This window comes from Triticum aestivum, chromosome 6D (assembly GCF_018294505.1).
Source record: "Triticum aestivum cultivar Chinese Spring chromosome 6D, IWGSC CS RefSeq v2.1, whole genome shotgun sequence".
Classification (NCBI taxonomy): Eukaryota; Viridiplantae; Streptophyta; class Magnoliopsida; order Poales; family Poaceae; genus Triticum; species Triticum aestivum.
This window is the reverse complement of record NC_057811.1, coordinates 471,395,427-471,467,515: the sequence shown is the minus strand read 5'-3', so window position 1 is coordinate 471,467,515 and position 72,089 is coordinate 471,395,427. Positions and strand designations below refer to the sequence as shown.

General features: G+C 44.0%; 1 protein-coding gene and 2 pseudogenes across 3 annotated transcripts; all 3 read right to left on the bottom strand.

Annotated features, from left to right (window-relative positions):
- Nucleotides 1–1,612: 1,612 nt before the first annotated feature.
- LOC123142090 (aspartic proteinase nepenthesin-2-like) lies at nt 1,613–2,946 on the bottom strand (annotated as a pseudogene).
- A 46,071-nt stretch (nt 2,947–49,017) lies between these two features.
- LOC123145995 (anaphase-promoting complex subunit 10) lies at nt 49,018–55,633 on the bottom strand. Of its 3 annotated transcripts, none has more exons than XR_006472579.1 (6): nt 55,475–55,633; nt 54,934–55,187; nt 54,697–54,850; nt 53,271–53,341; nt 49,574–49,740; nt 49,018–49,377 (listed from the first exon to the last, which is right to left on the bottom strand). XR_006472579.1 is itself a non-coding variant. In XM_044565552.1 (6 exons), exons 2-6 carry the CDS (start codon nt 55,146–55,148, stop codon nt 49,308–49,310), a joined length of 615 nt encoding a protein of 204 aa, XP_044421487.1. In that variant the 5' UTR covers nt 55,149–55,187; nt 55,475–55,633; the 3' UTR covers nt 49,018–49,307. The 3 variants fall into 3 exon arrangements, 2 of the variants coding, with proteins under 2 accessions (XP_044421487.1, XP_044421488.1); XM_044565552.1 differs by having other exon boundaries at nt 49,636–49,740; XM_044565553.1 differs by having other exon boundaries at nt 49,018–49,338; nt 49,636–49,740.
- On the bottom strand, nt 49,778–53,264 carry LOC123145994 (aspartic proteinase nepenthesin-2-like; annotated as a pseudogene).
- Nucleotides 55,634–72,089: the final 16,456 nt, after the last annotated feature.

The window sequence follows — 72,089 nt, the reverse complement described above, 5'->3', positions numbered from 1 at the left end:
GCTCGGTGGTGCTTGAGGAAATTCTAAGGAGGCCGAGAGGTCCCTCCCCGGTTCTTGGTTAGCTGGGATTGCATGAAACAGTGGCGGTGGCGTCATGGTACATTTGGTAGGAGCGTAAGCAGGCACGCAAAGGTGATATTGTGAAAACTCCCAAGAGTACAGCTTTTTCCATCCAGGCGATCACGACAAACTCAGCAGTAAAGAAGTCAAGCATCCCTGTTAAAACTGGCTGGGTCAAACCCACCACCGGATTCTATAGATTGAACTCTGATGCATCGTATTTTGAGGATGGCTCGGGTGATGTAGTTGTTGTTTTAAGGAACAATAGAGGAGAAGTTGTCGCGGGTGTCGCTAAACCATTTGTTTTTACTACAAGTGCAAAGACGGCAGAAGCAATGGCGATCCGTCATGGACTTCAGATGGTTCCGCAGATTGGATGCACCAGGGTCCTAGTTGAATCGGACTCCCTGGAGGTCATCAAGGCATGTAATGGAGAGACAGATATTTTGGCTCCTTACTCACCAATACTTGCGGATTGTTTTCATTTGGCCCATGAAATTCCATCTATAAGATTCGAGCATTGCTCGGGAGGCCAACACCTTGACACATCTCCTTGCTAGACATGTTTATGATGTAAACTTGATGTACTGGTGGGATGATGATCGACCGAGTTTTCTTCTTCCTCATGTCTTAAAGGATGTAACATTTTCGAACCAGCAATAAAGTGCAAACTAGCTTTCCCTAAAAAAAATTCAATGAGATATTATTAGACTGAAGTTAGCTGCAGCGTCCATTACACTTGACACATCAACTTAGTATCTAAGTTTGTCCAGGTCGAAGGAAAATTATTCAAGCAGAAGCAGTGGCCTGCACAAGCAGGCAGTATGCTGAAAATTCGAGACGTCCAACATGTCGAAATGGATTTTTTTCATCATGGAAATTGCAAAACGATAAATGTGTATTATGTCATCAGATGGTAGTGTGAGCTACCTTCTGAAATTTCAATTGCTAAAGGAAGGAAAATAAACGCATCATATCATACTCCCTCTGTTCCTAAATATAAGTCTTTTTAAAGATTCCAATATGAACTACATACGGAGCAAAATGAGTAAATCTACACTTTAAAACAAGTCTATATACATCCGTATGTCGTCCACATTGAAATCTAAAAAAAAAGACTTATATTTAGGAACAAAGGGAGTAGGGTTTAAGTTACAGAAATCCGTACCGGGAATTAGTGCCAGATAATGATATATGAACCCATACTACTGGCTTTGAAAGGTCCACCGTTTTAATTTCCTTGGAAGCATGGTATGAACAAGTCTATTTGAATCTGTTGGTCGAAGGGGGGGCAGCCCATGTACATGAGGTTCTTAACACCGCAGCGTTATTTTCCGATCCTAACTAACTAATGATGTGGTTCCTTTTTTTGAAGATATGAACAAGCCTAGGTTGAATCTCCTACTAAACTAAAAACAGGAGGAGACTGTGCATGAATCTCCATGGTTTATTATATTATTTTGACATGCCACTCCATTAAGGATGGTGCACAACGGTGTTTAACATGAGTGACTAATGATCAACGAGTAGCTAATGAATGGTACAAGCCTCGTCACCACTCGGACGGCGTGGGCTGGGTGTCGGCTTCACAGCTCTCTGGGTGGATGGTGATGGTGTTGGCCCTAAGGTCGAAAATGAATCGCGTATCCACCTGCTGCATGGCGCCGATGACCGTCGGGTGGCGCGAGGTCGTGGGGTACACACCAAAGCACAACACCTGCTCGTTTTCAACCTTTAAGAAGAGGTGCCGGGAGCCGATCTCCAGGTGCGCGCGCGTGGGCTCCCCGTGCCGAGTAGGCGGGCCCTCAAAGTCAAGCGTCAACCTCGGGATGCGCGACCAGATCCCGGGCTGCTCCCGGAAACACAGGTGGAAGTCGCGGTCGCGCACACGCTTGTACCCCCACTGCTGCACCACACGGGCCGCACGAGCGTGTACGCCGCCGGCACCAGATGGGTGATCTCTGTGCCGGCATCCACGAAGCACCCGCCTGACCCGTCGTGCCGCCGCTCGAACATAGTTTGGTGGATACCCTGGATCGGGGACCCGTTGAGGCTCACACCCAGAAGCTTCACGTAGTAGGCCGAGTCGGCGACGCCGTGCGGGAGGTGTGGCGGCGTGGGAAGGATCTTGATGCGATGGTGGACTAGAGGCGAGGGCTCCGGGATGTCGGCGCCGAAGCGGATGAAGCCGTGTCGGTCCTGGCTGTGACCTGGGCCGATCAAACAGTAGGAGAAGCGCCAGGCGACACGGTCCTTGATCTGCATGATGAGGGAGGTAGGCAGCCTGCCCATGCCCAGTGTACCTGCGAAAGTGCCTTTGGTGTCGAACCCCTCGGTGGCCTGCGCGCACCCGAAGGCGATGCCATGGATAGGCAAAGTCGGATTACCCAGGATGATGGTGTCGACGCCGACGAAGCCGTGTGCCTCCTGTGGGAGGTGGAAAGAGCACTTGTCGCCAGCGGGGTGGACGCGGTTGGGCGGCCGGCACAGGGGGCTCGTCGGATGGAGGGGGTGGTAGCTGCTTGAGTGGCTAGGGTCGAACACCGGGCCACGTTGTCGTTGCACCGGCAAGCAGTGGGCGCACCGCATCCACGGCAGGCTGTTGGCCGTGTCCAGCACGAGGAAATGGGTACTCTTGCCGCGGCCCGTGCCAATATTCACGGCCACGCCATACGTGTACCTCAGGGGGGCCGTCAGGGAAGGACGGTGGTGGAAGCTCGTGGTGTTCACGACCATGAAGCCGTCGGCGTCCACACGGTACCTGCCCCCGCCGTGGTTGGCGACCAGCGGGAGGCTGAAGCCACGGACCGCCGTGCACATCGTAGGCAGGACATGAACTAGCACGCCGGCAACAAGCAGCAGCACGGTGGAGGAGGTTATCTCCATGTTATGTTTCTGGTTGCCATGGCTGCCGATTGCAACACCATTATATATTGACGTACGGATATCGTTTGGGCGGTGAATTAATGCGGGGGGTATCTGCAGGGGATACATTGCAATCATGCAACAAACTCTGATCTTCATAAATTAATGAGTACATAGCCGGGGGGAAGGATTTGCATGAAAACCAAAAGAACGGATCTCCATCATTTAATTAACACTCATGGTATCCGATGCAGGAGATGGAGATGTGCATTTTAGATCTACAAGAACCTCAAGATACAATTTTGTCCAATAGTTTTTTTGAACATATCATCACCCCTTTATTAGTTCGCGATCAACACATCGTCTTTTACAAGGAGGGGCATGATGGCAATAGGAGCATCATCAAACCAAGAGTTGGGGAGAGAGAATTTACAAAGCCTAGCTAGTTCATCTGCAACAGAGTTTGCTTCTCTATGACAATGTTCAAACCGAACATGAGTAAAATCCCTCGCCATGTGAAAACAGTCGTCCAAAATAGCAGCTGACGAACCTGAAGTAATACCACCATCTTTTGCTGTTATAACATCCATGCTATCAGAGTTGACGATCACTCTTGTGCATCCGACAGAGCTTGCCAAGTGCATCCCAAAGCGAAGAGCTAGGGCCTCTGCCATGAAAACGTCCATGCAATCGCCAGCTCTGTTATTACCTGCTGCCAAAAACTTCCCAGAACTATCACGCAGGACAGCTCCTACTGTTCCCTGAAGCGAATCAACATCATACGAAGCGTCCACATTCAGCTTGATATATCCTGAAGGTGGTCTGGACCATGGATTCCTTTTTACTTTAGCCGAACTAGCTGCAGCAGCAGTAAAATTTTCAGCTAGAGACAAAATTGATAAGACAATTTGTGCCGGTTGTTGTACTGTTTCTCCGTGGACCAATTTTCTCCTCTCCCACCAGGCCAACACAGATACCAACATGCAACAGCTATGATCACAACACCATTCCCATGACCTAAGACTGCAGCCTCATTTGCAGGGAGTGACAGAAGGTATTCGAGTACTGCTTCTCCAGCCGGATCAATCGCGCATCCATGATCATAACAGTCTCTAATCCCAGCCTCTTCCAAACTTGCTTTGCCTTGCCACATTGAAATAACATGTGCTTCACACTCTCCGGACCGTCACAAGCAGGACATTTCGTAGTGATTTTCATATGTCTGTCCGCTAGGGTAACTCGGCAGGGGAGCGTACCGTGCAAGGTTCGCCAGAGAAAAATCCTAACTTTTGATGGACAGGGCAGTTTGCAGATGAACTCCCATATTGGGTTTGAGGCAGCAGAACTTGACATATTTCCAATAGGAAATTTGGTTACATACTTATTTTTCCATACTTTCATGTAGGCAGACTTCACTGAGAATCTGCCTTGTTTGGATGGGTGCCAGGCAACAAAATCAGCCATACCAAAGGAAGGCAAAGGAATATTCAGAATACGGTGTACATCCACTGGCCAGAAAGTTTGCTTTACAAGGTCAGCATCCCAGTGTCCTGTAATCGGGTCAATTAATTCAGAAACCTTTGACAGTAGTTGAGTTCCCCGCACAGTAACCGGACGCCTGGTAGCTGATTGGGGTATCCATTCATCAACCCATATATTCACTTTCTGACCATCTCCAATACGCCATATATGTCCAAGTTTCAGCGTTTTGACACCCTCCATAATACTTTGCCATGTATATGATGATTTCTTTTTAGTGGCGCATTTAGAAGATCTCCATCTGGATAGTATTTTGCTCGTAAAATTGTTGCACATAAAGAGTCTGGATCATCCAACAACCGCCATGCTTGTTTTGCCAACAGAGCAAAGTTAAAACAATGAATGTCCCTGAAGCCCATTCTCACTAGTGCAGAACCGGGCTTTAGCGCCGGTTCGTAATGGCCTTTAGTGCCGGTTCTGCAACCGGCACTAAAGAGTGGAGACTAAAGCCCCCCCCCCCCCCCCCCGTTTACTACCGGTTCGGCACGAACCGGCGCTAAAGTGCCACCACGTGACACGAGCCAGGCCCGGGTGCTGGTAGACCATTAGTACCGGTTGGTAGCACCAACCGGTACTAAATGTTTGGGGGGGTTTTGGTTTTAATTTTTATTTTTCCATTAATTTTGTGTTTTCCATTTAATTCTTTTTTGTTTGCTGGTATTTTAGATACTACATATTGTACACGTTATGCATATATATAAATAGATTTTCTCGTAGAACCGATCATATATAAATAGATTTTCTCTTGAAGTGCTTATATATATATAATCTAATGTCTCACAACCATCATTAATTATTCACACATACACATGTATATATATACAATTTCTCCTACATGTTGCCTTGGTGCCTTCGGAGCACGATGACAAGTGATGCATGGGGGCGGTAGCGGGTAATAGTATTCCCCTTCGGGATCTATGACCTGGTCGAGCAAAAATCCCGCTATTTTCTCTTGGAGTGCTCATATGCGCTCTGTTGATAGGAGCTGGTCCCGCACATCTTTGAACTGTTAAGAAGGAGATCAATATGCATGTGTACTAGTTGTGTGACTAGATATCGGCAATCATGTAAGATTTGTGAATAGTGTTCTGGCAAACGTACCCAGTCCTGTCTATCAGATCTGCTCCTTTCGGACGCCATCATGCGAATGTTCTCGCAAACGTAGTATGCACACACTTCAGTCCCCGGCGCCTGCTTCAGGGCCTTTACGAGAATAGAATTTAATCAGATAATTATTAATCAAGCATGTTAATTAATTAATGGTATTGAATCAAGAATTAAAGAGATGGTAGCTAGCTAGCTAGTACTACTTAATTACTTACCTTGGGTCGATACCAACATAGCTTTTGTCGCCATTTTCCTGGAGTCACCTTGATGTACTTTGCCCAAGCCCTGCCCGCCGTCAAAGAAAATTAATAAAGGGGTTATTAAAAATAGTTCATATCAGGAAATGACAAACTAAATAGGCCGAGATATAGTTAATAATGATTGAAATAACCTGTCGACTATCCCCTTCACGATGCTGTAGTCACTATCTTTTTTAAGTAGTGAGTCCAGTACTTTAACTTTTCCTTCGTCAACTTTAATGTCTAACAAGATCCAGTGGAAGCTGCATGCGCATACGTTTGCATGTATAAATTAAGCGGGCATGTGCATAACACCAATCAACTATAACCCTAAACCCTATACACTTATTAACATCTAGCTAGTAAGCAAAAACAGAATTTGTAGTACAAGACAGTGTGACTCACTCGAAGTTGTAAGGAAGTAGTATATCTTCATTGCTATTGAGGCGCTTCAAGAACTCTAGCATGCATTTCTCTACATCTTGTCTACACCATTCCAATTTCCATGTGTATTCATTAACGGTATTTGGGTCAATGAACCCAATGCCATAGCGTCCAGCTTTTTTCATTTCATACATCTTCATCCTGCATAATACCACAAAAAAGAATATATAGTGAGGATATATAATTACAGGTAATTAATGATCAATCAATGAGCACTGGAGGTAGCTTGAGACTTAAATTACAGAAAGAAATCACTTACAGACAATAGCAACTGACGATAGATTTGTCGAGTGCATCTTGATTGAATAACTGAAATAGTTCTGAATACTCAACGGACACAGCTTTCTCATGGAAGTAATGCTCCTCCTTGACATTCACCATGAGGGACCCTCGATTGGAAATCTTGGCAATGTTCATGTACCACTGATGCAATTCATAAATTCTCGTTGGGAGGTTCTTGACCTCGTCTGGCTCGACCAAAGGTTGGCCCCAGACATATTTCCGTTTTATTTCCTCCTCTCTAAGCGGAGACATGGGCTCTATCTCGAGGAGTTGTCCAACAGTGATCTTGAGCATTTCAGCCTGCATTATATGCTCCTCGGTTATTACCACATCGCCCAGCTCGGGAACATAAACGGTTTGCCCACAATAATATTGGGCGCGCGTACTCTCATGTGTTGTTGGCACAACAAGCGGGGGGGTCGGTTGCGCCGCCTGTTCTCCCAGCTGGGGAATGGTTTTCCCGCATTTTTTGACAGCTGCTTGTTGGCTCGAGCTCGAGCTCGCTTCTTTCTGTAGTCGTGCTCGATGTGCCTTCCTGATTTGGCGCTCATAGTCTGAGTCAATAGGCTTGGGAGCTGGTGGTCTAGCCATACGAATGAAGTGTTCAATCTTTTCCTCAGGCACTTTCTCCCTCGGCGGCGTTGCCGGTTTCGGTCGAAAATGAGCGTCCACTTCGGCCCGCACTATTGCATCGTTTTGCTCCTCGGTCATGTCGTAAGGCCTCTGAGGAAGAGGAGCGAGGCTGCTTGGACCATATTTATATCGCTTGTCTCCGCATGTACTTTCTGTACTATCTCGACTCATACCGCTACGCACCATAGCTGCGGCGTGTCTCTTCTGCGATTGCTTAGGCGGTGGAGACGGCTGACGTGGCTTAGTTGGAGCAGGAGGAGTGGCCTGACGCTGTGCCGGACTTGAAGCAGGAGGTGTGGCCTGACACGGTGTCGGACTAGAAGCAGGAGGTGTGGCCTGACGCTGTGCCAGACTTGAAGCAGGAGGTGTGGCCTGACACGGTGTCAGACTTGAAACAAGAGGAGTGGCCTGACGCTGTGCCGGACTTGAAGCAGGAGTCTGCTCATGCGTTCGTGGACTTGGAGGAGCGGGAGTCTGCTGACATGGTGGCGGACTTCGAGGAGGAGTCGGCAGACGCGGTGTCGGTGGACTTCGAAAGATGATGCAATCCTTTCTCCATAGGATGATACGATGTATGGCCTCTCCCAGTGTGTGCTCGTCGTCACCTCCAGGAATGTCAAGATCTAGCCCCGAATATTGGTCCACCACCTCATCAACCAAGACACGAGCATAGCCCTCTGGAATTGGGGCGCAATGGAAGGTTGCTTCGGGGGTAATTGTAAAAGCAACGGCGTCCGCCACCTTCATGGATATGTTCTTCATTTTGAAGTGTAGCTCACAGTTAGTGTTCTCTATGATGTCATCCACAGGGTATGTATCCAGCAGTGCGTCGCCCGGGGCGGAACCAACGCTGCTTCTCGGCATGGATGGGACGGTGCTATCCAATGCTGGATGATCATCCGCTTGCTGCTGCCGCTGCTGAGACCCCCTTTCCTGGCTAAGTGAGTCGATCTGCTGCTGCTGCTGCTGCTGCTGCTGGAATTTGAGTGCCAAGTCCGCGTGCCTTGCTTCTAGGCCTTGAAGGCGTTCCGCGTCCTGCTTCCTCTGCTCCTCCTCCAGCTTCCTCTTCTTCTCCTCCTCCATCTTCTTTCTTGCACGGGTCCTGTAGTCGTCGTTCCATTCCGAAAAGCCCTCATACCAGGGAATAACGCCCTTGCCTCGTGTTCTTCCCAGGTGTTTAGGATTTCCCAGGGCGCGCGTAAGCTCGTCGTTCTCTCTGTTGGGCGTGAACACCCCTTTCGAGCATCTTCTATTGCGTCAAGTAACTTTTGTTCTGCTCCTTTTAGACTTGTCTTCTTCGAAACCAGGCCTGTCTTCGGGTCCAACGCCCCCCCATGCGCATAGAACCAAGTTCTGCACCTGGGGGGCCAGCTCCTAGTAACCGGAGTGACCCCTGCATCCTCCATCTCTTGCTCAGACTTATCCCACTTAGGCATTGCCACTGCATAGCCACCTGGACCTAGCCTATGGAACTGCGTCTTTTTTGCGGCATTGGCCTTGTTTTTTCTTGACCGTTCCTTAGATAATTCTGATTCCTTGAATTTCACGAAAGCGGGCCAGTGTTCTCTTTTCTTCTCCAGTGTTCCCTTGAATTTTGGAGTCTTCCTTTCTGCAGCGAGGTAGTTGGCCCATACAGTTTTCTTGTGGGTGTTGAATGCAATTGCCATCTTCTTAAGAGCAGCGTCCTTGACTTTCTGCACATCTGCATCAGTGAAATAATCTGGTAGGGTGAAATGTTCCATCAGAGATTCCCAGAGCTTTTGTTTTGCTCTGTCGTCGACCCAAGTAACATCTGGGCGTTTAGTTTTTGGCTCTTTCCATTCTTGAATGGAGATCGGGAGTTGGTCCTTCACAAGAACTCCGCACTGACGAACGAACTTGTTCGCAATGTTCTTAGGCGTGAGGGGTTCGCCACTAGCTTTGATGGAATCGATGTTGTACTTTACACCCTCCTTCAACTTTTTGCCCTGGCTGCGCTTTGTCCTGCTGTCTGTAGAAGCAGATTTGCTCGATCCGGAGGGCTGAAAGAAGAAAGATCGATTCGTTAAGATATCTTCAAATAAAAAAACATGTGATGATCACTAGATGCCTGCTTATATAAATATACCTTGCCGGTAGTCTTTCTTATTTCAAGATCAACATTGTATTCGTCATCATAATCATTGTCTGCGTCATCATAATCATAATCATAGTTCATGACTTCATCAGCTCGGTCGTCGAGATCGAATATCTTATCATCACCCTCCCCGGTATTGTTCAGATATTGGGAGCCGTCATTTGCTTCATTCAGATCATCTGGCCTGCTAGGGCTGCATATGATCTCGAACAGGGCCTCTTCTCCCTCTCTGCTGGTATTGTCCGCCATAGCTTTTATTTAACTAATACTAAAGAAATATAAAACAATTTAGTATTCAAATTACAATGCATGGATGCAATCAATAAGGAAAAACTGAATCATATAGTACATAATATGCATCGTCTCGAATAATATATAATCTCGAATACATCGTCTCGAATAATATATAATCTCGAATACATCGTCTCGAATAATATATAATCTCGAATACATCATCTCGAATAATATATAATCTCGAATACATCACTGGCTAGGTAGCTAATAAAGATCGAATACTATAGAAGAATCTAGGCCACTCGCGGTTCCTGGGGCGCGGGCGATGGACACCCAAAGACAAGGAACCATCACAGGATCATACCTCCGGTCATCTGCCCAAAGAACCTGCCAGGTATTGGAGAACCTGACGTCCATAGCAGCCATGTAGCGATGGACGTGCTCGTCCTCCTCCTTGACACGACGACGCACCACCTCCGGCGGGGCCGGCTCCCTCTGCACCGAATGTGGCCCACGCGAATGCCACCAAAGGAGATCAGGGTCAACGACGGGACCCAAGGCCGGGTTCCTCACCAAGCGTCGTGCCCCTCCAGGTAGCACCTCCCAGTGCCAGCCCGGCGGAGCCCAATCCCGGACATGGGTCCTCTGAAGCAGGACGTCGTCGCGAAGGGGTCGACGGCGAGGATGCGGGCCGGGCATCGTCGACAACAAATACTATATGCCGCAAAAGTAAAGTAACATTTTTAAATGATTGGATTGTGATTTCTTATATGCAAATTCTAAATTTTATAACTAAAAATATAATAAACTAAAAAAACATCGACCATATCTAAAACTAACATTTCTAACATTTCAATAACTAAAATTGTATAACTAATTTTTCTTTAACATTTCTATATAACAAACATTTCTATAACATTAATACAGAAAAAACTAACATTTCTATATATAACTAACATTTCTATATAACTAACATTTCTATAACATTAATACAGAAAAAACTGAAAAAACTAATAACTAATAACTAATAACTAATAACAGAAAAACTAAAAACTAAAAACAGAAAAAAAAATTGTGTATGTGTGTGTGTATGGTGTGTGTGTATGTGTGTGTATGTGTTGTGTGTGCAGGCGACGGCGACGGCGAGCCAAGGCGACGGCGCCGGCGGCGCGCGCGGCGGCTTCGATTGGAGGGAGAGGAGACGGGGGACAGAGGCTCACAGCGCGGGCGAGGTCGAGGCGACGGCGACGGCGACGGCGACGCGGGCCGGTGCGGGGGCGGGGACGCGGGCCGGTGCGGGGATGGGGACGGGCCGGCGACGCGGACGGCGCGATGAGGACCGGGGCGGCGCGGAGTCGATGGGGATGGCGCGACGGCGGCGGCGGCGACGGCGCGGGACGGGGCGGCGGCGATGAAGCAGAGAGAAGTGGGAAGAAACTGACGAAATTTTCGTAAGTGTTGTTTATATAGGAGGGGCCTTTAGTACCGGTTGGAGCCACCAACCGGTACTAAAGGTCGATTTTGGCCAGGCCAAGCGGCGGGAAGCGCACCCCTTTAGTACCGGGTGGTGGCTGCAACCGGTACTAAAGGCCTCCCTTTAGTACTGGTGGAGCCACCACCCGGTACTAAAGGGGGCGCGCTGGCGCAGGTGCGGTGCGGCAAGTTTAGTCCCACCTCGCTAGCCGAGGGGCGCCCGCACTGGGTTATAAGCCCCAGTGCGGTAGCTCTCTCGAGCTCCTCTCCAAAGCAGGCCTACTGGGCCTAAATGTTCTGTGGTGCCCTGTGGGCCTACTGGGCCTTTGCGGGCCTGCATCCTGGCCCAACAACAGTTTGGGTTTCTAGTCGTATGCAGGCCGCTGTGGCGCAGTAGGCGGGCTTTTTTATTTTCTTATTTTTTTGCTTTATTTATTTTTGTTTTATTTATTTTTGAGTTGTTTTTGGCTGTATTTAGAGTTTCTTTGTGAATATTTTTGCTTTAGGTACAAAAAAGTACAAACTTTCTATTAGTGCCGGTAGTTTACAAATTTGAATAGTTTACATTTTGAATTATTTGAAATTTGTGTGAATCACTAGTTTGCGAATAACTTAACTTTGAAAATAGATTTTTCAGTGATTCTTTTATCTTATGTTTAATATTAGTGTGTTTTATCATTATATTCAATTTGGTAATGCTTAGGTTATTTAAAAAATGAAATGCCTTTGTAACGGATGAGTTTTCGTCCGAAACCCTGATACTTCGAAAGAGATTGTCCATTTTGTACACGAAGTGCATCCAGTTTTTGCGGTAACCCTCTATACTTTTTTGCACATGCTATGTGGGTGAAATTATGATACCATGCCAACTTTCAACCTTTTCTGAGTTCATTTGAAATGCTTTTCAATTTCAGGGTCATTTAGCTAAAAAAAATCAGTAAATGCATGAAAGAATTTGTTTGCACATAAAATTTCTTCGCGTTTCAAATGCCAAAACACATAACTACCCTAACTATTACAGAGATTGCCTCCTGGGTGTGAAACACAGAAGAAAGTGATGATAGTGAAGACGATCACTTCCCAGATCTTTGGGTGTGAAACTTTTTCTTCGCGTGTGTCCCTTTGCGCCGTAGCCATGGAAAATCTTCATCATTTAACTGGATGCTCGGGTCAATATTCACTGTGAATGGAGCAATTTCATCAAACTTTTCATAATCATCTGACATGTCTGTCTTGTCATCCACTCCCACGATGTTTCTCTTCCCAGAAAGAACTATGTGGCGCTTTGGCTCATCGTATGATGCATTCGCTTCCTTATCTTTTCTTTTTCTCGGCTTGGTAGACATATCCTTCACATAGAAAACCTGTGCCACATCACTAGCTAGGACGAATGGTTCGTCTGCATACGCAAGATTGTTGAGATCCACTGTTGTCATTCCATACTGCGGGTCTTCCGTTACCCCATATCGTGTCATATTGACCCATTTGCACCGAAACAAAGGGACCTTCAAACCACGTCCATAGTCAAGTTCCCATATCTCCTCTATGTAACCATAATATGTTTCCTTTCCCGTCTTGGTTGTTGCATCAAAGCGGACACCACTGTTTTGGTTGGTGCTCTTCTTATCTTGGGCGATCGTGTAAAATGTATTACCATTTATCTCGTACCCTTTGAAAGTCATTATATTCGAAGATGGTAACTGGGACAGCGAGTACATGTCATCTTCAATAGAGGCGTCATGCATGGTATGTGTCTGCAACCAGCCGGCGAAACTCCTGGTTTGTTCACGTGTAATCCAGTCATCAGACCACTCCGGGTGTTTGGAGCGTAGAAAATTCTTGTGTTCGTCCATATACGGAGCCACCAAGGCGGAATTCTATATAACTGTGTAGTGTGCTTCAGTGAGAGAATGTCCGTCCATACATATTTTTTGATTCCCTCCTAGCGTGCCTTTTCCATCCAGTCTGCCCTTATGCCGCGATTCAGGAACACCAATCGGCTTAAGGTCAGGAATAAAGTCAATACAAAACTCAATGACCTCCTCATTTTCATGGCCCTTGGAGATGCTTCCTTCTGGCCTAGCACGGTTATGAACATATTTCTTTAAGACTCCCATGAACCTCTCAAAGGGGAACATATTGTGTAGAAATACAGGACCCAAAATGTTAATCTCTTCGCATAGGTGAACTAGGACGTGCGTCATGATGTTGAAGAAGGATGGTGGGAACACCAACTCGAAACTGACAAGAAATTGAACCAAATCATTCTCTAACCTTGGTATGATTTCTGGATCGATTACCTTCTGAGAGATTGCATTGAGGAATGCACATAGCTTCACAATGGCTAATCGAACGTTATCCGGTAGAAGCCCCCTCAATGCAACTGGAAGCAGTTGCCTCATAATCACGTTGCAGTCATGAGACTTTACGTTCTGGAACTTTTTCTCTGCCATGTTTATTATTCCCTTTATATTCGACGAGAAGCCAGACGGTACCTTAATACTGAGCAGGCATTCAAAGAAGATTTCCTTCTCTTCTTTGGTAAGAGCGTAGCTGGCATGACCCTGATGTATGCCGTCTTTTCCATGCATACGTTGCTGGTCCTCCCGTGCCTCAGGTCTATCTTTTGTCTTCCCATACACGCCCAAGAAGCCAAGCAGGGTCACGCAAAGATTCTTCGTCACGTGCATCACGTTGATTGCAGAGCGGACCTCTAGATCTTTCCAATAGGGCAGGTCCCAAAATATAGATTTCTTCTTCCACATGGGTGCGCGTCCGTCAGCGTCATTCGGAACAGGTTGTCCGCTAGGACCCTTTCCAAAGACTACCTTCAAATCCTTGACCATATCATGTACATCAGCACCAGTACGGTGGCGAGGCTTCGTCCGGTGATCCGCCTCACCTTTGAAATGCTTGCATTTCTTTCTTACGGGATGCCTGCTTGGAAGAAATCGACGATGTCCCAGGTACACATTCTTCCTACAATTGTCCAAATATATAATGCCGGTATCATCCAAACAGTGCGTGCATGCGCGGTATCCCTTGTTTGCCTGTCCTGAAAGGTTACTGAGAGCAGGCCAATCATTGATGGTCATGAACAACAAGGCCTTTAGGTTAAATTCTTCCCCCATGTGCTCATCCCACGCACGTACACCTGTTCCATTCCACAGCTGTAAGAGTTCTTCAAATAATGGCCTTAGGTACACATCAATGTCGTTGCCGGGTTGCTTAGGGCCTTGGATGAGCAATGGCATCATAATGAACTTCCGCTTCATGCACAACCAAGGAGGAAGGTTATACAAACATAGAGTCACAGGCCAGGTGCTATGGTTGCTGCTCTGCTCCCCAAAAGGAGTAATGCCATCTGCGCTTAGACCAAACCATACGTTCCTTGCGTCATCTGCAAACTCCTTCCCGTACTTTCTCTCAATTTTTCTCCACTGCGACCCGTCAGCGGGTACTCTCAACTTTTCGTCTTTCTTATGGTCTTCTCTGTGCCATCGCATCGCCTTGGCATGCTCTTTGTTTTCGAACAAACGTTTCAACCGTGGTATTATAGGAGCATACCACATCACCTTGGCAGGAATCTTCTTCCTGGAGCGCTCGCCCTCGACATCACTACGGTCATCGCGCCTGATCTTATAGCACAATGCACTGCATACCGGGCAAGCGTTCAAATCCTCGTACTCACCGCGGTAGAGGATGCAGTCATTAGGGCATGCATGTATCTTCTGCACCTCTAACCCTAGAGGGCAGACAGCCTTCTTTGCTTCGTACGTACTCTCGGGCAATTCGTTGTCCTTTGGAAGCATATTCTTTATCATTACCATTAACTTTCCAAATCCCTTGTCAGATACACCATTCTCTGCCTTCCATTGCAGCAATTCCAGTGTGGTGCCCAACTTTTTCTTGTCAGCTTCGCAATTCAGGTACAACAATTTCTTGTGATCCTCTAACATGCGCTGCAACTTCTTCTTCTCCAAATCACTTGCGCAGTTTCTCTTTGCATCGGCAATGGCCCGACCTAGATCATCAGCGGGCTCATCTGATGCCTCTTCTTCAGCTTCTTCCCGCATTGCTGGCTCAGCTTCTTCCCCCATTGTTGTATCATCGTATTCAGGGAACCCATGGCCAGGATAGCTGTCGTCGTCCTCTTCTTCTTCATTGTCTTCCATCATAACCCCTCTTTCTCCGTGCTTGGTCCAAACATTATAGTGGGGCATCAAACCGGACTTAAACAGGTGGACGTGAATGGTTCTTGACGTAGAGTAATTGTGATCATTCTTACAGACTAAACATGGACAAGGCATAAAACCATCCGCCCGCTTGTTTGCCTCAGCTGCAAGCAGAAAAGTTTGCACGCCATTAATGAACTCGGGAGAGCATCGGTCATCGTACATCCATTGTCGGCTCATCTTCATTACACAGCACCGAATAGACCAAATTAATACAAGTTCATACATAAAGTTCATACAAGACTTAAATGCAACAAACAAATAACTCTCTAACTAAAGAATTAAAATTCAACAACAAATGCGATCAAGATTGCAACTAAGGTAACAATTAATCCAACAGCATAATGATACCAAGCCTCACTATTAATGGCATATTTTCTAATCTTTCTAATCTTCAAGCGCATTTTCTCCATCTTGATCTTGTGATCATCGACGACATCGGCAACATGCAACTCCAATTCCATCTTGTCCCCCTCAATTCTTTTCAATTTTTCTTTCAAATACTCGTTTTCTCTTTCAACTAAATTTAACCTCTCGACAATAGGGTCGGTTGGAATTTCCGGTTCACAAACCTCCTAGACAAAAATATCTATGTCAACTTGATGGGCATAATTTGTCATAAACACGAAATGCAACAACTAGTTTTAAAAGAGAATATACCACATCCGAATCATAACAAGGACGAGGGCCGACGGGGACGGATATCAAAACCATGGCACTATGTATAACAAACAACGTACGGGTAAGATAATTATACGAGTAACTATATATCCAAATCACACAAACATCAATTTGGTAATGTAAAACATTCATGAACAAGAGGCTCACCACAAGGTGGTGCGGGCGATCGACTGTGGTTACGATGGAGATTTAGAAGGCACTAAGTAAACCACACCTACATATGCAAACTAAGTGTTAGTTTTGACCACAAATTGCATATAAAATCAAATACTAGCACATATATTTTCTACCAAATTACTAAACTCATAATTTAATCACTATACAAAGCATTGCAAGAGCTAATCTAGCAATGAGAGATGAAAGGAAAAAGTTGCTAACCTTTGTGATCATTTGAATGGATGGGGGCCTTCAAATCTTGAAAAAATTTGGGCAAAATGTGTGATGAGCTCGAGAGGAAGAGGGGAAGAACAGAGAGGAAAGGGGAAAGGGGAAGAACAGAGCGAGCTCGGGTGGACGAAGGGCTTATGTAGGACGACCTTTAGCACCGGTTCGTGCCATGAACCGGTACTAAAGGTGCTGGAGGGGCCCCGGACTGACAACATCCTGCCACCACTCACTTTAGTACCGGTCCGTGGCACGAACTGGTGCTAAAGGTCGGCCATGAACCGGTACTAATGAAAGCGGCTGGCTAGCCGTTGGAACCGGCACTAATGCACACATTACTGCCGGCTCAAAAGCAAACCGGCACTAATGTGCTTGACATTTGACCCTTTTTCTACTAGTGTCCACCTCTTTTCTTAGGGACACACATTTTCCACCAGGCAAACCAGTGCATTCTTCTATGGTTGGCATCATCAGCCCACCAAAATTGCGCCATCACATCTGTTATTCCCTTACAATTTTTAGGGATTTTAAAGACCGACATTGCATAAGATGGTATTGCCTGAGCCACCGATTTGAGAAGAATCTCTTTTCCCCCTAGTGATAAAACCTTTTCTTTCCACCCCATCAATCTCTGAATTATCCTATCTATCAGGAAATTTTGTCCAATAGTTTGTTTGTAGTGTTTTCCATTTTTTAGAAAAACAAGAGGGTTGACCCGGGCCTTGCATCCATATCCCTCAATCAATTATTAGAGAGTAATTTTCTCTGTCCAAATTTATTAGTCCCTCATATTTTGGATCTAATTTTGGCCTTAGATTTAACTAGCTAAATATCTTATATGTACCTCAAAATAGTATCATGAGAAACTTCTTTCAAATATAAATCCAACAATATATTTTGAGCTCCTTTACGGTGATTGGGGCAGTACTGGGAGTACTTTCGAGTACTTACCCCTCCGATTTTTATTAGCCATCCGATCTGGTGGGGGATTAAGAATGAATTAACTTAATTAGTTTAATCAGAGAAGGGAATAATGGTCCAGGGTAAAAAAATCAACCGATCACGTCCACGACCAGAACCACGTCTAGATCTAGTAGCTCGGTCAAGTCCTCCTTCTCGTCCTCTTCCTTCTGTCCGGCGAGCCCGGCGACGGCAGCGGAGGTATAGGAGAAAGCCCCCCGCTGATCCCATCGCTTCCAGACTTGCATCTTAAGGTATGAATCGCCCGAATCTCAACTTACTTTGATTCGTAGCCTGCACTTCCTACTTAGATTTGTTTAGTCATCATCGATTTAGGTTTCCCTAGCGCATGCAATTCAATTTAGAATTTTTCATCATCCATGGTCACTTCACTAGTTTACGGGGGACCTAGTTTATGGACGTTTATGATCGCTTGCCATAACATGTACAAGGAGCAAAGTTTAAAATTCCACGCAAGATTTCGTACTGGGTTTTGCATGCATTTATGTCTGTCCTTCCAGATTTTTATTCGTCCGAATTGTGATGCAGGAAGACATGGCGGACGTAAGTCATGAGTCAATGATGGAGTAATATCATATTGCCAACAATATGTTTAATAGTGAGGATGAAGGTTATACATTCTATAACAATATGGTCTTGAGAAAGGTTTTAGTGTCCGGAGAAGCTATGTCGAGTGGGATGGATCCAACTGCCATATAATTTTAAGGAAATTTGTGTGTAGTTGTGAAGGGGTTCGTGAAGAGAAGCACATGAAGAGGAAGATGGAAGATAGAAAGAGGAGGCCACGGAGTATAACTCGTGTAGGGTGTAAAGCTAAATTGGTGATTGCAAGACAGGAGGAAACAGGTCAGTGGTTTGTCAAGGATTTCATCGATGAACACAACCATCCTCTAGCCCCATAGGATCTGTCGTGTCTTTTGCGTTCACACAGAAGAATTAGCGATGAGCAGAAAGCGGACATTGCAGACATGGAAAAATCTGGGATCAGAAAACACCATATTATGGATATTATGTGCATGCAATACGGTGGATATGATGATGTTGGATGCATTATGAGGGACATTTACAATTTCTTCCATGCTAACAAGCAGGAAACAATTTCTACCGGGGATGCTCAAACGGTGATCAATCACATGGTGGCAAGGCAAGAGCAAGATTCAGATTTTTTCTTCAGGTACTTAGTTGATGAAGCTGGCCATCTGAAGGGACTGTTCTGGTGTGATAGTTAATCCCGACTTGACTACGAGGCTTTCGGAGACGTTATTGTTTTTGATAGCACATACAGAACCAATAAGTACAATCTGCCATTTGTGCCGTTTGTCGGGCTGAATCACCGCCGCAGCACCGTTATTTTTGCATGTGGTATCATTTCACATGAAATAAGCCAGGCATACAAGTGGATGTTACGGACCTTTTCTGATGCTATGGGACAGAAGCATCCTATATCTGTGATCAGGATGGGGACCTTGCAATGCAGAGAGCAATCAGGATGGTGTGGCCTGACTCAAACCATAGGCTCTGTATATGGCACATTCAGTAGAACATTGTACGCCATCTGCACGATGACGCGGTAAAGGAGGAATTCCGATCTTTCATATATGATACATCTTCCATTGAAGAGCATGAGAGAAAATGGTTACACTTCTTACAACGGAATAAAGTAACAAGGACTCCTGGCTGCATCAGATGTATAAGATGAGAAAACTGTGGTGTGCTCCATATCTTGAGGGCCGTTGTTTCCTAGGATTGAGCAGCAATCAGCGGAGTGAGAGTTTAAACTCGGTGCTACATACGCACCTTGAGGCTAAGATGACGTTGTTTCAAATGCTAGAGCACTATGAGTGTTGCCTTGCGTCGCGACGCTTGAACGAGGCTCTCCAAGACGTCGCGGCCTTACAGTCCGTTCCGTTCACAGAGGAAAATGCTTCAATTCTTGAGAAACATGCCGCAAAAGTTTTCACTCCTGCTGTGTTTAAGTTGGTCTTATGGAGCATAGATGCTGTCATAAAATGTGAGATCAGAGAGGTACTTGATGTAGCAGAGGTTACCACATACGTTGTGTCTAAGAAGGAAAATATGGATAAAAAGATCAAAGTGCGCACAGAGACGAAGGAAGGTATGCTTCGCAGTATCAGTTGTTCTTGCCGCAAATTGGAATACGCAGGCACACCATGTTCCCACATATTTTACATATTGGGAATTTTACAAGAAGAAACACTGCCCAGGTGTTGTGTTCCCACTAGGTGGACAATGAGTGCAAAATGTGCATTCGCACCGACCAAAAAGAGCGAGATGTATGCATACTCTGCAGCCCTACAAAGGTATCGTAAGCTAAGGAATTTTAGTCACGCAGCATGTTTCAAGGCATGCCACTCTGATGAGGCGTTTCAACATCTAAAAAGGGTTTTGGAAGGACAAGATGTTTGCAAGGGATCAACAAGTGAACAAGCTGATAGCAAGGGATCAACTAATGCTCAGGGTAACAACATTAGGTTTGGCCCGTTGATGCCACAATCGGCTAACCTTGATGGTGAAGGTTTCGAAAAGGTTCTGGATCCCGTGCATGTGACAGGCCGAGGTGCTCCGAAGAAAAGGCTACATGCAAAGATGAAGAAAACCAGAACAAAGGGTAGATGTAGCTATTGTCATGAGGCAGATGGTCACAATCGACGTACGTGCGCCAAATTGATAGAGGTACCTAATATGCCATAATTTAATGTTTTAATGTGTCCAAATATATTCCATGGCATTAATAATATCCTTATGTGCAGGATATCAAAGAAGAACTATGATAGCTACAACATTGTGCGCACGGTCGGACAGCAAGTACGTCGACGATCAACCTGATGTTGGCGTGTGCATTGTCGTCTATGTCTAGTATCGTGTGACCTTTTCTCTAAAATACTTCATTCTTTCAGTTAGTGACTTCCTCATAATGTATGACTCAACTATTTGGTTGTCCACTCCCTTGTAACAGTATTAGTTCGGGATATTTTTTTTGCATTTTATATGTGAGTTTTTCAAGTGCAACCTCAAGAATCATGGTTTCTTCGTGGCCAACGTGTAGCTTCTTTATGTTGCACGATAAAATTTGGAAATAGATGTAATGGAGGAATTATATTTCGCTCCTGAAAACAAAATAAAAGCCTGATAAATCCGAAAAATACATTAGGCATCCATGCTCTCCAATTGAAGAATATACAGGATGAATACAGATGATGAATCATACTCATCCTACATATCCTCCACGTAGAGTGCAAGGAAAACTGCTTGCGGCTTCTTATCATAGTGTGTTTGTATCTGCATGTACAACTCACCATGCTACAGGGGAGCCAGGCGAACAAAACAGTGAAAACGGCGAAGAAACTGGTGAAGAAATCGTTCCGGGCGAGTTATATCGCGTGTGCCGCGGCGTGGGGAACATATCCTCCTCGGGATTTCCGTCGCAGAGGCCCAGGCAATCGTCTCCGGGATCAGCGCCAGGTGACAGCTGTGGATCCGCGGCAGATCGACCAGACGCGCCAGCTGCAGTCGGCTGCACGCGCGCCTCCGACCCGCCGCTCGACACGCGGCCACCTCGGACCGGGCGAGGCGCGCCCTCCGGCCCACACTAATCACCGGCGGCCATGCGGCAACCAGATAATGGTCATGGATGCACGCGCTTTGCGGTCCAGCCCGTGTGCTACTAGCGGCGCCCCGCCGTTCGCCAGGCGGACGTGGAGACAGCCCCTGACTCCAATGGGCCTGCAGCATCATGGGCTCATGATGAGTCTGCGAGCCCCCCTGGATCTTCTGCGGCTCCACCATCACCTGCGCCTCGGCCCGCTGCCACAGAAGATCAGGACCGCCCGGAACCGGCTGCTGCAGGCTAATCTGCCTCGGATTCCGTCGTTGTCATGTCTCCAGAAAGGGCAACGGGATCTTCTACGGCCACGAACTCTCCTGCACATCAATGGTCCCTCCGGAATGCGGAGGTTTTTTCGACCACCTCCAAATCACCTCAATTTTGGCACACATGATCTCTTGCACAAACAAAGCTAGGTTTCCAAGGTTTTATATTTTTTGATTTTTTTTAAATTATACTGCCCTCTAGACTGACTGATCAAAACATCGGTCTATACCTCAAGGGGGCATTGTAAAAAAATTCCAAATCTTCTTTCATGGACATGTTTGGCACATGTGGGTCGCCGTGTCATAGAGAAATTGGGTGATTTGGAGGTGGTGGAAAAAATCACCTTTGTTCAAAAAATGGCTTAAGTTAGACCAAATGGTCCCTCCGGAATGCGGTGATTTTTTCGACCACCTCCAAATCACCTCAATTTTGGCACACATGATCTCTTGCACAAACAAAGCTAGGTTTCCAAGGTTTTATATTTTTTTGATTTTTTTTTGAATTTATACTGCCCTCTAGACTGACTGATCAAAACATCGGTCTATACCTCAAGGGGGCATTGTAAAATATCTTTTTTTCCAAATTTTCTTTCATGGACATGTTTGGCACATGCGGGTCACCGTGTCATAGAGAAATTGGGTGATTTGGAGGTGGTGAAAAAAATCACCTTTGTTCAAAAAATGGCTTAAGTTAGACCAAATGGTCCCTCCGAAATGCGGTGATTTTTTCGACCACCACCAAATCACCTCAATTTTGGCACACACATGATCTCTTGCACAAACAAAGCTAGGTTTCCATGGTTTTATATTTTTTTGAATTTTTTTGAATTTATACTGCCCTCTAGACTAACTGATCAAAACATCGGTCTATACCTCAAGGGGGCATTGTAAAATATATATTTTTCAAATTTTCTTTCATGGACATGTTTGGCACATGTGGGTCACCGTGTCATAGAGAAATTGGGTGATTGGAGGTGGTGGAAAAAATCTACTTTGTTCAAAAAATGGCTTAAGTTTAGACAAAACGGTCCCTCCGGAATGCGGTGATTTTTTCGACCACCTCCAAATCGCCTTAATTTTGGCACACATGATCTCTTGCACAAACAAAGCTAGGTTTCCAAGGTTTTATATTTTTTTGAATTTATACTGCCCTCTAGACTGACTGATCAAAACATCGGTCTATATCTCAAGGGGGCATTGTAAAATATATTTTTTCCAAATTTTCTTTCATGGACATGTTTGGCACATGTGGGTCACCGTGTCATAGAGAAATTGGGTGATTTTGAGGTGGTGGGAAAAATCACCTTTGTTCAAAAAATGGCTTAAGTAGACCAAATGGTCCCTCCGGAATGCGGTGATTTTTCGACGACCTCCAAATCACCTCAATTTTGGCACACATGATCTCTTGCACAAACAAAGCTAGGTTTCCAAGGTTTTATATTTTTTTGATTTTTTTTTTGAATTTATACTGCCCTCTAGACTGACTGATCAAAACATCGGTCTATACCTCAAGGGGGCATTGTAAAATATCTTTTTTTCCAAATTTTCTTTCATGGACATTTTTGGCTCATGTGGGTCACCGTGTCATAGAGAAATTGGGTGATTTGGAGGTGGTGGGAAAAACCACCTTTGTTCACCAAATGGTCCCTCCGGAATGCGGTGATTTTTTCGACCACCTCCAATCACCTCAATTTTGGCACACATGATCTCTTGCACAAACAAAGCTAGGTTTCCATTGTTTTATATTTTTTTGAATTTATACTGCCCTCTAGACTGACTGATCAAAACATCGGTCTATACCTTAAGGGGGCATTGTAAAATATATTTTTCCAAATTTTCTTTCATGGACATTTTTGGCACATGTGGGTCACCGTGTCATAGAGAAATTGGGTGATTTGGAGGTGGTGGAAAAACCACCTTTGTTCAAAAAATGGCTTAAGTTAGACCAAATGGTCCCTCCGGAATGCGGTGATTTTTTTGACCACCTCCAAATCACCCAAATTTTGGCACACATGATCTCTTGCACAAACAAAGCTAGGTTTCCAAGGTTTTATATTTTCTGAATTTTTTTGAATTTATACTGCCCTTTAGACTGACTGGTCATAACATCGGTCTATACCTCAAGGGGGCATTGTAAAATATATTTTTTCCAAATTTTCTTTCATAGACATGTTTGACACATGTGGGTCACCGTGTCATAGAAAATTTGGGTGATTTGGAGGTGGTGAAAAAAATCAGCTTTGTTCAAAAAATGGCTTAAGTTAGACAAAATGGTCCCTTCGAAATGCAGTGATTTTTTCGACCACCTCCAAATCACCCAAATTTTGGCACACATGATCTCTTGCACAAACAAAGCTAGGTAAGTCAGTGAGCATGTGTTAAATTTTGTTGACTAATTTCAATATGAATGCAAAAAAAATGCACACCTACCATACCAGAGGCAGGAGTTTTCATACACCACGGCCTGTATACGACTACGAACCCAACAGTTTATGGGCCAGGATACAGGCCTGGGGTGCAGATTACTCTTCTGCTGGTGGGGCCAACTGGGCAAAGAGCATGAAACATTAGGCAAAGTACTGCCTGCATATGAGAGGAGCTTGAGTGGGGAGGCACAACCGGGTATATAAGCTGGTGCGTCTCCCTCTCACTCGGCGAGGTGGGACTAAACTCCCACCACCGTCTGCTTTGCCCTGGTGCGCCCACGCGATGGGCCAGATTAGATGGGCTTTCACAGGCCAGCCTATCCCGCGTGCTGGACCACGCGTGGGTCTAGATATCTCATGAAAGTACAACATGAAATTTGTGAAATTCTCCCAAGCTTTTAAAGTACATCTCATGACAAAATCAAGCAAGCATGCAAAAATGCTATTCAGTTTACACAAAATTTTGCATGTACGGTAATTTTTTCGGCCGAAAGTACTCGAAAACTGGCCACACGTGAATCATATTGCAAACTTTACAAAAAATGGTTCAAACATGGCCTTCAATAGTCACCCCAAAAAAGTTGGGTCGATTTCATACAGGTCAGGATAGTACTATAGCATCTGCTCTCAAAGGGCGCCAGGCTCGGCCGGAAGGGCTTGTGTCGGGGAACCTCCATGTTCACACCATCTTTATATTTTGTCAAATATATTTCATGGCCTCCCATGACCAAATGAAGCATGCATGCACAATGGTTGTAAGTTTCTACTAGATTTTCCATTTTCTTCCATTTTTCGGTCATAAATGCTCGAAAAGTGGCCGCAATTGCCAAAACTTGCAAATTTTGCTGAAACACATTTTGATGTTGTCCTGGAAGCCTGTAATGTAAAATTTTCCATTGCATGTCATAACTTGGGTTCATTCCACATGAAGCATGATCTACTTGGTTTGTACATTCGACAGTGTAAGCAGGAAGGTTCTCGACGGAGGCAGTGCGTGTACTGCATGGACTCCATGGATGGAATCCAGTTTCAACCAATGTTCGCACTTGGTATGGTGTCAATTAGGTCTAACCTTAGGCAATAAAGCTTGAAGGCATCATGTCCTACCACTTTCGATGGTTGTCTACGGGTAGACCGTCTGGGAGGTGAAAAAATCATGAAAATCATGTGTAACCTTGAACGCACTGTGCATGCATGCTTGATTTGGTTCATGGGATGGCATCAAAATAACTTGGAATCCTATGTACATGGTGTATTGAAGGAGGTGGCCCGAGACGGGCCCTTCCGGGCTATACTTGTACCCTCCGAAAGCACATGTTGGTTTATTGACCTATATTAAATGACCGCCAAGTTTGTAACGTTACAATCCATGGGCATGTTAGGGATACATATGCCAAGTTTGAACCATTTTCATCTAAGTTTGAAAGTTTTTTCATGTGTAAATCTTAGTCTAAACTTAGAAGCATTTCGCATGGCAGCTTGTTTTGGTCATGGGATTCCATGGGAATTAGTACACATCATTTTGTATTGTAGATGATCTACTAAACATGGGGGTGCCCCCAAACACGCCCTTGCGGCCTTGACTGGCACCTCCGAAATCACATGCTGGTTTGTTGACCTACCTGAAATCAACCCAACTTTGCAGGGTTGCAAGCCATGGTAATTATTGGGGTACTTTCAAATTTCAACCATTTTCAGCGAAGTTGCAAGTTTAGTCACGTACGGCCAATTTCCGGGCATTTTCAGAACAAACAACATATTTTACCACTTAAAAAATGCATTCCTTTCTCGACGGCACATTTGTTTTTTCTTCGGAACATTACATTTGTTTTGGCCAATTACATGCTAATGTTTCAACCTCCCATAACTCACGCCGCCCAGATCTCCCGAAATCCCACGATTACAGCTCCTCCCTCGTAACCACCCGCAGCATCCAGGTCCCCTACCACCTCCCACGACCGCTGCAAGATCAGATTGTAGCCGCCGCCCGCCGCGCACCGCCAACGTCGCCTGAGGGGTCAGACGGGAGTGGTGTTGTCGCCGCCTACTACGCGCGTCAACGCGCCGCTGCTCCTATTGCTGCCATCGAGCGCCACACATCGACATCTAGTGTGGGACGCACTATCCGCATGGAGCATTGGGCCGCCACCGCCGACGACAGAAGGTTACGTGATCATAGCTCTTTTTAATCTTTCTCAGACACTCACGTCTACTAGTAAAGCCCTAATAGGTTTCCCACAAGTTATTCCAGTCGTCAAGATTACCTGATCATAGCTCTCATTAATAACTATCTTGTAATCAATCTTGGCACACTACACGAACGTCCGAAGAGGTAATACCACAACAAGGGTATCTCTTTCATGAAATAACACGTCGTATGTTTATGCAATCCCAAAACCCTAGTTGAACTGTCCCAATGTTATGCATGACCAAAATCTGTAGTGTGCTTAACGTTACATGTAGTTCATATTATTTAATAAACTCATCCGTGCCTGCGTATAAGATTTTATTTTTGTTACACATTTCTCAACGTGAAGGTCAAATAAATTGAACCGGTTTTGCTTCTGTTCCATAGGTGCCAGTAAAATGGAAACTACTGTTAAAAGTGTTGCTAATGGAGAAAAACACGTCTCCGAAATGACCGATGAGGTACGTAGTTGACATTTCGTTTGAAAACTGTACTTGCAGACCCTTCTTTCATACTCGATAAAATCTATTGCCACTTTTGCAGGAAATCTTGAGGAAACACGGCCATATGAAGTTAGTGTGCTCACCGTCAAGGCTCGCCAAAGTCATGAAATTGTTGTCATCAAAACACATAGAGAAAATCATAAGCGATACCGGTCTTGGGTGTCTAAACATGATTCGTGAATTTAAACTCCGGCGCATTATGTTGATAAGACTAGCAAAGAGCTTCAATAGTGAGACATCGTCCATTACCATAGGTAAAACACCCATTCCTATCACCGCAGAAGACGTGCACCATATATTTGGCCTTGCGATAGAAGGGGAGGATATCGATAAAAAGCTGGAAAGCGCACCGGATCCAAATTTGTTTAACACATTTCAAAAAAATGGGAGCATTGATCTGGCTGACCTTGAGACAGAGATCTTAAGTTCCAAAACTCCGGACAATGATTTCCTGGCGCGGTTCGTTCTATTCGCTATTGGCACAGTTTTAGCACCAACAACACAATCTTATGTCGACGCGAAATACCTTAAACTTGTTGCGGATATTAAAAGCCTTCGAGAATTGAACTGGGGATGTTTCACAATGAAACACTTGTTCAGGTCCATACACAAATTTAACTCTCTTGATCAAGTATCTCTACAGGGAAATCTACCTCTGCTTCAGGTTAGTGCAACATCACTAGTTAACATTGTACAATTGTTTTTCTTTTCTATATCTCTCTATATTGACGAAGTAATTTATTGTGAAGATTTGGTACTGGGAGCACCTGCGTTCCGGCAAATTGATGTATACTCCTATACCCCCACCATTGGTCGCACGATGGGACGAATGCACGTGCGTAATAAGAGCAGAAGCTTACACCTCAGGAGGTCTTCATAAAGGACTGGTGTGTTTCTAGATTTGACCCATGTATATATCCGGTTATTTATTTGCTACTACTGATTCATTGTACCTGATTCAAAGGTTGTGATGGAAATTTGTGCTCGACAACGAGAGGCCAACAATAGAAAGGATCCAGGAAGCAAAAAAATTGTACTTGTGGATGAAGGAGATTCATCTCGAGCACAATCACAAGGTCAAAATGTGAGTAGCCACCAAGTAAGCCCAACAAAGACAATTTTCATTTTCCAAGATCAGTAAAAGGTCGCATCGAAACTCATTCATTTTGCTTTCTTCTGAACGGGGTGTTATTTCGTTTGCACAGGTGGAAATGATAGTTGCAGCCCTGAATGCACGTTGTGCTGAACAAGAAAAGAAGATAGGCAGACAGTTAATGGAATTTCAGCATAGATTTGATGCGAAATTCCTCATGCTGAGTGAAGAGTTAATCGACATTAAGAGTAAATCTGGCAGTAATCCTAGGCTCTCGCTGCTCGAGGATGAAATTAAGGACTTAAGGAGGGAAGTGAAGGTATGTCATGTTGTGCATTTTTTATTGTTATGAATATGTTCCTCCATATTCATTATTGTTATAGTTGTTACAGGAATTAAAAAACCAAACTAAAGTCAGCCGACAATCCGAGTCACAGAAAGCAGGCATCGAGGTAATAATTATGGCCCACCACATAAGTAGTATTACCAAACTAATTATAATTGACCATTTTTGTTGTTGTGGGAACAAGTCAATGTGTGCAGTGATCCCTTCATGGCGACTCCTAAGTTCGACGCATCCACGCCACGTACTTCGACTCCAACACCAAGTGCCAGACACGTCCTGCCAAACAAGGACGATCCTCGAATAACACCGTTGAAGCCTCTGTTTGATAATGATTACGTGCTCACCGTTGAGGACAAAGAGGCAGCCATTTTCATCCGGGGAACACACAGCCATGTTGAAGTCGTTCAAATCGGAGACATTCCCCTAAGAGCGGAACAACTGAAGCCAATTTACGATAAAAAATACATCTGTGGTGATGTAAGCCCCTTGTACTCCATTGTACATCAACTATTTGAACTGTTGGCACATCATTATATGATTACAAATTTGGCAGGTTATTATGGCGTATGCTCACATCAGCGGAGTTGAGACTGATACTACCTCAGTCATATCCCCCAATGAAACCAGAAAGCTTTTACAAACAAAAGGGGTTATTCCAAAGGGCCATGGAAGCTCGTGGGTTCAGCGTATTGCAAATAAATTTGTAGGACGCCGGAAGGTACCGTTTTCCTCACTTTCATATATCGTAATAGATAGTGTAGATGAAATATTTCAGGGGTCCCCCGAACCATAATTGTTACCTTATATACATTATTCCGTGGAATGAGTCCTCTTTGACTTTACGGCAGGTCCACATCCCGTTGAATGTGAATGATAACCACTGGATGGCAATGGTGTTCAATTTCGACAAAGAAGAGATTCAAATCCTAAACTCCTTGAAAAATCAATTTGACGAGTCCAAGGAAACTGCTCTTGTAAGCTTTATCTTGCTGCCTCTTTACTGTCGCATGGCACATGAACTCCCAAATCACCGTAACCCTTCGTAATACTCGTATTATGCTAGGTGGAGGCGATTCAGGCCTGCATGGACGAAGCGGTGAAGGATGGCTTGGTAACACCAGCTAAGCCCATCAAATTTACCGACTGGGAAGTAGTACGCTATGACGACATACCGCAACAGAATGACGGGTACGTACGACCTCCTAAATTATTCCTTGCCGACACGTCCAAGTTTACTAAAACCTAAACTAAACACTGCAGGCATTCATGTGCGTTTTTCACACTGAAGTACATGTTGACATGGAACGTGAAGTATTTACCGACAAAGTGGAGCAGGTGAGCCAAACACTATATTTTCTTGTAGAATATCTTATGACTGAACGCTGTGCTGACATATGTGTCGCTTATCAAATGTAGTCACAGATAGATATATTTAGCTGGAAAATAGTTTCAAGCTTGCTGCGTTCAGATTGCAACAGTCTTCGCATGGAAACATACAAGTACCCCATAACGGTTAGCGAAAAAGCACGAATATTTTATTTTATTCATATGTGTCATGACGCTACCGAATGCACTCATGTCTGCTTTACAGGCGGAGACGTATGAAGCCCACGTTGCATCGCAACCTATGGGTTCAGAAGACGATGTCCAAGAAATTATCGGTACTGTTGAGTGCAAGATGTCAGACACGTCGAGCTCCCCAAAGGATCCCGACACCCCGAGCTCCCCAAAAAGCGAGAGGACGTGGACGCCCGAGGAAGCTTGTCGATGAAGTGCAAGCTAAAAAAACAAAAACTATGGAAGAGCTCAGAGTGAAATTTGATAGCAAGACCATTGCTAAACAAGTGGCTTCTTCGATGTCAAGACGATCACGCAAGCCATCACAAGCTATATCGAGCCCATTCAAGTTAACCAAATGGTAGTTTAGGTACGTACTGGGTAGCACTGTAGTTAGCACTACTTATGATACATTTGTCATTTACGATTTGGTGATTGAACTTTATCAAACGTGCATCGACGAGCGGTGAAAGATGGCTTGCTAACACCAGCTAAGACCGTAAAAAGTAGGGTATGATAACATACCACAATATAGCAATCTCTGCTGTCGCAGTACATACTTTTGGCAATCACGAACATTATGTAATTTTGGCAATTAGGGATGCATGCTCAGTTCTTTTGGTTGAACTGCCAATAGGTCATTCTGCCAATCATTTGCATGATGTACTTTTGGCAATATCTTATAGTACAACCTAAGTGCATGTCAAAAAGTGGCAATAGGTACTTTTGGCAATCATGTGCATGCTACATTTCTGGCAATTACTAATGCATGCTCATTTGTTTTGCTTCAAATGGCAGTATGTACTCCTGGCAAACATTTGTGTGCTCTACTTTTGGCAGCTATTAATACAAGCTCATTTATAATGGTTTAACTGTCCATAGAAATAACTTGAATGTCATTATTTCTAAACATACCAAATTCAGTGCAAGATATAGCATTAGCATCTTCAGTTAGAGTCATAACATATATGTACCATATATCACCATAGTGGAGGTATTAGGCAAGGTTGACCGCAATGCACTTAGGGTAGGTGCTAACAAGATAAACAATAGTTTAATGAAGCAACGACGCTTATTAGAACAGGGTAGACGCTTAATTAGGCGCCTATCATGTACAAATTGGCACTGCTGCTTCAGAAAACCATGTTTATTATTGTTAGCATGTACCTAAGCACGTAGCATTGGAAGTTGGCCATTACCAGAAATGAGCAATGTACTACCAAACACTTAAACATAGCATGTTAAACAGTCAGAACCCAAAAGATAAACCGGCGCATAAGTTCAAGCAGTACGGTGGGGCAGAAGTATCACACGACAACCATAACATAAAAACAGTCTTAACTAGGGTGGGCCAGCAGTAACAACCAAGCAGCGCATCAGATCCTCGGCATCTTGGCCGGACGAGGAGGCCTCGGGAGGTAGAATGGCAGATGCCCCTTCGCGTACTTCCTGAGGAAGGCACCAAAAGCGGCATGTTTAGCCCGGACGTGGGGCTTGCGGTTCCTCCCATTACCACGGCCGATATAGGTGCCATGCATGATCAGGCTGTCGTAGTCGCTCTTGATAATCGCGCAGCAGAAGGGGCAGGCTATGTTGCCGTAGAGCCTGTTGTATCCGCTGCGGTATGGGATTTCCCCATTCCGCAGCCTCCTGAGGACGTAGCGGCTCTTGCTGTCCCTGCTCTCCTTACTATCATCCACGTCTTCGTCATCTTCCTGTGTGTTAGTTGATCGACAGCTATGTCAGATTAGGAATACAGAAATGTAGCATTTCATAAGAGTATCAAGTACATTCCTAAAGTAGGAATACAAAAATATGATCAATCAGATGATTCACACAACATGTACCTCATGTATTGCAATATATGTTTATGTATTATTTGTTATCTTTCTTGTTCTTTTTTCTTTGCTTTGCATGCGTAGCTGTTCTCCCCTCTAAAGTACTCCTATTTGTACAATCTAAGTTGACAATTAACTAAAGTGTTCAGGTTTTACGGTATGAACAAATCACTTTACTGCATTCAAGCACATATTTTAGTTCATACTGAAAATAGATAATTCCAAAAACAGGATCATTTCTTGCCATTTCTTGCAACAATATGTTGTATGATCTGGTTTTATCATAAAGAGATACCAGACAATATCTAATTTAATGATATTCAAACTAGATGAGTACATACTACAAAGTAAAACTACCGCATCAACAAACAAAAGATTGCCCTCACTTGATATTTTGAAGACAACAAAACATATGAATGAGGTCATGAATTATGTATAAAAAAGAGAAATTTTGGATTGAGGTACATCGGTTGCGAACATAAGAAATTATGGCTTTAATTACTCATCCTTGTTGCTAATAATTACATAGGGTGCGTACATAAGAAACTCTGCAATGAATTACTGACTGCAATCAGAAAATGTCTTCACAATATAGCTGTATGGCTTCATGATTTTCATCAAATAAACCAGTTTTTCTGACAACTAAATAAATGTACTGTTTACTAGGTCTCAACAGATTTGGTAATCAGATTGAAAATAAGATGCATAGTCCACTTCATTATATGGAAATCATGAAGCAGATAGAAAAAGTTTGCACTGTTAAGGTAAGAAAGATTCTATAAGAAAGGAGAAAATGTGGTATCAGCTTTGTGCATATGGAGCATTATGATTACGCTTAGTAATGGAAAATTCTATATAGTAAGAATGCAATAGAAAATCTTGTTGCTAGAAATGTACTGTTGCATGGACTTGGCATGCATGATTACTGATGTGGCATAGTTTCATGGATTGATTTGTGCAAGAGAAGAACTAATCCATGTTTGTTGTTAATGGCAGGCAGTGGCCGTAAATTGTTACTGCATGCATCAGTACTGACCAGATGCATGACTCGATGATGTGGCCCAGTTTCATGCATACCAAAACCAGATAATGGGTTGCCACTATTGAAGAACGGAGCATAGTTTCATGAATAGCAAAACCAGATAATGGGTTGCACAATTGAGGAACAGAGCATAGTTGTAACAGGGGTTGTACTGATTTAAACTCTCATCATTGATACTCTTGTTGGTACTAGCGAGGCACACGTGCATTGGGCATGAAAGCAACAGTTAATGTCAATTATTTCAGGTCCACTTACATTGCTATGCTACTGTAGCATTGGATTTTTTGTGTGTTTTCTTTAATAAAGTGATAATGTTTGTGCATATTATGCATTCAGATTCACAAAGTTCAAAGCATTAGCAATTCATTTAGAAGAAAAGAGTTTGCGCTGTTAAAGTATCCAAGATTCTAGAACAATGGAGAAACATAGTGCTATGAGGTTGTTTGTGCATAGGTAGCATTGTGCTTGAGCTTACAAATGGAATATTCTATATAGTACGCATGCTTGGAATTTTTCTTTTGTAGTAAATAAGATATCGAATGGCCAAAAATGCTGGGATTTCCCATCTGTCCACCGTTGGATTGGCTTCATCCAACAGCAAATATTCAAAGTTGTTTCCAGAGTACATGTTTTAAAAGTTACCATTTATAGAAGCTCAAGCAATGTTGATAAATATTTACTGTTGCATGTCAACTTTTCATGTTCTAGATATTAATCATTGATCCTCTTATTGACTGTCATTAAATAAACAAATTTGTAGGAAATTTTCCATCCACTCAAACCTGTCTGAAAGAATCCTACGTTTTTAGTATGCACAATCAAACACTCATACAATCCTGTAGGATTCAAGATGACATGCCACTCTAATCCCACGTTTTCCCTATCCTGCGTTTTGGAAATCGTACGAATCAAAGAGGTGATGCCTAACAAATACACCGTTTTCTACAGCAGAACTGATTATGACTACTGTTGCACGCACAGGGGGATTTTAGGCCTACATGACTACTGTTCCATGCCAGGTTTCAGATTGAAGGGGTTTCCTTCCAAATGTACGAAACAACTAGTACTAATCCTAACCCTAAGGGAGAGATCAAGAAACATAACCTATCTGGACGAAATCTAATCCGTGCTGCATGCAATTCAGGAGAAAACCACAAGGGAGAAAACCCAAAAAACAGAGTAGGAGAAAAGAACAGAACAGAGTAGTACCTCCGAGAGCTCGTCGTCGACCTCCTCGTCGAACTCGACGGCCTCATCCTGCACTTCCTGAGCGTCGAGGTAGGCCTCCTCGTAGCTCTTGTCGATGAACTCGTACTGCTCGCGCTTCTGCTTGAGCCTCTGCACCTCCAGATCCACCGCCACCTCCTCCTCCACCTGCTCGCCGACCGCAGGCTCGACCGCTGCAACGGCGGACAGAGCAGTCACAGCAGATGGTGCACCACCTCCCGTCGCCGCGACGGCGCCCTCGGCCGCGCCAACCGCGGCGGCAATGACCACAACAGGCTTCTCCACTGCTTCTACCGCTGCGTCCTTCTCCACCGCCGCGTCTTCACGGCCGGCCTTCATCTTCCGATGACGAAGGGCAAGGGAGGTGGTTGCTGGCTCGTAGGAGGTTGGTTCGAGGTGAGAGGAGAGGGTTTTTGCTGATTTGGGGAAGAAAAGCAGCAGGGGTGGGGGTGGGGGAGACGGGGGTGGGGGAGGCGGCCTTTATTTGGCGTGTGGGGGTGGACGTTTGGAGTTACCGAGGCTAGACGCGTGGCGTCGTGCGCTCGTGCACGCCCCAACCGCTTTCATTTAATTTTTGTCATGAATTTGTATATTTTTATTTTTGACCTGTGGTTTAGCGAGGAAATTGCACAAATTACCTACTTTTGGTGTTACTTTTGCATAGAACACCTACTTTACAGGTTTGTTGCACAAAAGAACACATATTGGGGTAATTTGTTGCAGCTAGGTCTAATCCGCCATTTTGGGTGGGTTGACATGATTTGTGACAAGTGAGTCCAGTTTGTAAGTGCACCGCGGGAAAAACACATTCCACATCAGCACCCAGCTAGAACTGTGCAAAATTTACAAATAGGTACTCCAGAAATAATTCTCATTGTTTCCGGGCCCACAGAAATGAACTATTGACAGTTTTTTTGTTCCCACATAACATCTTGGCACACAAGAGCATGCACCAAACTTGTTCTCCTTCGACACACAGAGCTATAACGACGGACATGTACCAGTAATATTCACACTGCACGTGTCGATACCATCTTGACCAACATGCAACAACATTGGTCTCATTAGATTGATACATGCCATAAGGGGTCCAAATCATTCACCAATTCTTCTAGTCACATTCCACTCCAAGATGCGACAATGGATCGACATGTATCAATCTTGATATCTTTGCACAAATAATTGGTATAAGGGCCAGATGCACCAATAGATGTCATAATGCACTGACACATGTCACTTGGGCCAACACGCACCATGCCCACAAACAAGGAACAAATAAGCCTATAGGATCCACATGCACCGATAAACTACGTCTTGACATGCAACAACTTTTCGTAGTCACATTGCACGCACAGTGCATACCAAGACACGCCAATGGCCCGTCATGTAGCAATCTTCATGTGTTTTCACTAATCATGGTCTCTTTGGACTCACGGATGCCATAAGGGCCAAATGCACCAATATTGACACATTGCACTCAAACGTGCCACTTGGGCCAACATGGATAATGGTTTTTTTACTAGCAAGGATCACATAAGCCATTATATAGTGTTGGTACCCTAGCTAATAACAACATATATCAACATTGGTCCTAGTTGCAGCTTCACAGGACCACTTATGCCACACATGGAGCACTGCCTCGGTGCATGGTTTTTTTCATGTGTCTGTGTCTGGATAAATGTCTTAAGGAGAGGCAAATTGGTTCAGCCGAACACACTGCATCAGCCGAACTGGTTAGACCCTTTACCACACACCCGCATGGCCCTGGTTCGAATCCCCGTGAGGCAGTTGGAAATGCAATTTTTTCTATGGGTACCGACACGTGGGGTCCCCTTGTCATCCACACAAATGCGCCACCACATGTACCACATTTGGCTAAGTGCACCTAGTACTCCACATCATTTTCAACTTCTTCGTCCCCTTCTCGACAAGCGCGGCCGCCGCCAGCTCCCGACACCGCCTCTCTTCGCCGCCGGATCTACGCGGCCGCCGCCAACTCCGGCAAGTAGGTGAGATCTCCCCTCATCCCCCTCGCGAATCTTCTTCCCTTCCCAAACCGCATGCGTCTCCCTCCGGGCGTGGATCTGATCCAGAAATTTTATTTGATACATGCGGTAGATGATTTGTTGATGGATATCATGGTTCTTTGATAGATTGATGGATGTCGTAGTGTAGGATCTGAGCCGTACCAGGGAAAAGAGAGGCCCTGTGCAAATCAAAATGAGGCCCTATGTGTGAAAAAATAAATCAAAATAATTCATCCGTTCTTCACTATAGTATGTAGTACTGACATTGGATTGGATCTGATTGGGATTTATTAGGTAGATGATACTGGCATTGCCATTGTCATTGGCATTGCTTTTTAGGTAGATGATAGTAAACAGATTTAATAGGCATTGCATTTTAGGTTATCACTATGATTTATTATATGTATGATCTTTGTATTGTACTATGGTAGCGTACAATTCAACTTAGAGTTCAACATGTTCTGTGTAGAATGGAGGAAGCACCGTGTCGACGGTGCAAGTCACGGTGCCGGACCAGCCTTTGTACTGCCACGCTGTTCGGCATCTACTTCCAGCCTACTTTTGTTTTTGCAGCGGTAACAATTTATATGAACCTTCTGACAGTTCATTAATTTTGTTTTTTATTGCTATTTCCACTAATGCATTGTGTTTGTTATTTGTTTTTATCTTGCACAGATCGTCCCATGCAATGTGAGATTGGCATTCAATGAGCTCGTCGGAGACACCGTGACCTTCGACGCTCTCGGGGGGCCGTACACTATGCAGGTCGATAAGGGGCGAACGATAACCCAGATTGGAGGAGATGAATGGGATCGTTTCATCGCCCGCTTGCGTCTTAGTGGGGGTGAATTGATCAGCTTCTCCTTCAGAGGAGAAAGGCCCAGGATTTCTGTTATCTATCTGAATTTGATTTTCGATAGTGAGGATGAAGTTCATGAGGAGGACGATGGTGAGGATTCAGATGATGATGAGAACCCACTTGATGAAGCACTCTATGCCCAAAGACTGAGGCTGAGCGGCGATGAAACGTGCAACCTCTGGGACATGCTTCCGCTACGTGAAGACTACGTCGGGATGCCATTCGTGACCCGCCTCACAAGGACGAATGTTAAACAGCATCTCATGGTATGTTACTTACTGTGGTAATTACATGATATGCATGCTTAATAAGTGTACTAGTTGATATGATATGCATGTTGTAGTACTGTGATGATATGCCATGTGTAGAATTCATTTAGTGCAGAATTTTTTATGGTATGCATGTGTTGTAGTAATGCGATATATCCTTATGTAGTGTAGTAATATGCGATGATATGGTTAGTGTACGTAGTAAATAATGATATGCTTAATTACTGTAGTAATTTGATGATTAGCGTCTAGTGTAGTGATGTGATGATATATATGCTCAGTGTTGAATCCAATGATATATGTGTCTTCAAGTGCATGATTTGCTGATAATTGCACGTGACATGCTCATATATCATATCAACTATTTTCAGAAATTACCTAAGAGGTTATCTGTTAGCTGTGGCATCGAGCCGCATGAAGAAGGCATGACTGCTGGACTACGCCTTACCAGAACGGGCTCCATCACCACCTGTGCCTACGTAGTGGACACGGACAGTCGCACTGTCTTCAACCGGGCGGGGTGGAGGAAGTTCCTTCATGGCAAGAATCTTTGGGTAGGTCAGGGCATCCTACTCACTGTTGCGAACACCCGTCGCCGTGACTTGAGGATGATGATCACCATTAACCTCATTTAGAACCGGCTGGGCCATGTTTCGATGTGAAATGAACTTGGTATGATAGCTCTTGTTTCCGAGTACTTGCCGTGTATTACCGTACCTATCTATATATATCTAGGTTCAGTAAATGGGCCATGTATCGCTGTGAAATGAACTTGTTATGTTTGGGGCTTGTTTTGTTGTTGCCCCAGCGGTTATTGGAGACTTCCTTGAACTTGAATCTATCTTGACTTGTTGTTGGATGCTCGATGCTGTTGGTTTATAGTATAAAGCTGGGGGGTTGGGGGACCTTTTTTCGTAGGTTCGGTTAATGGAGTTTAGTTCTAATTGTAGTAATTGTTTACTTTTCCATACAATTCTGAACCAAAACTACACATGGCACAACCTTCTGTGATTAGTTCCATTGATAACTAGTACTCCCTCTGTAAACTAATGTAAGAGCGTTTAGATTACTAAAATAGTGATCTAAACGCTCTTATATTAGTTTACGTAGGGAGTATTGAAGAGCAGCCACAAAGTTCCATTCACAATTTACTTGAATATTTGTTTTGATGGATAAACAAATAGGAAGCTAGCAAACTTATTTAACGAGATAAGCAAACTATGTACTTGATGACATAAGCAAACTTGTTCAACCCTGACAAACAGGACATAAACAAACTGGTTCAACTCTGACACACATGACATAAACAAGCTGGTTTAACCCAAGAAAAGCAAACTACAAATTTCAAACAACAAGATAAAGGACAAGCACAAGCTCAAGCAACACGAAGGCAGACTTTGATGTCTCCTCATCCCGCATAGTGGCAGTGGTTGTAGGGGTCCGCTTCCTGCTCTTTTGAAATTTCCAGACCTCTTTTGATGTTGTCGATTATCTTCCACGACTTGTAGGTGGCGTACGCATCTATTGCTGCGTACTCGATGAGGTAATTTGGCAGTGGGCTGTCCCCCCACAGTTTATGGTCTGCCTCCCTATCGATCTTCTTCTTCATCTTTCTGTAGAATGGGTGGATGACGCTGGCTGCAACATCAGCCAAGGAGTCGTACGGTTTTCCGTTGTATGGAACTCTCCAGTTCCGCTGAATGTCGATGTGCTTGTTGGGGTTTATCTCCAAACCAGACAACTTCAGCTTGTCCCTGTCATTTTTAATGCTGAAACCGGCAAAGGTGAACAACTTCTCCTCCTGTAGGAGCTCTTTGAGGCGCTTTGGCCTGCTAGGGGAGAGACAAGTGATGAATACATGGAGTACTAGTGTTTATTTTTCAAGATTTAATCTTCTGTTTTTACGGTTTACAAGTGAATAATACATGGAGTAGATGCTTATACAGTATAAGTCATGGATGAATGTAGTTCAGAAACTAGTACACAAAGTTCTGAAATTAAAATCAAGTACACCATGTTATTTTTCTTTTCGGAATATATAGTTGAGTCAATGATCTATTTGCTTTCTTAGTGCCAGTTTAGTTTTATTATTTTGAATAAAATAACATATACCTCTGCTTCACCAAGTTCTTAAGTTTTTTTGGTGGTGAAAATAACACCAGACCAAGTTCAGAAACTACTTCACTACATGAAGTTCAGAAACTACACTAATGAATCAAGATGAGAAACTACACTGGTACATCAACCTCACAAATTAATCTTGTGCAACAGTTTCAGATACTAAGTGCATCAGGGTCAAAATATATTCTAGTGCATCTACTTTGAGGAACTGCACTAGTGCATCCATTTTCACAAACTACACTAGTACATCTAGTATGAAACTAGTCTAATGAAATTTTGAGGGAGCAGTATTGATGAATGGAAGAGGGTGAATGAGTAGGATACTTCACCATTTTGTGGCCGCAGCAATGTGGTACACGAGGCAGAGACCTTCCACGCTGATCTGCAGAACTGCTGCCATCTGCGGAGGTTCATCATCTTTGGTAAACTCCACATCAACGCCCATGATGTGGGGGTACAAGCCGCAGGCGCTCCTCCTGATCCTTGAGATCATCTCGTCGGCCTTGTCTGGTTCCCTGGTGCAGACGACCTCCAGCGTCTCCTTGTCGTGGAGCTCAACCCCTGTGAGGGTTACGGTGTACTCGCGCTTCTGACCGAGAACGTGAACGACGCCGAGGTTGCCGCTCTGGTGGGACGTCTGGCCACAATGACGCTTGGCAGGCGCTTCCTCCGCCATTGCCCTCCTCCTGTGACTGCAGGCTTCGAAGAGAGATGTTTGTGGGTTGTTTGCAGAAGAGATGGAAGCGGCAATGGAGGTTCTCGGAATGAGGCAGTGATGTAGTCGATTTGGGGCTTTTTCACGCCTGGGATGGGGACGTGGGGGAGGCAGTTCGTCTAGGACGTGGGGGTAGTTGTGGTGGGGCGCAGTTGCAGTCCGTCGTGGCAACCGCGCTCTGTGCACTGCTAGGTGCGCATGCGTCTGAGTTTAGTCCCACCACGGGCCTGCATCCTGGCCCATATCACTGGGTTTGTAATCGTATGCGGGCTGTGGTGTGTGAAATATCATGTTAGGTAGGTGGGCTTTTTTTTCTATGAAATATTTTTTTTGCCTATGAGACATTTTGACTTATACTAAAATAACACTTCCTTTTTTTAGGTACACGTGTCTTATGTGACAAGTTTAAGTTTGATAACAATGAAAAACATGTAAAACCTTGTCACATTGCCTTTCTTGGACATGTGTAAAAAGTTTAAGTTTGAAAACAATTGAAAAACATGTAAAACCTTGCATCATTGAATTTTAATTATAAAATAAATATGTAATATTGCAGTGAAATTGTAGAACATCTCCAAATCAACCATCTTCAACAAATTTTGGAAGTTTCGTCACATGCGTGATTTTTTCGTTCATTAGTACAATGTCGACCATTTTCAACATGTATTGCAAGTTTTGTCACGTATGGCGTTTTTCAGGCATATGTGCCACGAAGAAACCATTGTTAATACTAAAAAAACAAGGACAATATTTTCTAGATCTTTTGGGATATCATTGTGATATTATTGAAATCTCGCGATTACAGCGCCTCATTCTAACCACCCGGTCGTGCCATCTGCATCTCCCACGACCGCTGCAAGATCAGATCGGAGACCCGGGCTCACACGGATTACAGGAGTTGCCGGCCACCGCCCACCGCCGTGAGGGGTCGGACATCAGTGTTCTTCTCGCCGCCCCGTCCTCGCGTGAACCCGTCGTATATCCTTGACGCCGTCTACCGCGCTATATGGGCACTTCTAGTTTGCCATGCACTATACGCGGCCATCAACTCGATGCCGACGTCTCCGAGAGAAGGTATTTCCTGATCGTAGCTTTTTTTAATCGTTGTCGGCCGCTCTCTTAGTAGTTGAACCCTCATAGGGTTTGCACAACTTCACGTGGTTAAGCAATTGGATACCCTTGTTAAACTGCGCTTATTTTATGCATGACCAAATAGGTTGTGTGCTTAAACTCATAAGTGGATCATATGTTAAATGATCCACTTAAATTTGACAGCAAGACCATAGCCAAACAAATGTTGAGCCCATTCAAACTTAAATAGGTAGCATCAATTGATATATGATCTTGCTCATGCTCTACTTTTAGCATCATTTCATACATGTTCAGTTCTTATCATAAAGTGGATATATGTACTTTTGGCAATCATGAACATCCTCTACTTACTGCTATAAGTAATGCATCCTCAGTACAAAAATTGAACGGGCAATACGGTTGTATTGGCAATCATTTGCATGCTTTACTTTTGGCAAGAACTAATGCATAGTTGAGTTATAACTGGTCATAGATATGGCTGGAACATCTTGAGTTATCATCACGGTCACGCAGAGACCCTAAACCATCACAAGATATGTTGAGCCCATTCAAACACAAATAGGAAGCAGCAATTGATACATGTTCATGCTCATGGTCTACTTTTAGCATAATTTGATACATGTTCAGTTCTTACCAGAAAGTGGAAACAGGCACTTCTGGGAAACATGAGCATCCTCTACTTATTGCAATAACTAATGCATCCTCAGTACAAAGCTTCAAATGGCAATAGGTAGAATTGGCAATCATTTGCATGCTTTACTTTTGGCAAAAACTAATGCATAGTTCAGTTGTAACTGGTCATAGATATGGCTGGAACATCCTGAGTTATAAACTGAACATAATCATGCCAAGCTATAACTACCATAGTCATTGTAGTAGAGTTCCTAGCATGCATCACCGTACGATTCTAGAACGGAAGAATAACACAGCAAACATAACATAGACCACCGTACGATACTTGAGTTGCTATGGCCTTGTACAATGCAAGGTGATTAGGCGAGGTGTTTAGAGAGATAAACCAGGCTTTTCTTAAGCACCGGTGCTTATTTGTACAGGGTAGACGCTTAACTAGGCGTCTGTCCTGTAGGAATAGGCAATGGTGCTTCAGAAAAACTCGGTTTATTTTTCTAAGCATCACCCTTAGCATCTACCATTGTACAATACCTAACATGCATCAGCAAAATAGTACTAATAACAACTTAGACCACACTTAAGCAGATTAGCAGCAAACACTTAGTTAAACGGCAGACCGCACACCATAAGTTCACACCCACCATAGACCATAGGACATAAGTTCTTACACACCATAGACCATAAGTTTTAGAGTCGACCAGCGAATACCGATAACATAAAAGGACACGACGGTCCTGGGGCAGCAGCAGCAGTCTAGCAGCACATCACTTGTCTCCCTTGTTCAGCGGCGGCGCGGCGGGATGTAGTAGGGCTCATTGACTTTGACAATCTTGAGGAAGCGCCCGTAGGCCGCATGTTTTGCCAGAGTACTGGCCTTTTGCTTCCTACTGTAGGAGTTGCCAGTGGAGACGGCATGCTGCATCAAGCCATCTATGCCGCCCTTGATCGCCTTGCCACAGAAGGGGCAGCCAAGCTTTCCATAGAAACGGTACTTGAATTTTCCAGCAATCAGCTGCCTCATGATGTAGCGGCTCTTGCTGTGCCTGCTGTCCATGTCATACCCCACATCATCGTCATCCTCCTGTGAATTAGTACACAAAGAAGAACTCAGTTAATCTATTCTGCTACATTGCTCTTAATTAGAATGTATGAAAAGTACAGACGTGTAACATGACAACTATCTATTTGCTTGAAATAAGGCGTATATGCACATACATAATTGACCCAAATAATTTGACATGCATAAATATGGACGGTGGAATAGTTGCATTGATAGATTAGTGCACAAGAAGTACATAATTAACACATGAAAGAATTCATAATGTGGCTTGGTTTAATGATACTTGATAATTGTTACAGGTGTAATTCTGATTGGAATCAGAAAAAAGGCTTCGGGGGTTTCTTCTATCTACTGGAATCAAGAAACCATTATTCTTTCTGAGAGCAGCAATACTAATTCTCCAACATTGTTAGTATGGACGAAAATGCCAAGAGCACACTGACAAGTCAACGCATAATGCAGAACTACGCTACAGCCCATACAGCTCGATTTCATCTATCTGAGAGAGAGAGAGAGAGATTGTTTTGTCATTTCGTACGACTAACTTGACATTAAACTGATGTCAGTGTGCTCGTCAAGTGATGCGTCGATACTAGATTTACGACATAATCAAAATGTCAAAATAGACCAAGCTTTATCACAGTGGAATGCAATGCCTTGCTACGACGCCTCTCATCAATTGGTATATGCAATTAGTTAGGGTTAAATCCAACTGTCTAGTCGTCGGTAGTTACAAAGGAGCTATGGGCTACTATCTTTATCCCTTATCTTGTGACTCTGATGATACCGGTGAGGAAAATACTTTGGAGCAACTAACTTGGAACAGGAAATGTTGTCATGCAAAACAAAGTGTTTTTTGTCTATTTATTGGAATCAGAAATTGAATTCTAGTTTTACAAATATATGCTAAAAAAGATTCATTCCAGTGGTCTAAAAAAGATTCAGAAATTGAATTCTAGTTTTACAAATACAAGTTGAGTATTTAGGGCATGTTGTCTAAAAAAGATTCATTCCAGTGGTCAGATGCTCAAATTGAGGCCTTCACAACATTGAAGAATTGTCTGGTCACTGCTCTTGTTATGGCTTTGCCTTATTTGACCCTACCATTTACTTTTTAAACAGATGCATCAGGTCAAGGTATTGGTTCTGTCCTCATGCAACAAGGCAGACCAATTGCCAAAACAGGAAATGGTGTCAAAGAAATAATCAAGTGGTCAGAACAGGATTCTTACCAATTAAAACTGAATGTAGATGCATCATATGATAGTTAAGAAGGACATGAGTCGACGGGTGGTGTTTAAGAGATCAGTATGGCAACTCTGTGTCAATTCAGTAAATTGCCATTATATTGCAAATGCATCATCTGCCTGCTTGATGGAGTTTTAGCTATACTAGTGGTTTTTTTCTTCTGTCTATTCGAACAGAAAATGAATCAGATTCTAAAATCACCATCCAACAAGAAAATCTATGCTAGATCCCTACAATCCTACATGTACGCAAACATTATGGAGGGGCCAGTACATGAGTAGAAATACCTCATCAATACTTTAAGAAAATGATTCAGATTCAAAAACCACCATTCATTATGCAAGAAAATCTATGCTAGATCCTTTCAACTAGCACGCCCATATGAATTTGATTCTCATGTACTTAACAAGAAAAACCCCAATGCCATGAAAAAACAGAGTACATGAAGGAAAAATAAATCTCAAAAAACCAGAGTAGTACCTCCGACAGCTCGTCGATGACATCCTCGTCGAAGTCGCTGCCCTTCCTGGGATCCACAGCCATCTCGAACTCTATCTCGTCCACAGTGCCCCCCCCCCCGTAGAACTCCTCCTCGATTCTCTCATGGAGCCTCGCCGTCTCCTCGTCCAGATCTTCCCCCACCTTCTCGTGCACATGCTCTCCGACTGGTAGCTTGACGGCTGGGATGGCAGCGGGAGGAGGCACAGCAGTTGCTGCACCGCCAGCCGTCGCCGCTACGGCGGACTCAGCCGCTGCAACCGCGGCGGCACCCACGGCAGCAGACTGCTCTCCACCGATGGTTGCCTCCGGCTCGTCGGCTGCATCTTCACGGCCGTGCTTCATCGGCGGTCAACGAGACGAGGAGGAGGAGTGGATTGCTGAGGAAGCCAGGAGGGTTTGGGAGAGGACGAGGTGGTATGGCTGGAGTGGGAGAGGACGAGGGTTTTCTACCCGAATTGGGGAAGAAAATGAATGCGGCTGCCTCTTGGAGTTGCCGAGGGGTCGAGGGGGGTGATTTGTCTCACCTACCAGGGCCTTCCATAGTGTGGACGCGTGGGGTTTGCCCCGCGCCATGCACCTCGCGTGCGCTATGCCCCCGCGCCGCCCTTCAAACTGCTGACACGTGGACACCAGCAGTGGTTACACATGATAGGTATGGTAAATGAATTTCTTAAATATGAGGGCACGTAATTTGTATGAAAATGCATCATCAGCCCAGTGGTAACACCCTCCCCATCACAAACTAATGCCCTAGGTTCGAAACTCCGTCGGGCACTTTGGTTGGGCCTCTTTTTTGCGTATGGGGTTTTTACATGTGGATCCCACATGTCATTCACACACACGGAGAACACGTACAAACAAACTTGCCGGACATGATGTAAATGGACCCAAAAAAATTCTACTTCTTTGATTCAAAACATGAGAAGGAAGCATGACTAGTTTGGTAAGGTTGTCGGCATTTGTATGGATTTTCTAATACGATTAAATGCGTAAAATACTTCTCGGAGGTGACGCGAGAAGAGCACGTTGTCGATCCACTTGGGTGGCCATGCCCACAACAAGGAAAAATTATTCTTAACATGTCCAAAAATTCACCTCCTTCACCGGTGGCCGTTCGGGTAGGAGGTAAGGGTCCGTGTGGAAGGACGGGTTTTTTCGACCACCTCCAAATGGTCCCTCCGGAATGCGGTGATTTTTTCGACCACCTCCAAATCACCTCAATTTTGTCAGACATGATCTCTTGCACAAACAAAGCGAGGTTTCCAAGGTTTTATATTTTTTTGAATTTTTTTGAATTTATACTGCCATCTAGACTGACTGATCAAAACATCGGTCTATACCTCAAGGGGGCATTGTAAAATATATTTTTTCCAAATTTTCTTTCATGGACATTTTTGGCACATGTGGGTCACCGTGTCATAGGGAAATTGGGTGATTTGGAGGTGGTGGAAAAAATCACCTTTGTTCAAAAAATGGCTTAAGTGACCAAATGGTCCCTCCGGAATGCGGTGATTTTTTCGACCACCTCCAAATCACCTCAATTTTGGCACACATGATCTCTTGCACAAACAAAGCTAGGTTTCCATGGTTTTATATTTTGTTTTGAATTTTTTTGAATTTATACTACCCTCTAGACTGACTGATCAAAACATCGGCCTATACCTCAGGGGGGCATTGTAAAATATATTTTTTCCAAATTTTCTTTCATGGACATTTTTGGCACATGTAGGTCACCGTGTCATAGAGAAATTGGGTGATTTGGAGGTGGTGGAAAAAACCACCTTTGTTCAAAAAATGGCTTAAGTTAGACCAAATGGTCCCTCCGGAATGCGGTGATTTTTTCGACCACCTCCAAATCACCCAAAATTTGGCACACATGATCTCTTGCACAAACAAAGCTAGGTTTCCAATGGACCTGTATCAACATGAGAAGGATGGGTTTTTCTCGACTTGCTTCAAATGGACCTGTATTCTTTCTTCACCCTTGTACCAACATGAGAAGCATCCATGACTAGTTCCATTGATTTTCGACGTTTTTATTAATTTTCTAGGGTTATCACGACGATAAAACCCTAAAATATTTCCCACCAGCGCCACCCTTCGCTCCGATCACTCTAACCAGCATGTACTTAACTTAGCATCAAGGCCATGAAAATAGGAGAACCGTATTAGATTTTGATCCCACACATACAAAACAGATAACACACAGACTGCAGGTACTACAATTATCATATTGAACTTGTAATGCATAACAACTTCTGGTATTCAAATACATCACATGAAATAGTGAGACAACTAGAAATGCAAAAAAGCTTGTGATGTTGAGGTTGAGCAAGGGACTTTTATTGTGAGGCGCAGCATCTTCAGCAACCTATCCATGATTCCACCTGTAGCATATAAGTAACTGAAAGTTTCAGATTGAATACAGTTGGTATTGGAAAAATGACAGTACGGTAATTTGAAGATGCCAAGGAAATCTGTCACAACAACTGTAGGAGGATACGAATTTGAATACAAAGTTCATAGAAGTCAATGTTGAATTAATAAGACCTTTGCAAGATGCAAAATCACTGCTGTGATGAGAGTAAACAGCATGTAGGCCATAGCACATGCAAGAAGCACTTACAGGAAGTGAAGCAAAAGGTTGTACAGCACGGCAACATGAGTAAGCCAACATCCCTACAAAAATTATTTCACTGCTTATGTCTATTTTTTTGCTGAATCATTAGGAAGCCCTAAATATTTGGATGCAAGATCACCGACAGGGCACTACTGAAATATTTCAGTGTCTACATCTCTGTACTGAAAGTGCATTACTGAAATATTTCAGTGGCTACGTGTGTGTACTGAAACAACACCACTGAAATATTTCAGTTGCTACATGCGTGTACTGAAACAACACCACTGAAATATTTCATTTCGTACGTGCGTGTACTGAAAGTGAACCACTGAAATATTTCAGTGGGTACGTGCGTGTACTGAAAGTGCACCACCGAAATATTTCAGAGGCTACGTGCTTGTACTGAAACAGCACCACCGAAATATTTCAGTGGCTACGCGCGTGTACAGAAACTGCTACACCAAAATATTTCTGGGGTTGCGTGCGTGTACTGAAACTGCAGTACTGAAATATTCAGTGTCTACCCGTGTGTACTGAAATTGCATTGCACTACTGAAATTTTTCAGTGTGTACCCGTGTGTACTGCAATTGCACTACTCAAATATTTCAGTGTGAACCTGTCAGTACTGAAATATTTCAATGCCTACAACTATCTACTAAACTTGCAGTATTGAAATATTTCAGTGTCAACCCAGAGTCTATCACTCTAAACTGTGTACTGAACTTTTCTAGAGGCACTTCTTGCAGCCAAAATATTGCAAGTTCAATTTACACAGATTGCATCACGTAATTTGAACACAACTCTTGAGGTGACAGACAAAATTTCCTATCATGGATACCACTCCAGCACATCAAAACGTAGCAAGTAAACATAGCAATGCTATATGCCTAGACTCATTACAGCCTCGTCGATCAAACTAAGCTGCCATCCAGAGGCTACGGATTCAAGTACACAGGTAGCAAGAACATATTGCAGAGAATCAAATTAAGCAAGTGGGAAGTAATGATGAATGAAATTCAGCAATCTTACCCTAAACATAGCTACGGCCGCCGTTCAGACGAGGAGAGCGGCGAGGGAAGCGTGGAGAACGGCAGGGAAGCGATGTCGCGACCACTGTCCTCCTCCTCTTGCGCTTCTGAGTCATCTCCGACTCGGTTGGAGGCTCCACAATCTGCAACGGCACCTCGTGCACCGTGGGTTCCTGATCCAGTGGATGCTCTACCCTGGATCTGAACGCCCACCACCTACGCCTGGTCCACGGGCTGGACGAATCGGCCTGCTCCATCGCCCAGAGGAGGATCTCGACCTTGTGCATCGGTTGTGCGGGTGGGGGGGGAAGCTTTGCCCTCTCCCTCCTCGTCATTTGCTTCAAAGTGGCCATTGTCGTCCAGTTCATCTGCAATATGTTGTGAAACCAAGAACGGATCTCCGTCAACCTGGCCATCTTGACCTGGTCGCCGCCGGCGATCTCCCTGAAGTCGGCGTTCTCGCCGCCGGCGATCTCCATGAAGTCGGCGTTCTCGCCGCCGCCGATGTGCTCGATCTGCTGCTCCATCGAGGATTTTGCGTGGATGGAAGAGGGGGGTGGATGTGGAAGATGAGAAGAGCAAAGTTGCGGCCGCGAGAAGGAGGAGAAGGCTAGGAGATGGCCGCGGTTGCAATGGTGATGGAAGAGGGGAAGGAGCACGGCGGCGGCTTTGCATTGGACGAGAGGGGCGGCGGTTTTGCATTGGAGGAGAGGGGCGGCGGTTTTGCATTGGACGAGAGGGCCCCACCTTGTCATATATTTCCTAGGACTAAAATGCCCCTAGACTAATAGTACTTTCGAGTATTTTCATCCGCGTACTTTCGAGTACTACGTATGTATGCGTCGTTAGATCGAGACAAACGAACGGCTCCAAAAAATGCCAACTACTGTAAAAGTTGTAATATATTTTTGTGGCTCTCAACTTATATTTTGCTAGTTTGCTAAATAGTAAAGATGGCACACTCTACACCACTTTAAAATTTATAAGGCGGAACTTGAAGTTGACTTGAAAAGAAAATCAAAAGTTCAGTCTGATCATGGTGGGGAATACCTCTCGTACGAGTTTAGCTTATTATGTGTGAAACATGATATTATTTATGAGAGAGTGCCACCTTGTTTATCCCAATCAACGGGGTTGCTGAATGGAACGGAAAAAACGTACTAATGCCTCCCACGCATTAGTAAGGCGGGTGCTGTAGGGAGAGATAAACATATGAGATAAACATATAGTACTGGGAGAACATTCCCATCCATTGCAAAACAAATGTTACTCCCTCCATTCTTATCCAAGGCAACTTCATGTTTTTATATCTAATTTTGACCATTAATATTACCGACAAAAAGTGAGGTATATGTCACAAAGAAGTATGTCATTGGATGCACATCTCAAAGAACTTATCGATGATTTATTTTTTACGACATATAATTCACATTTTGTTGACCAAAATTATAAATCAAAGTTTGACACGAAAGACAAAGTGGCTTTGTATAAGGGAATGGAGGGTGTATATTACATGGATGAAAAGGATGTACCAATAATAGATGGTAGATGGAATGGGATACAAGATCAACTACATGGTAGATGTGCATGATGCTTCAGCGGCAACTCGATCCACACTAACATAGGCAGAATACTTCAGCGGCTACTTAATTCATGTCGGCGTTCGTACTGAAGCGTGCAGGCCACAATCAAGGTCACCTTGACCGAGGATGATCCCTCCCCAGTGAGGCGGCGAGGGTTCGGGGAATCTCACCTGACGCTAGAGTACATTATGCATTCCCTGGAAATGAAGTGGAAATGCTGGTGAGGAACGGGGTTCCTGAAACACAAGGTAACAAACAGGGCCTGAGTAAAAACCACGAGACCTAAGTCACTACTTAAATCAGGGTCATTAGTGTGTATAAACTGTCTGTTATTCGCACATACAATATCTAAGTACTATTTTTATATCTAAACTGGCGGTGCTTGGATTTAACCTTACTCCTCAAGGAAAACATAGAAATAATTGACCATACATTCTCGTGTTACGGAATGCAAACAGATGGTTGGTTGGCTGCTTGTACAGTATCCAACTTACAGTCTTGGCCCGTATATCTTAATCTGTCGGACATGAGTGTCCCTCCCATTCAGGTGATTGGCCAACACCGCGATTTGGAGCATAAATGCATGAATGAATGTTTCTCTGCACAAACATGCCAAGAAAGAGAATTATAATGTACTGCAAAGGCCATACGCTTAAGCAGTGGGATCCAAATAGTGCCACTCATAAATTAGTTCTGAAAACCTCGTGTATTTCTAGAGTATACTCATGGGCAAATTATATGCCTCATAGCAAGCTCATGAATGGGATATTATTATTAGACTGAAATGAGTTAGCTGCAGCGTCCGATATACTTGACACATCGACAGAGTATCTTTTTGTTTAACACCATCAACAGAGTATCTAAGTTTGTCAAAGTCAAAGGAAAATTATTCAATCAGTGGCCTGCACAGGCAGTGTGCTGAGAATTCGAGACGTCCAACATGTCGAAATGGAACTTTTTCATCATGGAAATTACCAAACGATAAATGCATATTATGTCATCAGATGGTAGTGTGAGCTACCTTCTGAATTTCAATTGCTAATAGAAGGAAAATAAACGTATCATACCATATGGTTTAATTTACAAAATCCATGCCGGGGATCACTGCCAGATAATGAAATATGAACCCATCCTACTGGCTTTGAAAGGTCCACCGGTTTAATTTCCTGGAAGCATGGTATGAACAAGTCTACGTTGAATCTGCTGGTCGAAGGGGGCGGCCCATGTACAAGAGGTTCCCAACACCAGAGTTATTTTCGGATCCTAACTAACTTAATGATGTGGTTACCTTTTTTGCAGATATGAACCAAGTCTAGGTTGAATCTACAACTCAACTAAAAAAGGGAGGACACTATGCATGAATATTCATGGTTTATTATATATTCTGATTTGCCACTCAGTTAAGGATGGCGCACAATGATCTTAAACATGAGTGACTAATGATTGACGAGCAGCTAATGAATGGTACAAGCCTCGTCACCACTCGGACAGGGTGGGCTCGGTGTCGGCTTCACAGCTCTCCGGGTGGATGGTGATGGTGTTGGCCCTGAGGTCAAAGATGAATCGCGTATCCACCTGCTGCATGGCGCCGATGACCGTCGGGTGGCCCGTGGTCGTGGGGTATATGCCAAAGCACAACAACTGCTCGTTGTCAACCTTTAAGAAGAGGTGCCGGGAGCCGATCTCCAGGTGCGCGCGCGTGGGCTCCCCGTGCCGAGTAGGCGGGCCCTCAAAGTCGAGCGTCAACCTCGGGATGCGCAACCAGATCCCGGGCTCCTCCCGGAAACACAGGTGGAAGTCGCGGTCGCGCACGCGCTTGTACCCCCACTGCTGCAGCACACGGGCCACCGCTTCCTCCGCGGGAGTGTACGCCGCCGGCACCAGATGGGTGATCTGTGTGCCGGCGTCCACAAAGCACCCTCCTGACCCGTCGCGCTGCCGCTCAAACATAGTCTGTTGGATGCCCCGGATCGGGGACCCATTAAGGCTTATGCCAAGAAGCTTCACGTAGTAGGCCGAGTCGGCGACGCCGTGTGGAAGGTGTTGAGGCGTAGGAAGGATCTTGATGTGATGGTGGTCCAGAGGCGGGGGCTCTGGGATGTCGGCGCCGAAGCTGATGAAGCCGTGTCGGCGCTGGTCGTGACCTTGGCCAATCAGATAGTAGGAGAAGCGTCAGGCGACACGATCCTTGATCTGCCTGCATGATGAGGGAGGTAGGCAGCCTGCCCATGCCCGGTGTGCCTGCAAACGTGCCTTTGGTGTCGAACCCCTCGGTAGCCTGCGCGCACCCGAAGGCGATGTTGTGGATAGGCAAAGTCGGATTACCCAGCATGATGGTCTCGACGCCCAACATAGCCGTGTGCCTCCTCTGGGAGGTGGAAGGAGCACTTGTCGCCGGCGGGGTGGACGGGGTTGGGCGGTTGGCATAGGGAGCTCATTGGATGGAGAGGTTGGTAGCTGCTCGAGTGGCTAGGGTCGAACACCGGGCCTCGTTGCCGGAGCTCCGGCAAGCAGTGCACGCATCGCATCCACGTCAGGCTGCTGGCCGTGTCCAGCACGAGGAAGTAAGCCCCTTTGCCGTGGCCCGTGCTGACGCCTATGGCCACGCCGTACATGTACTCCAAGGGGGGCGTCAGGGATGGACGGTGGTGGAAGCTCGTGGACCACGACACCGTCATTGTCACACGGTACGTGCCCTCGTCGTGGTTGGCGACCAGTGGGAGGCTGAGGCCACCTACCGTCGTGCAGATCGTAGGCAGGGCATGGACCAGCACACCAGCGATAAGCAGCAAAAGGGTGGAAGCGGTGATCTCCATGTTATGTTTTTTGTTGCTGTGGCTGCCGATTGCAAGACCATTATATATTGACGTACGGAGATCGTTTGGGCGGCGGATTAATGCAGGGGTATCTGCAGCGGATGCATTGCAATCGTGCAACAAACTCTGATCATCACAAATAATTAGTATATAGCCAGGCTGAAGGATTTGCATGAAAACCAAAAGAACGGATCTCCATCATTTAACACTCACGGTATCTGATGCAGGAGATGGAGATGTGCGATATATATTAATTAGTAATAGAGGGCTGACATTTTAGATATTCATGCATTAGTACTAGTATAAGTGACATTTTAGATACTCCTACAGGAATTTCAAGATACAATTTTGACCAATAGTTTGCTTGTAGTGTTTTCCTTTTTTTAGAAAAACAAGAGGGCTGACTCTGGCCTTGCATCGATGTACACATACCCCTCAATCAATTATTGTAGAGCTTACACAGTACTTTCTCTGTCCAGGTTTATTAGTCCCTCCTATTTTGGATCGAATTTTAACCTTAGATTTAACTAGCAAAACATATAGGTACCTTAAAAATAGTATCATGAGAAACTTCTTTCAAACAAGAATCCAACAATATATTTTCTGTGGCACTCAACTTATATTTTGCTAGTTTGCTACTACTAAAGATGACACTCTACACTACTCTAAAATTTATAAGGCTGAAGCTGAAAATTAACTTGAAAAGAAAATCAAATAAGCTTCGACTGATCATGGTGGAGAGTACTTCTCGAATGAGTTCAATTATTCTGTGCGAAACATGGTATTATTCATGAGAGGATGCCTCACTGTTCACCCCAATCAAACGGGGCTGCTGAAAGAAAAAACGTACTCTAACATGCCAAGAAAGAGAATTAAAGTATGCGACCGCCTGCAAAGGCCGTACACATAAGCAGTGGGGTCCAAATAGTGTCACTCATAAATTAGTTCTGAAAACCTTGTATATTTCTAGAGCATACTCAGTGGCCAAATTATATGCCTCATGGCAAGCTAATGGGACCTCTATTATCTGACTGAAATGAGTTAGCTGCAGTGTCTGATATACTTGACACTTCGTCAGAGTATCTAAGTTTGTCAAAGCCTAAGGAAAATTATGCAAGCAGTGGCCTGCACAGGCAGTGTGCTGAAAATTTGTGACATCCAACATGTCAAAACAGAATTTTATCATCATGGAAATTCCAAAACGAGAAATGCATATAATGTCATCAGATGGTACTGTCAGCTACTTTCTGACATGTCAATGCTAGAGGAAGGAAAATAAAGGCATCATAGGGTTTAAGTTACAAAATTCATACCGGGGATCAGTGCCAGATAATGATATATGAACCCATCCTACTGGCTTTGAAAGTTCCACCGTTTTAATTTCCTGGAAGCATGGTAGATATAATGGTTCATCATTTGAGATCAATATAATAATACTGGCACTGTAAATTTGAATTTCCAAGGATCACTTGAGTGTCCAATGGACAACTACACGCAATGCAAAATCATTGCAGAATATTACTGTAAATGCAATCCTATGATACGTCAGAATATGGTGCAACAATAAGGTAGTGTATAATAATCCTATAAGACATCAGACTATTCAAGCTGCACCAATTTTTTATTTTTACTCGGGACACATGTAGTCATGTTTTCGTACCAAAACTTTCATTTGGACATGTTAGAACCTGATGGACATGCATGATTTGTTTTTAAAAACATAGTGCATTTTGAAGTGGGCAAAACATATCTCAAATATAGTGCCCCCCCCCCCCCACCCAGGCGTGCAAAATCCGCTTTATTTCTTATATAGTTCAATTAAATTTACAAAGTAAACTAGTTAATTAGCTGTCAAAATTTGTAAACAAAAATGTACATTGGTTGGAAAACATGCCTGTAAAATATGGAAACCTGGTTTGTTATGGGCAATAAAATTTGGTGCATTCCAAAAACTGAAGGACATTAGGTTCAGCAAGACAAGTATGTTTGTGGGAACACGACACTACCTTTTGTGGTTGGCAAGTCGCCGGCAAGCATGCCAAATGATATAGTGAAAGGTGCACCATGACACACAAAACTGTGATGTGCCAATGCTGTGGCAACAATCCACATACTGACTGCCAAAAATAAACAAAAGAGAAAAAATAGCAAATGTAGCAGTGAAACCACCAGCTGAAAGGCCGATATCGCTTATCTTTTTTCACAGTTGCTGAGCAGTTTGGACATAGCAGGAAAGCTAGTGCTGCTCAGGTATATAAAGGTCATGAATTAGAATGCTCTATGAAGCTCTGAAAAACATAAAATTTTAGTGGCCACTGACCACAGCCGTTTAGGCATGCATATTTGAGTTCTAAACTGAACCACAACTAGTGAATGCACACATACATATCTTAAGGTAAACAGTGTCTGAGCTGAAATGGTGCTTTTGTTCTTTCATGACAACTTGCTGCTAGCCTGATTTTCCCCACAATATCCTGTTGTTTTCCTGTTTGCTGCTATAAATAATTTTGTTTCAATACAATGAACTTTATTGAATTGCAAACTTTTAGTGCGCCAAGATTACTTTTATTCTCAAGCAACAATTTTATCCAAGTGCTCTCTCTCACCATCGAGCACAGATCATGACTTAGACTTCAGAGATACATGTGTGCTATCTATCACTGGGCACCTCGCTGCTATGTTCACAAGGCCCTGAACATTCTCGAAACGATATATCGCGGAGTAGCCGGAGGGGGTCACCTTGAGATTGTGCAAGCCGTCGCCGGCCCGGATGGAGATCTTGCTCGGCGTGTAGCTCTCGTCCAGCTTAAAATCCACGTACAGCACAACAAGCTGCAGCTGCACCTTCTTCTGGAACTGGATGTTGACCAGGTGCGGTTGCGCACCGTCCGACCTGACAAACGCCCAAAACAGATACAGTGATTCCCTGAGAAACAAAGAGGGAGAGATTTCGATGCGGGGGAAGAGGGCGCTCACTGCCAGTAGGTGTCGAGGCTGTCATCGCGTAGGGAGGCAACGCCATTGCCGGGCTTGCTGGAGCTGACGCTCCAGACGGCCGTCTTGGCCATCTCTCGCATGTCGCCCTCCAGCGAGAGCTCCGGGCAGCCCTTCAGCCGTCCTGCCGACGGCGCCCCCGCGGAGGCTCCCAGCGTCGGCGTGGCCGCCGCCTCCTGCTCGCCGTCGGACTCCATCGGTGCGATCAACGGTTTGCTGACACCCCAGGCCAAAAACTAAGGGCAAAAAATCACCCCCAAAGATTACCCCAGTTTTAAGGCATACCAAAAGTCAAGTTCCTCTCACAGGAACAAAGATTACTAAAATTAAAATTATTATTTTTTACGAAAAGGCTTTCTACATTGAACTAATAAACTCTATACACTACAGGAGCTAACCATCAATAATGTTGAACATTTGAACTAGTCTATTGAAAGAAAAAATCATTCAAGTCGGCAAGGCATCAAGCAGTGCAAGAGGGAATTAGGATTTGGGAAAGGTCAGAGGGGCTGAGGGGGGATACCGTGCGGAGGCGGGAAGCGGGAGGCCGGATGGGCGGGCGGCAACCCTCCTGGACGAGCAGCAACACTTCCTGGGCGAGTGGCGACGCGGGTCGCCTGGGTACCCTCCTGGACAAGTGGCGGCGGCGACGAGCGGCGGCGACCGGGAAGGGGTTTGGTTCGTCCGCAGGCTCCCCCTCTCGAGTCAGTTTAGTTCGTGGGCTGCCTGTCTGGGCCCAGCAGGGCGCAAGCTAGTGGGCTGTGATCCTGGTTTGCCTGGGCCAGCTGCGCCTTTCGCCGAAATCAGGTTAAAGTTCATCCTCCGGCTTCTCAAACGCTGCTGACAAGTGACACGTTGCATGTGCGTTGTTTTGTCGTAACAGAAGAGTTTTCCATTTTATAGATTTGTTTATTTAAAATATTTTTTTCCTTAAGTCTTGCATCGAGATCCCATGCTAATAGGTTTCAACGAACTTTTACTTCACAAAAAACTAAAAATAAACAAAAATGAATACCAGAAAAACAAAAAAAAGGAAAACAGGAAAAATAAAAACAAAGACCAAAAGCGCAGTTGTGATTTTAAACTTTTTTGTTACTTCTTTTTATAAACTAACTGTACCTCTCGCGGAAGCAAATATGTGCTTTCATGATAATCAAACACATGCTTCTCATGGAAGCATTAATTTTTTTTGAGAGCACAGTTGTGCTTCTCACGAAAGCAAATATGTGTTTCTTATGGAAACAAAAACAAACATAATTATGCTTCTCGTGGAAGCAAATCTGTGTTATCATGAGAAAAAAACATAAGCTCAGATTTTTCTTCCTTTTCAAGAAGTATAGCTCGCGGAAGCAACTATGTTCTTCTTGTGAAAATACATATTTTCTTTTCCTTTTTGAGAAGAATAGTTCTCAAAAAAAATCTTCAAGATCTTCTTGGTTTTTATTTATTTTACTTTTATTTTTATATTTTTTTCATTTTTCATTTTTTTCAACTCATGCGTATTTTTCTAACACATGGTGTACCTTTTTAGTACACATAAGGGACATTGCCTATACATGTTTAAAATATCTAAATACATTTTTAATATAAGTTTTGATGTCTATTTTTCATAAACATTGTAAATTATTCGTATACATCTCAAAAGCATTTTTTACATGTTTAAAATTTTCAAAATACATGATTATTAGTTTTTTAGAATATATGCTTTCATGTCTACTTTTTTCATACACATTGAGAATTTTCTTACACATAAGGAACACTTTTATACACGTTTAACATTTCTTAAATACATTATTTACAAATATATGGTTCAATGTCTACATTTTTCATACACATTGTACATGCTTTGTATACATTAGAGACATTTTTTATACACATTTAATATTTTCAAAATACATGATTAACTTTTTTTCAAGTATATATTTTGATGTCAACATTTTTCTGATGCATGTTGTTCATTTTTCGTGGACATTGGAAACCTTTTGTTATACATGTTAAATATTTTTCAAATACATAATTAACATTTTTTAAAATATATGCTGGAATGCCTACTTTTTCTCATACATGATGGGAGTAGGCTTGCTTTTCAAATGTATGTTGGGATGCCTACATTTTTTTCAAATACATGTCTGCGGCAGGAGCTACAATCGGAGACGACGGGTGTTGCGATTGGTGGCGGCCGGAGTTGAAGGTTGGCGACCAGTAGGTGACAAAGTGCTACAGTCGGCCACACGATTGCTGCGAAACTGCGGTCGCTGGTGCTGCAACCTCTGATGAGGAAGCAACAAAAAGAGATGGAGACGATAATCATGTGGATGCTTTTTTTTTTCCTTTGAGCGGTGCTGCGACGCGGGCGGCAGTCGTCGCCGATGCGAGCAGCTGCTTTTTCCCTCCGATGAGATGTGCTAGGTGATGGGGTGTTTGTCGAACTTTTCCTTTTTTCGTCCTATACGTGTGAGAGTTGGAGGGGAATGAAGATAACGCTCTTAATCAAACGGCCGGACGCACACATGGTGACCGACCGAAAATCGGGTCGGTTGACTGGCGCCTATCGTTTGCCTTTTTTCCGCAGTTTTTTTTTGGAACGGAGGCATCAATCAGTGGTGGTAGATAAAAAAACCATTCCCTTTCTCTGCCTGTTTTCATCGAACACCCTAGAGAGTGGGGTGAACATATGGGGGAGTTTGACGTATCTGAGCGGTGTCCGGTGGCGACAACCTTGTCCGATGGCGGCCTGGTCGGCACGGGTGTGCGTTGGGGCATCCGGGCGCGAAGACCTGAGTTGGAGATGGCGACAAAGTACCGATAGCGGCGGAAGTTCGGTGATGGTTGTGCGGAGGAGGGCGGACATAGAACAGGAGATGGCTGCTCGGGCAAGGAGAGGGGAGGCAGATATGAGCGAATTGGTGTGGGCCCTAGCGTTCAGTCCGACGTGGCAGGCACGTCCGGGTGTACCCATATCTGTCCCGGATTTGGGCCGGCTATAAGGAGGCCGGTTGGGTGATGTTTTTCTGTCCGGACACTAACCGGACAGCCCATCCGAACGTTTGGGGCTGGTATAGGGGGTCCGGTTGTCGATGCTCTGAGAAAAAGTATTTTGGCTTGATTTATACACTCCAAATTTTCTTTTGGTACATGGAGGCTCGTGAAAATTGCAGAAAACCCTTCGAATAGTTCTGAAATTTAGCCCAGGTCTCGAGGTTGAGGCTCCAATGTCCACCTTTGGATCAGATCCATGATCCAACGGTCCAGCAGCTGTGTCATGGGAGCATGGGAATCCAACGGCCTAGGAGCTCTTTGTCATGTCATCTGAGGGCTGGGAGGACCTGATCTTGCCTTTGTGCTATTCGGTTCGATCACAGGGACTGAGAGGAAAAGAGCCCCGGCGGGAGAGACGAACAAAGGCGTCGTAGCCCGGCCCATCGAGCTCTCGCCTCGCCATTAGTCCCCCCCCCCCTCCAAATCTCACTCACAGCCCCCTCCAGCGCCAAACGTCCGCCGCACTCCCACTGTTTATCTCTGCAAAACATCAGGGGGAAGGAGGAGTACGCAGTCCTTCTTGTGGCGGCACGAGGCGAGTCCATCGGATGATAATCATGTCTGTCTTCTCTGTGGTTCCTCACATTCACTGACTCACAGCTCCTTACAACTCCAAAGCTTCTGCGCAGACCACCTGCTCGACGGAATGCCTTAGAGGCTTTTAACGACGAAGAAAACATCAAAACGGTCATGGCCGGCTGTGAGCAGGGGCGAGCCCACCTCAATTCAATGGTATGCAATTCAAGGGTGGCAAGGTCAAGTAATAGAATGTTTGGTGCATGGTGCAAGCCCTACATTGGTGTTACGGATCCTCTTATCGCCGAGGCAATGGCGCTGCGTGATGACGTGCTTTTTGCCAAACTTCGAGGTTACATGCATGCGATAATGCAGGTGGACTGCCTGGAGATGGTTGATCTCTAGAACACTCGTCACAGTTCTCGTTCTATCGTGGCCCTTATCTTAGTTGAAATTGGAGAGCTTGCTAGTGATTTTTCTCTTTTTATAATTCAACATATAATCGGGCCAGCAAACGTTCCAGCGCATCTATGTGCCAAGCATGCTTGCACATTGAATGTGACTGATAGCTGGCTCGAGGACACTCCCGACTTCCTCTTGACCACCCTATTGGCTGACTGTCAGGAGAATGCCTTCGTTTGAATAAGGCTCTCTATATTGCCTGCATTTCAGTACCCATTATTTTTACCAAAAAACTAGGTACAATGGAGGTACTGTTGACCGAGGTTTGCGGGTTAGCTACCGATCACCTTGGGTAACACATCTGCTCTTTGCAGATGACAGCTTGATTTCCATCAGTGCAAAAACAGCAAGCGCCTTAAGATTGAATGAGATTCTCAGAATATATGGAGATGCTTCAGGTCAGCGTGTTAATCATGACAAGAGTTCAATTTTCTTTTCATCTAACACTCCTGATACTGTGAGGAATTCTTTGAAGGCGATACTGAACATTCAAGTGGAGGCCTTTAGTGAGAAATATTTGGGTTTACCCACGGCAGTCGGGCGTATCACGAGCGGTACTTTTGATCATATGAGTGAACGAGCTCGTGGAAAAATTCAGGGTTGGTCAGAGAAGCTGTTAGCATGTGCAGGACGTGAGATCCTGATGAAAACAGTGGTACAAGCTATACCTACTTACTCGATGAGTACCTTTCTGCTGACCAAGAAGGTTTGTAAGAGCATAACTTCTCCTATGGCTAAATATTTTTGGAGTAGTTCTCTTGACAAAAAGTCGATGCATTGGGTGTCTTGGAAGGAACTGGCAACACCCAAGTGTAATGGTGGAATGGGCTTCGGGGATCTACAGTAGTTTAACCTGGCTATGTTGGGTAAACATGGATGGCGTTTTTTGGCAAATCCAAACTCGCTATGTGTAAGGGTTCTAAAGGGTCGCTATTATCCAGATGCAGACTTCATGCAAGCAACAGCACCCAAGTCGGCCTCGGCTATATGGAAGGCTATCATAGCGGGGAGAGAGGCTCTTGAGATTGGTTTGATTTCTCGAGTGGGGGATGGCTCCACTATATCAGTGTGGAATGATAAATGGATCCCGGGCACCATCTCCATGACTCCATCAGCGAGGCCACACAACACACATGTGGAGAAGGTGTCAGACTTAATTGATTCAGATAATTGGACGTGGCGACATGATTTGATTCGAGAAACTTCCGCTGCCTCGGATGCAGCTGCCATTATAAACATTCCTATTCGGCAGGGAGGGGGCCTGATTTTCCTGCATGGGCATTTGATAGATCGGGCAACTACACTGTGAAGACGGCGTACCAGGCTCTAGTGACTCAGAAAGAGTGACTAGCTCTAGAGGAAGGGACGGCTATCGGGACCTCAGAGGATGATAAACAGATGTGGAAAGCCCTATGAAACTTAATGTTATTCCAAAAGTAAGAGTATTCTGGTGGAGAGTACTTCGTGGCATTCTCCCAGATGAATACACGCTCAAGAACCGCCATATTGCAGACATTAGTAGCTGCAAATTTTCTTGGCCGGGGAGGAGGACTTGCACCATGCTCTTCTTGTTGGGGAACGTAGTAATTTCAAAAAAATTCCTACGCACACGCAAGATCATGGTGATGCATAGCAACGAGAGGGAAGAGTCTCGTCCACGTACCCTCGTAGACCGTTAAGCGGAAGCGTTATGAGAATGCGGTTGATGTAGTCATACGTCTTCACGATCGACCGATCCTCAGTACCGAATGTACGGCACCTCCGCGTTCAGCACACGTTCAGCTCGGTGACCTCTCGCGAACTCACGATCCAGTAGAGCTCGAGGGAGATTTTCATCAGCACGACGACATGGCGACGATGTTGATGAAGCTACCATCGCAGGGCTTCGCCTAAGCACCGCTACGATATGACCGAGGCGGATTATGGTGGAGGGGGGCACCGCACACGGCTGGGAGAGATCAATGATCAACTTGTGTGTTCTAGGGTGCCCCCTGCCCCCGTATATAAAGGAGCAAGGGGGGAGGCCGGCCGGTCCCTGTAGGGCGCTCCAGGAGGAGGAGTCCTCCTCCCAGTAGGAGTAGGACTCCCCTCTTTCCTACTCCTACTAGGAGGGGGAAAGGAAGGGGGAAAAGGAGAAGGAAAGGGGGGCGCCCCCCCCCTTCCTAGTCCAATTCGGACCAGAGGGGGAGGGGGCGCGCGGCCTGCCCTGGCCGGCCCCTCTCTCTCTCCACTAGGGCCCAACTAGGCCCATTAACCCCCGGCGGGTTCCGGTAACCCCTCCAGCACTCCGGTAAAATCCCGATTTCACCCGGAACTCTTCCGACGTCCAAATATGGGCTTCCAATATATCAATCTTTATGTCTCGACCATTTCGAGACTCCTCGTCATGTCTGTGATCATATCCGGGACTCCGAACTATCTTCGGTACATCAAAACGTATAAACTCATAATACCGATCATCACAGAACTTTAAGCGTGCGGACCCTACGGGTTCGAGAACTATGTAGACATGACCGAGACACATCTCCGGTCAATAACCAATAGCGGAACCTGGATGCTCATATTGGTTCCTACATAATCTACGAAGATCTTTATCGGTCAAACCGCATAACAACATACGTTGTTCCCTTTGTCATCGATATGTTACTTGCCCGAGATTCGATCGTCGGTATCTCAATACCTAGCTCAATCTCGTTACCGGCAAGTCTCTTTACTCGTTCGGTAATGCATCATCCCGCAACTAGCTCATTAGTCACATTGCTTGCAAGGCTTATAGTGATGTGCATTATCGAGAGGGCCCAGAGATACCTCTCCGACAATCGGAGTGAAAAATTCTAATCTCGATCTATGCCAACTCAACAAGTACCATTGGAGACAACTGTAGAGCACCTTTATAATCACCCAGTTACGTTGTGACGTTTGGTAGCACACAAAGTGTTCCTCCGGTAATCAGGAGTTGCATAATCTCATAGTCATAGGAACATGTATAAGTCATGAATAAAGCAATAGCAGTAAACTAAACGATCAAGTGCTAAGCTAACGAAATGGGTCAAGTCAATCACATCATTCTCCTAATGATGTGATCCCGTTAATCAAATGACAACTCATGTCTATGGCTAGGAAACTCAACCATCTTTGATTAACGAGCTAGTCAAGTAGAGGCATACTAGTGACACTATGTTTGTCTATGTCTTCACACATGTATTATGTTTCCGGTTAATACAATTCTAGCATGAATAATTAACATTTATCATGATATGAGGAAATAAATAATTGCCTCTAGGGCATATTTCCTTCAGTCTCCCACTTGCACTAGAGTCAATAATCTAGATTATACAGTAATGATTCTAACACCCATGGAGTCTTGGTGCTGATCATGTTTTGCTCGTGGAAGAGGCTTAGTCAACGGGTCTGCAACATTCAGATCCGTATGTATTTTGCAAATCTCTATGTCTCCCACCTGGACTTGATCCCGGATGGAATTGAAGCGTCTCTTGATGTGCTTGGTTCTCTTGTGAAATCTGGATTCCTTCGCCAAAGCAATTGCACCAGTATTGTCACAAAAGATTTTCATTAGACCCGATGCACTAGGTATGACACCTAGATCGGATATGAACTCCTTCATCCAGACTACTTCATTTGCTGCTTCCGAAGCAGCTATGTACTCCGCTTCACACATAGATCCCGCCACGACGCTTTGTTTAGAACTCCACCAACTGACAGCTCCACCGTTCAATGTAAACACGTATCCAGTTTGCGATTTAGAATCGTCTGGATCAGTGTCAAAGCTTGCATCAACGTAACCATTTACGACGAGCTCTTTGTCACCTCCATAAACGAGAAACATATCCTTAGTCCTTTTCAGGTATTTCAGGATGTTCTTGACCGCTGTCCAGTGATCCATTCCTGCATTACTTTGGTACCTCCCTGCTAAGCTAATAGCAAGGCACACATCAGGTCTGGTACACAGCATTGCATACATGATAGAGCCTATGTCTGAAGCATAGGGAACACTTTTCATTTTATCTCTATCTTCTGTAGTGGTCGGGCATTGAGTCTGACTCAACTTCACACCTTGTAACACAGGCAAGAACCCTTTCTTTGCTTGATCCATTTGAACTTTTTCAAAACTTTGTCAAGGTATGTGCTTTGTGAAAGTCCAATTAAGCGTCTTGATCTATCTCTATAGATCTTGATGCCCAATATGTAAGCAGCTTCACCAAGGTCTTTCATTGAAAAACTCTTATTCAAGTATCCTTTTATGCTATCCAGAAATTCTATATCATTTCCAATTAGCAATATGTCATCCACATATAATATTAGAAATGCTACAGAGCTCCCACTCACTTTCTTGTAAATACAGGCTTCTCCAAAAGTCTGTATAAAACCATATGCTTTGATCACACTATCAAAACGTTTATTCCAACTCCGAGAGGCTTGCACCAGTCCATAAATGGATCGCTGGAGCTTGCACACTTTGTTAGCTCCCTTTGGATCGACAAAACCTTCTGGTTGCATCATATACAACTCTTCTTCCAGAAATCCATTCAGGAATGCAGTTTTGACATCCATTTGCCAAATTTCATAATCATAAAATGCGGCAATTGCTAACATGATTCGGACAGACTTAAGCATCACTACAGGTGAGAAAGTCTCATCGTAGTCAACTCCTTGAACTTGTCGAAAACCTTTCGCAACAAGTCGAGCTTTGCAGACAGTAACATTACCGTCAGCTTCAGTCTTCTTCTTGATGATCCATTTATTCTCTATGGCTTGCCGACCATCGGGCAAGTCAACCAAAGTCCACACTTTGTTCTCATACATGGATCCCATCTCAGATTTCATGGCCTCAAGCCATTTTGCGGAATCTGGGCTCACCATCGCTTCTTCATAGTTCGTAGGTTCGCCTTGGTCAAGTAACATGACCTCCAGAATAGGATTACCGTACCACTCTGGTGCGGATCTTACTCTGGTTGACCTACGAGGTTCGGTAGTAAATTGATCTGAAGTTTCATGATCAATATCATTAGCTTCTTCACTGATTGGTGTAGGTGTCACATAAATCGGTTTCTGTGATGAACTACTTTCCAATAAGGGAGCAGGTACAGTTACCTCATCAAGTTCTACTTTCCTCCCACTCACTTATTTCGAGAGAAACTCCTTCTCTAGAAAGGACCCATTCTTAGCAACAAATGTCTTGCCTTCGGATCTGTGATAGAAGGTGTACCCAACAGTTTCCTTTGGGTATCCTATGAAGACACATTTCTTCGATTTGGGTTCGAGCTTATCCGGTTGAAGCTTTTTCACATAAGTATCGCAGCCCCAAACTTTAAGAAGCGACAACTTTGGTTTCTTGCCAAACCACAGTTCATAAGGCATCGTATCAACGGATTTCGATGGTGCCCTATTTAACGTGAATGCAGCCGTCTCTGAAGCATAACCCCAAAACGATAGCGGTAAATCAGTAAGAGACATCATAGATCGCACCATACCTAGTAAAGTACGATTACGACATTCGCACACACCATTTCGCTGTGGTGTTCCGGGTGGCGTGAGTTGCGAAACTATTCCGCATTGTTTCAAATGTAGACCAAACTCGTAACTCAAATATTCTCCTCCACGATCAGATCGTAGAAACTTTATTTTCTTGTTACGATGATTTTCCACTTCACTCTGAAATTCTTTGAACTTTTCAAATGTTTCAGACATATGTTTCATTAAGTAGATATACCCATATCTGCTCAAATCATCTATGAAGGTGAGAAAATAACGATACCCGCCGCGAGCCTCAATATACATTGGACCACATACATCAGTATGTATGATCTCCAACAAATCTATTGCTCGCTCCATTGTTCCGGAGAACGGCATTTTAGTCATCTTGCCCATGAGGCATGGTTCGCAAGTACCAAGTGATTCATAATAAAGTGATTCCAAAAGTCCATCAGTATGGAGTTTCTTCATGCGCTTTACACCAATATGACCTAAACGGTAGTGCCACAAATAAGTTGCACTATCATTGTCAACTCTGCATCTTTTGGCTTCAATATTATGAATATGTGTATCACTACTATCAAGATTTAATAAAAATAGACCACTCTTCAAGGGTGCATCACTATAAAAGATATTACTCATATAAATGGAACAACCATTATTCTCTGATTTAAATGAATAACCATCTCGCATCAAACAAGATCCAGATATAATGTTCATGCTTAACGCTGGCACCAAATAACAATTATTCAAATCTAAAACTAACCCCGAAGGTAGATGTAGACGTAGCGTGCCGACCGCGATCACATCGTCTTTGGAACCATTTCCCACGCACATCCACACCTCGTCCTTAGCCAATCTTCGCTTAATCCGTAGTCTCTGTTTCGAGTTGCAAATATTAGCAACAGAACCAGTATCAAATACCCAGGTGCTACTGCGAGCATTAGTAAGGTACACATCAATAACATGTATATCACATATACCTTTGTTCACCTTGCCATCCTTCTTATCCGCCAAATACTTGGGGCAGTTCTGCTTCCAGTGACCAGCCTGTTTGCAGTAGAAGCACTCAGTCTCAGGCTTAGGTCCAGACTTGGGTTTCTTCTCCTGAGCAGCAACTTGTTTGATGTTCTTCTTGAAGTTGCCCTTCTTCTTCCCTTTACCCTTTTTCTTGAAACTGGTGGTCTTGTTGACCATCAACACTTGATGCTCCTTCTTGATTTCTACCTCCGCAGCCTTTAGCATTGCGAAGAGCTCGGGAATTGTCTTATCCATCCCTTGCATATTATAGTTCATCACCAAGCTCTTGTAGCTTGGTGGCAGTGATTGAAGAATTCAGTCAATGACACTATCATCCGGAAGATTAACTCCCAGTTGAATCAAGTGATTATTATACCCAGACATTTTGACTATATGTTCACTGATACGTCTCCAACGTATCTATAATTTTTGATTGTTCCATGCTATTATATATTCTGTTTTGGATGTTTAATGGGCTTATTTATACACTCTTATATTATTTTTGGGGCTAAACTATTAACCGGAGGCCCAGCCCAAATTGCTGTTTTTTTGCCTATTTTAGAGTTTCACAGAAAAAGAATATCAAACGGAGTCCAAACGGAATGAAACCATCAGGAACGTGATTTTTGGAACAAACGTGATCCAGAGGACTTGGAGTCTACGTAAAGTAATCAACAAGGAGAGCACGAGGTAGGGGGGCGCGCCCACCTCCCCCAGACGCGCCCTCCACCCTCGTGGGGCCCATGTTGCTCCATCGACGTACTTCTTCCTCCTATATATATCTCCATACCCCCAAACCACCAGAGGCATCCACGAAAACCTAATTCCACCGCCGAAACCTTCTGTACCCGTGAGATCCCATCTTGGGGCCTTTTCCGGCGTCCTGCCGGAGGGGGCATTCATCACGGAGGGCTTCTACATCAACACCATAGCCTCTCCGATGATGTGTGAGTAGTTTACCTCAGACCTTCGGGTCCATAGTTATTATCTAGATGGCTTCTTCTCTCTCTTTGGATCTCAATACAAAGTTCTCCTTGATTCTCTTGGAGATCTATTCGATGTAATCTTCTTTTGCGGTGTGTTTGTCGGGACCGATGAATTGTGGGTTTATGATCAAGATTATCTATGAACAATATTCGAACCTTCTCTGAATTCTTTTATGTATGATTGGTTATCTTTGCAAGTCTCTTCGAATTATCAGTTTGGTTTGGCCTACTAGATTGATCTTTCTTGCAATGGGAGAAGTGCTTAGCTTTGGGTTCAATCTTGCGGTGTCCTTTCCCAGTGACAGCAGGGGCAACAAGGCACGTATTGTATTTTTGCCATCGAGGATAAGAAGATGGGGTTTATATCATATTGCATGAGTTTATCCCTCTACATCATGTCATCTTGCTTAAAGCATTACTCTATTCTTATGAACTTAATACTCTAGATGCATGCTGGATAGTGGTCGATGTGTGGAGTAATAGTAGTAGATGCAGGCAGGGAGTCGGTCTACTTGTCACGGACGTGATGCCTATATACATGATCATACCTAGATATTCTCATAACTATGCTGAATTCTATCAATTGCTCGACAGTAATTTGTTCACCCACAGTAATACTTATGCTCTTGAGAGAAGCCACTAGTGAAACCTATGGCCCCCGGGTCTATTCTCCATCATATTAATCTTCCAACACTTAGCTATTTCTATTGCCTTTTTATTTTACTTTGCATCTTTATTTCTCTTTATCATAAAAATACCAAAAATATTATTTTATCATATCTATCAGATCTCACTCTCGTAAGTGACCGTGAAGGGATTGACAACCCCTTTATCGCGTTGGTTGCGAGGTTCTTATTTGTTTGTGTAGTTGCGTGGGACTCGAGCGTAGCCTCCTACTGGATTGGTACCTTGGTTCTCAAAAACTGAGGGAAATACTAACGTACTTTACTGCATCACCCTTTCCTCTTCAAGGGAAAACCAACGCAGTGCTCAAGAGGTAGCAAGAAGGATTTCTGACGCCGTTGCTGGGGAGTCTATGCAAAAGTCAACATACCAAGTACTCATCTCAAACCCTTATCCCTCGCATTACATTATTTGCCATTTGCCTCTCGTTTTCCTCTCCCCCACTTCACCATTGCCGTTTTTTCGCCCTCTCTTTCCATTCGCCTTTTTCACTTGCTCCTCGCATTTTCTGCCGTGATGTCTGAAATTGGGGAAATTATTGTCGATATGGACAATAATAATAACATGCAAAATTTTGATGCTCCTGCTGAAGAACCCCCTATCTTACATACAAAAAAATTCCGAATCGGTAGTGGTAATATTATTGGAAAAGGGGTTATTCAAGATTTCTTTACTTGTGCTGGTGCTTTACCTTCTATGGGTAGTTATATTCTCCATAGAACTAGTAGTCTTGCGGACGCTATCGGCATGCTTATAGTTGAACTTGAAAGGCAATTTATGCACATGCATCCTTGCATACAAAGGATTTTCCTAGAATTTTCTAATATTGAACATTCTTCTTTAAAGCGCGCCGCTACTATCTTTTTGGCACATGAATTCAGATATATAATAAAAGAGGCTAAAGAAATCTTTGCGCACTATTGGGTGGACGCTGGCCGTCCTCTCATAGAGGCAATCCTCTTTGATCAAGAGGAGATAATGTGTTTCCAATCTTTAGACTATGTTGCTTTTAATGAAAACCTTAGTAAAAAGGTCCCTACCAATGTTCTAGTTGATAAAATTTCCGAACTTAATAATGATTTTGCTATTCGAAATAATGAGCTAGGATATTCTCTCAAGTATAGGCTCATGAAGTTTTGCCAAAAAAAATGCTTATAATGATGAATTGGTTGTGCAATATGAAGGGCCAAAGGAGGAACCTATACCTCCCAAAATTGATCTTGGGGACTTCTGTCCCATTAAATTTAGCCCTTTTGATTACTTTTGCCTGCCTCAAAGAAAACTTGCTGCTGAACGTAGAGAATATGAAATGAGTTTTCATGATCTATCCTATTATTATGGCAATACCTAGATCTATCCGTGCTTTTATGCCTAGCTAGGGCCGTTAAACGATAGCGCTTGTTGGGAGGCAACCCAATTTTTTTTTTTGCTTTTTGCTTCTGTTTAGGAATAAATCTTTGATCTAGCCTCTGGTTAGATTTGTTTTTATGTTTTAATTAGTGTTTGTGCCAAGTTAAACCTATAGGATCTTCTTGGGTGATAGTTATTTGATCTTGCTGAAAATTCCAGAAACTTTCTGTTCACGAAAACAATTGTTAAAAATTACCAGAACGTGATATAATATTGATTCCAATTGCAGCAGATAAATAAAGAAATTATTTAGGTCGTCCTATTTTGGCAGAATTTTTAGAGTTCATAAGTTTGCGTTAGTTACAGATTACTACAGACTGTTCTGTTTTTGACAGATTCTGTTTTTCGTGTGTTGTTTGCTTATTTTGATGAATCTATGGCTAGTAAAATAGTTTATAAAGCATAGAGAAGTTGGAATACATTAGGTTTAACACCAATATAAATAAAGAATGAGTTCAATACAGTACCTTGAAGTGGTGTTTTGTTTTCTTTCGCTAACGGAGCTCACGAGATTTTCTGTTAAGTTTTGTGTTGTGAAGTTTTCAAGTTTTGGGTAAAGATTTGATGGAGTATGGAACAAGGAGTGGCAAGAGCCTAAGCTTGGGGATGCCCATGGCACCCCAAGGTAATCCAAGGACACCAAAAATCCAAAGCTTGGGGATGCCCCGGAAGGCATCCCCTCGTTCGTCCTCATCCATCGGTAAATTTACTTGGAGCTATATTTTTATTCACCAAATGATATGTGTTTTGCTTGGAGCGTCTTGTATGATTTGAGTCTTTATTTGTTAGTTTGCCACAATCATACTTTTTGTACACACCTTTTGAGAGAGACACACATGATTCGGAATTTGTTAGAATACTCTATGTGCTTCACTTATATCTTTTGAGTTATATAGTTTTTGCTCTAGTGCTTCACTTATACCTTTTAGAGCACGGCGGTGGTTATATTTTATAGAAATTATTGAACTCTCATGCTTCACTTATAATATTTTGAGAGTCTTAAACAGCATGGTAATTAGCTTTAATCATGAAACTAATATTCCATATTGAGTTCATTAAATATCATGAGAAGTTAGATACTTGATAAGTGTTTTGAGATATAAAGGTGGTAATATTAGAGTGTGCTAGTTGAGTAATTGTGAAATTGAGAAATACTTGTGTTAAAGTTGGGAAGTCCCGTAGCATGCATGTATGGTAAAATTTGTGTAACAATTTTGACACATAGGTGTTCTTTTATTGCTTTCCTTATGAGTGGCGGTCGGGGACGAGCGATGGTCTTTTCCTACCAATCTATCCCTCTAGGGGCATGCGTAGTAGTACTTTGCTTCGAGGGCTAATAAACTTTTGCAATAAGTATATGAGTTCTTTATGACTAATGTGAGTCCATGGATTATACGCACTCTCAACCTTCCACAATTTTCTAGCCTCTACGGTACCGCGCATTGCCCTTTCTCACATTGAGAGTTGGTGCAAACTTTGCCGGTGCATCCAAACCCCGTGATATGATACGCTCTATCACACATAAGCCTCCTTATATCTTCCTCAAAACAGCCACCATACCTACCTATTATGGCATTTCATAGCCATTCCGAGATATATTGCCATGCAACTTTCCACCGTTTCGTTTATCATGACACGTTTCATCATTGTCATATTGCTTTGCATGATCATGTAGTTGACATCATATTTTGTGGCAAAGCCACTATTCATAATTTTTTCATACATGTCACTCTTGATTCATCGCATATCCCGGTACACCGCTGGAGGCATTCACATAGAGTCATATCTTGTTCTAAGTATTGAGTTGTAATTGTTGAGTTGTAAGTAATAAAAGTGTGATGATCATCATTATTAGAGCATTGTCCCATGTGAGGAAAGGATGATGGAGACTATGATTCCCCCACAAGTCGGGATGAGATTCCGGACTAAATGTAAAAAAAGAGGCCAAAGAAAAAAAGAAAAGGCCCACAAAAAAATGAGAGAAAAAGAGAGAAGGGACAATGTTACTATCCTTTTCCACACTTGTGCTTCAAAGTGGCACCATGATTTTCATGATAGAGAGTCTCCTATGTTGTCACTTTCATATACTAGTGGGATTTTTCATTATAGAACTTGGCTTTTATAGTCCAATGATGGGCTTCCTCAAAATGCCCTAGGTCTTCGTGAGCAAGCAAGTTGGATGCACACCCACTTAGTTTCTTTTGTTGAGATTTCATGTATTTATAGCTCTAGTGCATCCGTTGCATGGCAATCCCTACTCCTCTCATTGACATCAATTGATGGGCATCTCCATAGCCTATTGATTAGCCGCGTCAATGTGAGACTTTCTACCTTTTTTGTCTTCTCTCATAACCCCCATCATTATACTTTACTCCACCCATAGTGCTATATCCATGGTTTGCGCTCATGTATTGCGTAAGAGTTGAAAAGGCTGAAGCGCGTTAAAAGTATGAACCAATTGCTCGGCTTGTCATCGGGGTTATGCATGATGAGACCGTTTGTGTGACAATATTGAAACATAGCCTAACTATATGATTTTGTAGGGATAAGCTTTCTTTGGCTATGTTATTTTGATAAGACATAATTGCTTGGTTAGCATGTTCGAAGTATTATTGTTTTTATGTCAACATTAAACTTTTATCTTGAATCTTTCGGACCTAGATATTCATGCCACAATAAAATATTTACATTAAGAAGTATGCCAAGAAGCATTCCACATCAAAAATTATGTTTTTATCATTTACCTACTCGAGGACGAGCAGGAATTAAGCTTGGGGATGCTTGATACGTCTCCAACGTATCTATAATTTTTGATTGTTCCATGCTATTATATATTCTGTTTTGGATGTTTAATGGGCTTATTTATACACTCTTATATTATTTTTGGGACTAACCTATTAACCGGAGGCCCAGCCCAAATTGCTGTTTTTTTGCCTATTTCAGAGTTTCACAGAAAAAGAATATCAAACGGAGTCCAAACGGAATGAAACCTTTGGGAACGTGATTTTTGGAACAAACGTGATCCAGAGGACTTGGAGTCTATGTAAAGTAATCAACGAGGAGAGCATGAGGTTGGGGCGCGCGCCCACCTCCCCCAGGCACGCCCTCCACCCTCATGGGGTCCACGTTGCTCCACCGACATACTTCTTCCTCCTATATACATCTCCGTACCCCCAAACCATCAGAGGCATCCACGAAAACCTAATTCCACCGCCGCAACCTTCTGTACCCGTGAGATCCCATCTTGGGGCCTTTTCCGGCGTCCTCCCAGAGGGGGCATTGATCACGGAGGGCTTCTACATCAACACCATAGCCTCTCCGATGATGTGTGAGTAGTGTTTACCTCAGACCTTCGGGTCCATAGTTATTAGCTAGATGGCTTCTTTTCTCTCTTTGGATCTCAATACAAAGTTCTCCTCGATTCTCTTGGAGATCTATTCAATGTAATCTTCTTTTGCGGTGTGTTTGTCGGGACCGATGAATTGTGGGTTTATGATCAAGATTATCTATGAACAATATTTGAATCTT

Bases quoted from the DNA above. Each gene is read 5' to 3' on its own strand.
- LOC123145995 (XM_044565552.1), bottom strand. From the start codon at position 55,148: ATGGAGTCCGACGGCGAGCAGGAGGCGGCGGCCACGCCGACGCTGGGA. The intron at 54,851-54,933 runs GTGAGCGCCCTC...GGCGTTTGTCAG, and splicing joins AGCCTCGACACCTACTGGCA to GTCGGACGGTGCGCAACCGC. The intron at 49,741-53,270 runs GTATGAATTTTG...ATGTTTGTGCAG, and splicing joins TTATCTGGCACTGATCCCCG to AGAAACATTCATTCATGCAT.